We start from the raw sequence: 71,522 nt of genomic DNA, 5'->3' as shown, positions 1-71,522 counted from the left end.
CAGTCAGGAGCTAGCATCAGGAAGACAAGTGTGACAAGCAGTCAGGTTCATAATGTGACATAAATACCATCCAAACAGAACCCAGTGAAGCTGCACTGATGTGTTTCTTGGTTTTGTTGTTTTTGTGTTTTGTTTTTCAAGACAGGGTTTCTCTGTGTAGCTCTGGTTGTCCTGGCACTCACTTGGTAGTCCAGGCTGCCTCAAATTCAGAGATCTGCCTGCCTCTGCCTCCCGAGTGCTGGGAGTAAAGGCATGCCAAACTCAGTCCATTTTTTTCTGTTGTTTTATTTTGAGACAGACTCTCAGATAACTGAGGCCTCAGAGTCGCTAGGTAGCAGAGGATGACTTTGCATTTCTTCAGCTTCTACTTCCTAAGTGTTGGGACTACAGGCAAGTGCTAGTAAAACAAACAAACAAACAAACAAAGACAGCTGTTCTCTCCTGGACATTTCACTGCAGGATCGTGGTACACAGATTCCATAAACAGCAGAACAAAGGCCTATCTGGGAGCAAACAACATTGTTAAACATTCTCTGCCCTCCTTCCTCCCTCAAGGAGAAAGGTGCACACAGGGCTCATTGCTGCAACAGTCATCAGTGCAGCATTTCCCCACTGCCTCAAACACCAAGCAGCTGCTGATGCTGATGCTGATGCTGATGGTGACAGTGGGTAGCGCTGAGGTATCATCATGACTAAAGATTTGTATGTGGCAGGCTCTGTGCCAACAACCTTCAACTCTCCTGGTCATGCCCGTTCACAGGTGGGAAAATTGCGAGAAGGAAAGTGACAGGTTTAGATCCGAATCTTAGTGTCAGCTGACTCTAAGCCAAAGCATGACGATTTCTGTTCCCAAACAATTCTCATGTCTCCCAAAAGCCAGGCCCCAGGAGCTATGGGGCCAGTTCGACAGATGAAATGCTTACTTATGCAAGTGTGAGGACCTAGGTTTGAGCCCTATCATCCACGTAAAAAGCGAGGTGCGTGCAGTGCTGATGCAGGAAAAGCAGAGACAGGCAGGTCCCCAGAGCTTGTTGGGAAGCCAGCCTAGCCAAACCAGTGGACCGCAGGACCCAGTGAGTGTTGCAAAAAACAAGATGGAGTGCTTTTGAAGGATAGCTGAGATTGACCTCTGACCTCCATGCACACACATGTACCCGTATGCATACACACATACACATGCACCTAAATATATACACACACATGTCCCCCAAACCTACTCTAATAGAAATCAGGTCTATGTTTGAGAAAGGTTGGCAGAGGGGAAGACACTGAGTCCAGGAGGTCACACAGGATGCTGAGCCTGCCTGTATGAAACAGAGTACTATCATAAACACAGAGTTTCTATCATAAACACTGCTCAGAGGTCCCCCTCATCTCCAGGGACTCATGCCACAAGCTTCAGTGGATGCCCCAAGCTGCAAATCGTATCAAATCCTATAGAAGTAATAGTTTTCTGTGCATATGATAAAATTTGCCAGCTAGAGAAAGAGAAAGAGATTCATGACTACCAAGAGTAAGATAGGACGATTACAGCAATGTATTGTAACAACGTGTGTTAGCAATGCTGCGCTCTCTCGGGGTATTAGACTGCACTGCCTTCTTATTCTTGTGATGCTATATGACATGATGCACGACCTACATTAGGCAGGCAAGGAGAAGGACATGGGCATTGTGACACAGAGTGAGGTTACGAATGACCTTCAGATGCTTCCTCAGGAGGGCCATCCTGTGCTTCAGGCGACCCTAGGTCATCCGTGGATGAAAACGCCAGGTGGGTAGCACATACCATGTAGATGCCGTGGAGGAAGACGTGATTCATATCCCAGAATCAGGGGGATGGTGTGAGATTTCATCACGCCACTCAGAGCAGTGTGCAATGGAAAACTTATGAGCTGTTTATTTCTAATTTATTTTTTATTCATAATGTTCAGACTGTCATTAGTCACGGCAACTTTAATCATGGTAAGCAAAACCATGGGGCAGGGAGAATTACTGTGTGTCAGGCCCTTGAAGAAGGTAGGGATGTGGCTGGTGCAGGCAACGTTGCGAAGTGTAAGGTAAAGATGAAAGCAATTATCCACAAACCACGTGCTCTAGTCAGCTAAGCTGCTTCTCACAGGGCTTCGGATGAACAGCTCTGAAAGTGCTTTACATGCGTATTAGAACTGAGAAAAAGACATAAACGCAGGGTAATGAGAGGCAGGTGTACTGCTGTCTGAGAACTAAGCTATGAACCAGCAAAGCTAGAAGCCCGAATTTACCCCAGTTCGAAGCCAGAGCCGTCACTGGGAGGGCATGTCCATGCTGTGAGATAGTCCCAGAGATCTGCCGAGGGTCCATCCCGGTAGTAAGTGGAGCCCTAGTGAGTGGAAACTACTCGGGGTAGGGAAAAGAACCACTGCAAAGGACTTCAGGAAAGGGTAGCCGGAGCACACTCAGGGAAGCAAAGGGCACTGTGTCCAGGAGTGGACTCCATAGCACACTCTCCACAATGTGCTACACATCAGGCATCTGGAAGGTCCTGTCTCAGCAGCAGGAACAATCAGTCTCATGTTAGGTCATGCATCACACGGGCATATACAAGTGTTCCTGTACCATTGTAATGTCGCTAAAACAGTCCTCTGACTTATGACATCATCCCTATGATCACAGCACAGTACCTTACACATGCTTGTGGGGATGCTGATGAGAGCATGCCTACTGTGGCATACACAACCCATGGCATCAAATGGCCACACGGAACCCCTCTCCTATGCCTCTACATCTGTATGCACTCCCATGTTGCCGTGACAATGAATTCACTCTATTGGAAACCGAACTACATTTCTTGTTTTGTTTTTTATAGGTTATTTTTCCTTGCTTGTTTTGAGACAGGCTCTTTCTAGGCTGGCCTTAAATTCCCTCAGTAGCTAAGGATGACCTTGAAGTAGATAAGGAGACCCTGAAGATGCTATGGATGACCTTGAACTCCCTATCTCTTTGTCTCTACCTCCCAAGAGCTGGAAGTACTGTCATGAGCCCTGATGCTCAGTGCTGGGGGTTTAATGCAGTGATGGAGATTGTCACGTGTGCTTGGCAAGTACTCCTCAAAGTGAGCTACGGACTCAGGATGGCTCAGCCATAAAGACATGGGCTGCCAAATCTGACAACATGAGCTCAATTGTTGTCCTGGGACTCACATGATAGAAGGAAAGAATTAACCCCCAGCAAGTTGTCCTCTGGCCTCCACATATGTGCCATGGAACATGAACCCCCTCACACACACACACACACACACACACACACACACACAGAGAGAGAGAGAGAGAGAGAGAGAGAGAGAAAGAGACAGAGAGAGAGAACCCACAGAGACATATACACAGGCATGTACACACATAATACATACACATATGCTAAAATGTAATTTAAACAAAGAACAACTGAGTGTCACCCTCAGCCCCTAAAGTTCCATCTTGAGCTGTGACAGCAAAGCTCCTGCATATTTATAGAAACTTTAAAACTCCAACACTCAATAGAAATTACCACCAGGAAAATCGGGGCCAGGATGAGAAAAATCAATTAATCAAAACCCCACAATGGCTGCAGATGTTGGAATTAGCACAGGAAGATGTAAAACAACTACTGCAACCGAGTGCATGTGTTCCAGAAGGGGAGCCACCAAGGACATGACAAAGACCCAAATTAGAATCCTGGAAGTGAAAATGGCCGAGTCTGAGATGAAGAACATGACGGAGGGATTGATGGCAGATTGACTGCAGAAGCAGAGACCAGTGAGCCAGGAGACAATAGAAAGCATCCACATTGAACAAAGAACATTCTGGAAGAGGAGAAAGAGAAAAGAGCAAGGGGACCTTGGGGCTTCAGGAGGCCAACTATGCGTTGTGGGAGCCCCGGAAGGAGAAGAGAGAGAAAGAAATAAGAAGTACTTGAAGAGGCAATGTTCAAGAATGTTTTCTAACTTGATGAAAACTACAAACCCAGGCTGGAGAGATGGCTCAGAGGTTAAAAGCACTGAGTGCTCTTCCAGACGTTTCCAGTTCAATTCCCAGCAACCACATGGTGGCTCACAACCATCTGTCATGGGGTCCAATGCCCTCTTCTGGTGTGTCTGAAGACAGCTACAGTGTACTCATATAAATAAAATAAATCTTAAAACCCCTACAAACCCATTTATCCAAGAATCACAATAGAAAGTAGACAATAAGCAATAAGAACAGTTAGCTGAAGGATGGCAAGATGGCCCAGAAAGTAAAAGTGCTTTCTGAACAAGCCTGACAACTGGAGTTTGATCCCTGGAACCCATGGTGGGATAAAGAACCAACTCTCAAAAAGTTTTCCTCTGACCTCTGTAAGTTTGACATGACAGGCACACCTGCAGATCTCCCTCCCTCCCTCCCTCCCTCCCTCCCTTCCTCTCTCCCTCCAGTTAGGTGTGGTGATTCATATCTGTAATCCCAGAATGTGAGAGGCTGAGGCAGGAGGAGTAGCAGTGAGCCACATCCTGTCTCAAAACAAAAATAAAAATTAAAAAAATCACAATAAGCTATGTTATAACTATACTGCTTAAAATCAATGATAAAGAGAAAAATCTTAAGAAGTAGCCAGAGGTGAAAGAAAATTAGACGTGTGGATATTGGAATTTTCACATGATGTTAACAGGAATGCGAAGCGTAACATCTCTGAACAACTTGATTGTTTCTTACCGTGAGCCAGGTGTGGTAGGCTACATCCAGAGTGCCAGCCCTTGGGAGGCCAGGTGAGGAGCATCACCAGAAGTTCAAGTCCATTCCAGGGCACATAGAAAGTTCTAGGCTAACATGGTTTAATGAGTGAGGTCTTGGCTGGACATGATTGTTCATGCCTCCAATCCCAGCACTCGGGCAGGAAGATCACTGTGAGCTGGAAACCAGCCTGGGCTACACGTGAGTTGAGGCTAGCCTGGGCGATGGTGTAAGATCCTATCTCAAAAACCAAAACAAGGGCCAGCAAGTCTAGCTTATTAAGTATTGGTGTTTATTCAGTTCCCAGGATCTACAAGGTGGAAAAAGAGACATGGACATGTATCCACATACATGATACACATACTAAATAAATAAGTGGGGAATATGTATATGTATATATATATATATATATATATATATATATATAAAATGAAAACAAATCAAAAGTAACAGAAATCCTGTGATTCTTGATGGGCTGGCAGAAGGATGGGAAGAAGTAACGTCAAGCAAGCATGAAGAAATTTGGAGGGTTACAGCTACAGGCAAGAACTTGATTGTTGGAAAGGTTCCCAAAGCACAAATGTATCTAAATGTATCAAATTCTCCCAAATGTGTGTGCAAATGTGTCTAAATGTATCAACTTGTACAATTTAACTAAATAACTGTCCTTGTAGGTCAATCACAAATTAAGAAAAGCAAAAATGAAAAAATTCCACATTCCTATTGCCCTAGGCTTGGGTGGTTTTGGAGGCAGAGGGCAGGTGTCCTGGGGTCAGTGAGCATCTCACTGAACTTCAGATCGCACTCCAGGTAAAACCTCCCTGCAAAGGCAAACACAAACTAGAGAGCAGCTAGGCTGGCCCAGGCATTTGGCAGAGGCTGCCAGACTATTCTGGAAGGAATGTGGGTTTAATCAGTGACTCCCATCAGCTCGCTGAGTGACTCTCTTCCAAACCACATCAGCCGGCAGATTTCCTGAGGACTGCTCGTTCCCAAATGCATGCTAATGTATTGAAAGGGGTGGTCTACAAACAAAATCCAGCTCTTTGGGAAGCCTCCATTCACGTTCCTATTCATTCACTTTGAAGGGCACCCACCACTTCCCATCGGCCTCACTGTGAGGGTCCTTCACATGGAGCTGAGGCCCTCCTGCTGGATAGATGGTTTTTACCACAGCATTTGGCTGCTCGAAGAGACCCCTCAAGCTGCCGGGAGACAGAGAGGCTAATGACAATCAGGGTCCCCATAGTCTGTGCCACTTGTCAGGCTCTGCCTAAATATCTAACCATCATTTCTCTGCTTCCAGCTCACACCAGCATCCTGTATCCAAGGAGGTGGGTTGCAGGTGGCTGAGGACAGCTATAACTGTTGCCGAACACAAAACTATGAAGTTTACTCAAAAGGTTTTAATTTTGGAGAGATGGCTCAGTGGGCAAAGTGCTTGCCATGCAAAGATAAAGATCTGGCTTTGATCCCTAAAACTCAAAAAAAAAAAAAAAAAAAAAAGAAAAGAAAAAAAACCAAACCCAGGTATGAAGGTGTAAGATAGCAATTTGGCAATGGGAGGGCAGCAGGAGGGGGGGTACGGGGGGGGCAGATGACAGGGTGTTTCTAGGGCTTGAGAGCCAGCTGGTCTAACCTCACTGGTAACCTCTAGGCTCAGGGGAAACCTTATCTTAAACTTAGGATTCCCAAGATATAAGATACAATTTGCTAAATGCATGAAACTCAAGAAGAACAAAGACCAAAGTGTGGACACTTTACCCCTTCTTAGAATTGGGAACAAAACACCCATGGAAGGAGTTACAGAGACAAAGTTTGGAGCTGTGATGAAAGGATGGACCATCTAGAGACTGCCATATCCGGGGATCCATCCCATAATCAGCTTCCAAACGCTGACACCATTGTATACACTAACAAGATTTTGCTGAAAGGACCCAGATATAGCCGTCTCTTGTGAGACTATGCCTGGGCCTAGCAAACACAGAAGTGGATGCTCACAGTCAGCTATTGGATGGATCACAGGGCCCCCAATGGAGGAGCTAGAGAAAGTACCCAAGGAGCTAAAGGGATCTGCAACCCTATAGGTGGAACAACATTATGAACTAACCAGTACCCCGGAGCTCTTGACTCTAGCTGCATATGTATCAAAAGATGGCCTAGTTGGCCATCAGTGGAAAGAGAGGCCCATTGGACTTGCAAACTTTATATGCCCCAGTACAGGGGAACACCAGGGCCAAAAAGTGGGAGTGGGTGGGTAGGGGAGTGGGGGGAGGGTATGGGGGACTTTTGGGATAGCATTGGAAATGTAAATGAGGAAAATACCTAATTAAAAAAAATATATATAAAGAAGGTGACAAGCTCGTGAGAGGCTCAATAGGGAAAGGTGATAACCCAAGTTCAATGCCTAGCTGGAGCTAGCCCAAAATATAATTTTAATTAAAAAACAAAACAAAACAAACAATCAAAAAAACTGGTAGATTGTTACAGAGGAAGAGAGCTGATGTCAGTCTTGCTTCACACACCTGTATGCATATGCACACATACAAAACATTGTGGGTTCCTTGTAAATCGATTACATGGATCTGGAGTATAACCTCTGAAGACAACACATCATGTCACCATGCTTTGGGAGGAAGATGCTGTGAAGTTTCCTTTCCCAGGTCAAGCCTGAACATGATGATGTCATAGGCTAAACAGCCTTCCCACCAAGTTTCTACGGCAACGTCCTGATCTCTAGTAGCTCAGAACATGCCTGTGTTTGAGGGTGGGGTCTTAGAGAGTTAGTTAAGGTAAGATAAAAATGAGACCCTGACCCAAGGGTCCTAAAGGAGGGGACTGAGACACAGATGCACACAGAAGAAAGCTGACAGGCGGATACAGCATGTGCAAGCCAAGAGTGGCCTCAGAAGGAACCAACCCTGTCAACACGGTGATGCCAGACTTCTAGTCGCCAGAGTTGAGAGAAAATCCATTCCCTGCTCTTCAAGCCACCCAGCCCGTGATGCTTTGTCATGGTAGCTTAGCACACTAATGCCGACCAGGACTCACAGACCTCCCTCCCCCATCCTGACTCTGTTCGCTCTCCAGAACCTATGAGGACCCAAAAGAAGGAAAAGTTAGGAGGCTGGGAGGACCAGCAAGCAGGGCCGAGTGTGTTTCTACTTCCTCTGGCTCTAGGGAACAGCTAGTGAGGTCACCAAGAGGATTCTGCACTAGACACCAACAGTCCTGTAACCATGACTCCAGGTTAGCAAGGCAAAGGGTTTTAAGGGGCCTAGGGCTTTGCTGCACCCTGCTGGGTGTACCTAAAGAGAACTCACTGCATCCCCACAGAAACCCAGTGAGGCAGATTTTGTAGTTCCTTTTCCAGGCCTAGAAAAGCCACCTCTAATGCCTACAAAGGAAGTACAGAGGGCCCAGTGTAAGGGGGATCTTGGGGAACCTGGGTGGAAAGAGCACAGGTTAGACCTGTAGGCGCATGCCAGTCACTCTGCTGGATTTCTTTGCAGCTCCCCAACATTGTGTGCGTACATGCAGACCAACTCTCAAGCACTCCCATACATGCACAAACTCTCACAGCCATACATGTATGCATTCATGCACACATCCATGTGCATACATGAGGCATATAGCAACATTTACATGCAAGCATTCGCACACACATACACAGTCACACACTTGCATATGGTCACATGTAGACATGCACACTCACATTCAGGTACCCTCACACATATGCACGTGCACACTCATGAGCACATCTGTACGTATGATTGCTCATTCACATCATGTCACACTCTCACATACGACTTTCCCAGTGCCACCATGGGCTTACCCTTTATTGACCACACCACAACTTAGGTCTGAAGACAAAGACATCAAGGATGGTAACAGACCTTCATCACACAAAAGGTAGCCATTCAGATGAACAGACCATGGCTTCTTTGTGGAGTGTTTTTCCCAGGAGGACCAAACTTGAGTCAGTTTCATTTAAATTGCTTTTTTTCTTTTTTTAAAGAAAAAAAAACCAGACTACATTTTAATTGCTTTATGATTTGTTTCACAACTAAAAGTTGGAAATAAATTCCATTTTGGACGTTCACACTGCCCATCTGAAAGCACCCCAGCCCTGGCCCTCTCAGCCCAGATTTCCTGGCTGCATCAGGAAAATAAATTCTCTCATTTACAAACGTGAATTGAAGCAGATGTGTGAAGCCTCTGGTTCCCCAGGTTTATCACGAGCACGTAGGCATTTGTGCTCCATTTCGAGATCCCAGAGCCAGACGAGCTTATCAGTGAAAGCAAGCACTGTGCTCATCACAGTGACAAATGCATAGCTATTTCCACGAGCACCTTGGCTTTTATGTTTTGGTCATAAATATGATTTGTTTTGTTTTGTTTTTCGAGACAGCGTTTCTCTGTGTAGCCCTGGCTGTCCTGGAACTCACTTTGTAGACCAGGCTGGCCCCGAACTCAGAAATCTGCCTGCCTCTACCTCCCGAGTGCTGGGATCAAAGGCATGCGCCACCACACCCAGCTATAAATATGATTTTTTAACTTCATGGGAAGTCTCTTTTTCTGCACAAATGAAAAAAAAAAAGCCAGAAAAATAGTTTAGTTCTGTGTTTGCTTTTGCTATGTTACTAAGCAACACTTCTCAGTCCTGCGGATTCACAATCTAAAGGTGATATATATGATACATCTCACATATACCAAAAGAATCACAGTGTTAAGGGAGTTTGTGTTGTATGTTGTTTTGTTTGGGGCATTTTGAGATAAAGTCTCCCTGTGAATTCATATACCTGACTCCATCTGCCCTTGAACTTGTCACTACGCTGCTTCGGCTTTCTAGGTGCCGGAATTACAGGCGTGTACCACCATGCCCAGCTAAAGGATCATAAGGTCAGCTATGTAGCCTTGAGACTCCTCTCCAGTTAGCCAACAGGCCTATGCAGCCACTCTAGGCTCAATAAAGAAAGCGTTCTGGAAGGAGGAGCGCTCACTTTTTCAGTGCTCACAATGCACAGAGCACTTCCCACTTTACTCCCACGGAAACCATGCCAGGCAGGCACTACAGTCCCTGTTTAACAGATGAGCACACTGAAGTTTAGAAGAAGTCAATTATTCAAAGTCACCCAGCTGGGAAATGGCCGGGCTGGGATGGGAACCTGGGTCTGCTTAAGGCTAACGTCTTCCATACCGCCCCACACATCCATCACTTACAGATGTCCGAAAGGCTGTGCACACTGGCAGAGCAGGCTGCTGCCCCTGCTACTCCGCACTTAATGGTGGCTCCCCCCAAGGTCGGTCACAGGGCTGGGAAAAGGGCACAGAACAAGAAGTCTGGGGAATGGGTTCAGATGCATGACCTCAGAGGTTCTGATGTCACTGCTCCTCTGTGGGAGAGTGACTCTTTTCCTCATAGAACGGAAGGATCAAAGGCTACTGGAGGTGCTATTGAGAAGCTGGGGGCCACACATGCAAAACTATTCACACAGGTGGACATATAAAGGGGCTATAGTGTAGCTTGGTGGTGGAGTGACTGTCCTTGACGAGAGAAGTATCATCCCTAGCAGTGCATGGAAATTGTGGGTTTTAATGGGGGCAGGGACTCCGCTGTCTTCCTCTAAGCCACACACTGCCGTGACAGTCTTTAAACTCCATCTGCAAACCTACTTCTTTCCTCAGTGGTTTGTGCTAGGTCCCAAAATATGTTTCTGGACATCAGGAGGAGATGTTTTCTGAATACTTGTGTCAACAATTATAGATTAAAGCTGGGCTGGCAGGATGGTTCAGTGGTTAAAGACACATGTAGGCAAGCCTGGCTATATGAGTTGGAACCCAGATACTATGTAGCCAAAACCACGACCCACTTCCTGGAGGGGATCCCCCATCCCAGCTTCCTTAGGTTGTCCTGTGACCTCCATGTAATATCCCCCAAACAAAATAAATAAGCATAAAAATAAAGATTAATTCTGACCCTATACATAGGACAAGCAAGAACTGGAGATTGTGTGCGGCCACTGGAGAACTTCCTCAGAGGAGTTGACTTTTTTCTGCATAACTGGAAGTCAAGCATAGTCCAGTGGTGGTGGTACACACCTTTGATCTTACCACTAAAGAGGCAGAGGAGGGCAGATCTCTGTGAGTTCAAGGCCACCCTGGTCTACAGAGTAAGTTCGAGAACAGTATGAACTACATAGAGAAACCCTGTTGTGAAAATAAAAAGAAAGAAAGAAAAAAGAAGAAAGGAAAGAAAGGAAGGGAACAAGGAAGGAAGGAAGGAAGGAAGGAAGGAAGGAAGGAAGGAAGGAAGGAAGGAAGGAAGGAAGGGAAGTTGAGTATGGAACAGGCCCTGATGCCTGGCACATACCATTTTACAAGGTCTCTGTCAGCCTGATTCTGGGAAGAAGTCTGTGGCTCTTTCCATCTTTCATTAAAGGCCTCCTTCTGCTTTCAGTGGGGACAAATGCAGAATAAGGACAGGAAACCAACTTTGCCCACCATGAGACTGGAGGCAAGACTTCACAACGGAGCACTAGCCTCAGAGGATCATGGGAGGACACAGGTCGAGACAACTATGCTAAAACAAGGACTGGGGGAAAAGCCCCATGCTTAGTCTGTTTAGCTCTCTGTTGTGGCATTAAAGCACTGACCAATAGAACCTGGGGCAGGAACGGGGTGATTTGGCTTACAAACTGTCTAGCATCGAAGGAAGTCAAGGCAGGAGCCTGGAGGTGCAGACAGAAGCAGAGGCCATGCAGGGACGGCACTCACTGACTCGCTCCCCATGGCCTTCCCATGTTGGTCATCAATCAAGAAAATGACCTAGAGACTTGCCTATAGGCCAGTCTGACGAAGGCAATTCCTCAACCAAGGCTCTCTTTTCTCTGGTGACTCCACTTTGTGACAAGTGACAAAAGCTGACCAGCACAGTGATAAAGTGTTTGCCTGCTATCCACAAGGTCCCATTACTGAAATAAATAATAAATAAGTAAGGAAATAAGATTAATTAAAATAAAAACCTTTCAAAGCCTCATGAACAGTCTTCCTCCTCATCAAGTCACCCTACATCCCAAAGAATAACAGACGCGGATATACAGAATTTCCTCACAGTCCAGACCGACAATAACATGGAGGAGGCCTCACCCCACACACCACATACCACATGTGTAGTTATATGCAGATTTTCTGGGACACTATGTAGTCATTAAACATGGCCATAAAGTGGCTGGAGAGATGGCTCAGCAGTTAAGAGTACTGGTTGCTCTTCCAGAGGTCCTGAGTTCAATTCCCAGCCACAACAATGGTAGCTTGGAATCACTTGTCACTCCAGTGCGAAAGCATCCGGTGCCCTCTTCTGGCCTCTGCAGACTCCCCATGCACATGGTATACAGACGTACATGCAGGCAGAATGCCCATACACGTAAAATAAAAAATATAAAGGTTGAAAAAAATTAATAATCTCAAAGATCACATGTCATCTAGTAAAACGATTTCGCTGTAGAGTTCAAAAGCATACAAGCAAGATATAAATGGTATATGCTCCATTCTTTAAATGAGTTGAACTTCAGTCTTTCCATGGAGGAGAACTGTGAGGGAGAGAGTATGCAAAACACCACCAGCCCCTATCAGGGCGATGAGTGATCATTACCAGAAAAGTGGCCTGTTTTGAATCAAGACATGTTTCGGAGCCAGGTGCAATGACTTCATTTATAATGCCAGCGTTTGGGAGGTAGGGGTGGGCAGAGCAGGTGCCCAAAGCCAACCCAGGCCTCATAGTGAGAGTCTGTCTCAAAAAATGAAAAAAAACAAAACAACTCACGGGTAAGGGCTGGGGTAGCTCAGTGCTAGAATGAGAGCCTAGGGTTTGAGACTGAAAAAAAAGAAAGGAAAAGAAAAAGAAAAGAAAAAAGAAAAAAGAGGCACCTTTGGGGGAAAGATAGCCACTTTGTACAATTATTTCCCAATATGCTCAGCCCTCGTATCTGAAGTTCTGTATTCGCTGGTTCAAGGAACCATGGAGGAAAATGCTGGTCAAGGGGAGCAGTGAACTGGCTCAGCAGGCAAAGGGTGATTGCTGCACACACCAGGGCTCGGTCTCACCCGCAGAACCCAGACTGCTTTCTATTGCTGTGATAAAATATCCCCAACAAAAGGTAGCTTAGGGAAAAAAGGGTTGTTTTCCTGTCAGTCCATTCCTTTGGGGAAGTCGAGGCATCAGGAACTTCAAACAGCTCGTCACATCCCATCCACAGCCAAGGCTGGAGAGAAATGAACCACACATGCCTTGTGCTCCACTGGCCGCCAATCAAGGGATGGTGCCATCCGCTTTCATGCTGGATCTTTCCAAGTCCATTAAGGTAATCAAGAGAATCCTCTACAGACACGCCCAGAGGCCAACCTGATCTAGACAGTCACTGAGCCTCTCTTCCCAGAGTGTCTTCCGTCTTAGCATCAAGTTGGCAGTTAAACTATCACACCATGTAAAGGTAAGGGAGAGAACCGACCCTACAATGTAGTTCTCTGACTTCCACATAGAGATGTGTCCACACACACGCATCATGAACACACAGTAATAAGTAACATGAGGGGAAAGCTACATCTGTACCAAATGTGTACAGGTTTCTTTTTCTCTTGCCTTTAATCCTTAAACAATACATGGTATCAACTCCTTACAGCATATTAGGAGTCGTGAGGGATTTCAAGATGATCTGAAGGATGTGTGAAGGCTGTATTACAAATACCATGCCGCCGCCGTATACGAAGGACTCCAGTGACAGGGCTTTTGTTATCCAGGAATTCTGAACCCCACAGGGACAGCCATTGACTGAACCTATTGAGGTAGTATTAAGAGATGGAGTAGTGGCAGGAACTGAGGGATTACATACATGTCTGCATGAAAAGAGCAGGTCAGATCTTAGGGGCCTCAGCTCTCCCCCATACCTGGCAGGACTTCGTGGAACAGGTAAAGGGTATTTAGAGAAAAGAGCGAGAAGCTTGTGGAAACCTGGGATGAGAGACAGGATTTCTCTGAAAGTGGAGGATTGTCCCAGCTCTGACGGGTCCTGAATGCATAGAACAGTGGGAGTCAGCCTGGAATGTAGGTCGGTGGCAGGGCACTTGCTGAACATGCACGAGCCTTGGGCTCAATCTTCAGTGCCATAAAACAAATTTAAACAGGCCAGTAGGAGCCAGGGCTTGGAACCGACAAAGTAGCCCTGCTTGGCTGAACTCGAGGCAGGCTCCTAATGTGCCGGCTAGACCCATATGTCCATGTCCTGGTAAAATCCAACCTCTAGCAAAGAACTGTGTTGTTGATGCAGTAAGGAGCTACCGATCGGAAGTGGGGCCAGTTCCCTAGCCCCGGTGTGAGGCAGCTTTCTGGATACAGATAATGAATGTATATAGATATCTGTATATAGATAACATGTACAAAATAATGGGGGACTGGAGAAATGATTCTACAGTTAAGAGCATGTTCTACTCTTCTAGGAGACCCAGGTTCAGTTTCCAGCTCCCACATCAGGTGGCTCACGACAACCTGTAACTCCATTTCAACACCTCTGGCCTCTGCAGGCAGCTGCACCCATATGTGCATACCCACACAGAGACACACTTACATACACACAATTAAACATAAAATAAACTCTTAAAAAGGCAGGTAAAGGGGGGCAGAGATACGGCTCATATGTAAAGACTGCTTGCTGCTCTTGCAGAAGTCCTGGTTCAGTTCCCATCACCCACATTAGGAAGTTCACAACATTTTGTAACTCCAGAGGATCCAACACTCTCTTCTGGACTTTGTGAGCGCTCACATACACATGTGCATACTAGCACACAAACTTACAAATAAAAATAAATAAATCTTAAAAGGATGCATTTAGGAGAAGACAAGGAAGAGGAAGAAGAGGATGAAGATGAAATAATAATAATAATAATAATAATAATAATAATAATAATAATAATAATAATAATAGAAAAAAGAGGGTGTTCATGATTTTGGATGTTTCAGTCCATAGCCACATTGGCCTTATTTTGGGCCTGTGAAGGCTCAGTATGTCATGGAGAGGACAGTATAATGGATAAGGCTCAGTCATAACATGAAGGTGTAGAAGAAAAAGAAAAAGACAGGAAGGGACAAATTCTAATGTCCTTCTCAAAGTGACCTAACTTTCCCTCCCACAAGGCTCTAACTCCTTAAAGGTCTCAGCAGCTCCCAGTAGTACCACAGGGCAGTGGCCAAGGCTTCGACAGATGGGACTTAAGGGGACATTCAAGATCGGACCTATGACACCCACTCTTGGGCAAGTGATGTCTGGTCACCCTGGCCTGTACTCAGTAAGAATCCTGCCGGTCAGCTTGGCAAGAGCTGCTTTGTTGTGACGTTCCCTTCAGTTATTTTCCACTCATTGCCTGCCTTCCAGCTCCTCAACTCTACCCTGCTACTTCCTAGTACTGGACTCAAGAGGCCTGTCTGCAAAAATCCAGTGTGGTGGCCTCTAACTGTCCATGGTGGCCTTGGTTAGAGGTGGCCTTGTGCTTTCCAACAAGGGCCTTTGAGTTGTTCGTTATGTCAAGCAAGGGTCATAGGATGGCTTCTCTGTGACAGAGTACCTGGTCTCCAGGCCAGGCTTCCCTCCCCTAACCCCACGGCTGTGGCCCAGCAAGGGTCCAAGTATTACCTCATATCCACAGGACTGGGGGGCTGGCAGCTACCTTGGCCACACAGCAGTGAGCAGGGCTAGCCTCTGACTATTCACCATGGACATTTTCCTCTTCCAAACCTAGGCCTCCTGACATTCCCATGGCAGAGAGTGCCAGGTAAGACACCTCACCCATACTGGTCCCTGGTCTTCAGGCTACTACCCAAAGACTCCTCAAGTAGACCAGAGAGAAGCTGGGTCTCCCTCCTGAGAACACTTCCTGCAGAGATGACTTGGGCACAGGCACCTGCCCTAGGTTGAAACTCACACACAAGGAGCTGACAAGATGGCTCAATGAGTAAAGGCGATTACCACCAAGTTGATGACCTGAGTTGGCTTCTCAGGGCTCACAAGAGGCAGAAAAGAATTGACTCCTGAAAGTTATCTTCTGACTTTTACATATGCACTGTGGTGTGTGCATGAATGCATACACAAAGCACACATACTGTCTGATTGAATGAATGAATGAATGAATGAATGAATGAATGAATGAAATTTGGGGGGGGGGTCGAGACAGGGTTTCTCTGTGTAGCCCTGGCTGTCCTGGAACTCACTCTGTAGACCAGGCTGGCCTCGAACTCAGAAATCCACCTGCCTCTGCCTCCCAAGTGCTGGGATTAAAGGCGTGCACCACCACCACCCGGCTAATGGATGAAAAATTAAAAAAAAAACAAAACTTCTTTTTCCAATTTTCAAGCCAACAAGGTTGACTGCATACCAAAGCTCCAATCTCTCTCTCCAGATTATTCTTTGAGTCATCCTCCCCCTCTCCATTCTCTACTGAAGATGGCCCTATACTCATGGGTACCCACTCCCACCACCCAGAGCCTGGCCGGCCAGAGGGGGGCCCAGCTGGGCTCAGTGTCCTGCACAATAACCCCATTGGTGAATACTGTTAATTTATAGTGGATCCCCAGAGCCAATTAGGGAATCTCTGTCAATACTGTTGCAGGAAAGAAACTCTGATGCTGTGAGTGTAGGTCTGAAACTTCTTGAAGCTTCCCCGGCATCTCCTGAGGACAACGAGGATGTCCCTGTGAAATATGGAACTGACTTAAGCCCCAGATCAAGACACCTGCTGCTGTGCCTGAGCAGATATGTACCCCAACTTCTTGGATATCCAAACCATGAAGCCATTTGAAATCTGAGCTACCCCTCCTCAGTGGAGAGGGGCTCTGTTATATTGGTTGAAGGTACAGGACCCAAAGGATATAGAAAGGTTGACTTAAAGAAAACCATGCTGGCTTGGTATGGTGGCACACTTGGGATGTGGAGCAGAAGGAGCAAGGGTCCAAGGCCAGCCTTGGCTACCTAGTGGGTGTGCTGGTTAATATTGCCAACTTGCCAGGATTGTTCAATCACAGAAGGAATACGTGCCTCTAGATAAGTATGTGAGGAATTTTCTAGATTAGGTTAACCCAAAATGAAGATAGCACCGGTCCTGGACTGAGAGAGAGAGAGAGGGAGGGAGGGAGAGAGAGAGAAAGAGAGAGAGAGAGAGAGAGAGAGCGAGAGAGAGCGCTGTGTACCAGCATTCATCTCTCTGCATTATGACTGTAGATGCAATATAATCAAATAATAAATAAATAAATGGCCATACTTGGTAAGGGTAGAAGAGACAGACACTGCCATGGAGACCATGACCTGCTCTATTACAGGATTCAAAGCACACATTGCAATGTTTGCAGAGGTCTATGGCCTGGGGAGCAGGGCTGGGAGAGGGGCAGAGCATCCTGGGCACACTGAGCAGAGACAGGCACAGCTCACTTGGCGAATTTCAGTGCTCAGATTGGCTGGACCTTGACCTGCAGCCACTTCCACTTCAGCTGTGATGTGAAGTGACGCCATTCTCTGCCAACGCTGGGAACAGAGAGTTAGAAGCCCCCAGTATGACAGTCCAGTCAAGGGTTAAAGACCTCCAAGATCTTATGTGTCCTAAGCTTGGTGCCCTGTGTGGTCATGTTAAGAAATAAGACTTTCATTCCAGCATTGGGGGGGGGGGGGCGCAGAAGAAGGCAGATCTCTGAGTTTGAGCTCAGCCTGGTCTACAGAGTGAGTTCCAGGACAGCCAGGGCTACACAGAGATCTTGTCTTGGGGGGAGGGAGTGAAAAAAGAGGCAGGGACTAGTGAGAGTCCTTAAGTCACTGGAGATGGCTCATTTGGATGGGATTAGAGTATTTCAGTGGACCTGAGTTAGTCTCATGAGAGAGTTGTTACAAGAACCCCTCTGTGCTCTGGCTTCTTCTCCCCACGCCCCTTTTGCTTTGGCTCTCCTATACCAGGTCTGACATGGTGCAAGTGCTATTCTATCTGGACTCTCTACCTCCAAAACTGTGACCTTTTCTCTTTATAAATGACCAAGCCTCTGACACTTTGTTGTGCTAACAGAAAGCAGACGAATGCAACTACAAAGCACCATGGGAATGCCCTGGGAAGAAGTCAAACACCAATGTTCTCTTTGATCCTGGTAGGGCAAGAATCACATGTGGGCAGCAAGGTCCCAAGAAGCAACACATTTGTCAATGGGGACAGGACTCAAGAATTAGGGAACATAGGGTTCCGAGGACTGTAAGATGACACACCACTGCTCCCGGGCTCCAGAGTGGCAGCAGCTACAGTTAGCACCTGGTTCTCACCACTGGTCACTCCAGCTCCCCACTCACCCCAGTCCTCTTCCTTCCTCTTTCTTCCTAACAAAGCCTCATTTCTATTCCAGTGGCAACCAGCCCAGCCCCAAGGGATGAATCCAGATTGGCTGAAGCCCCCAAGTTGGCAGCTCATTACCCTCATCAGTGAAAGGGTGACCATGGTCATGTGACCTAATTTTGCCTGACAGTCACAGGGGAATTCTGCTGAAGGAAGCTTCCAGCGTTTCCCCTAGATTTAAACCCTAGGAGGAAGCTCTCAGGAGGGTAACTCCTTCTTCTCCAACCCCTACTTTAGCTGTTTGGTGTCAAGGGAACTGCAGATCAGGGCCCTGGGAAACAGGGAACTGCCAGCAGAATCTGGCGCCCAAGTATGGACCATGAACTGCCCAAATCTGCTGTATTCCAGGCTTCCATGTCAGACAATCCAATGCTGCCGGTTAACAATTCTCATGGTTAAGTGACCACATCAGACATTCCATTACCTGTCATTGAAAGCATATCTACTGCCAGGCATGATGGTGCATGCTCACAATCCCAGCACTGAGGGCGTTGACTCAGGAGGACTACAAACCTGAGGTCAGCCTAGGGTACACAGTGAGTTCAAAGCCAGTCTGAGCTCAGACTGAGACCTTGTCTGACTACTGTTTTTCATTATTATAATCAAATACTAGAGACAGGCTATTTTATAAAGAACAAAGGTTTTGCACAGTTTTGTAGACTGAAAGTGCAAGATCAGGCAGCCTCTTTCTTTTTGCCTCTGGTCACAGTTTACTGGCAGATGGTAGGATGGCAGGGAGGGAGAGAGAAGAAGAGAGAGAGGCAGAGGATGAGAGGGGAGACTGGATCACAGTGCAATCAGGAAGCCAGAACAGGATGGCGACCTATAATGCCAAGGTTGGCATGACTAAGATTGACCTAAGGACTTCAATTAGGCCCCAGCACTTCTTAAAAGCTCATGCCATCTTCCCACACTGGCATCCTGTCATCGAGGCTCTCAATGCATGAGCCTTGAGGGATACCTTGATTCACATCAGCCAGAAGTGCTCTGGGTATTGGCTTGCTCACTCTCATTACTGTGCTGTCAGATGACTGCATTAGAAAAGGGAGGCTTTAGGGAAGGAGTTTGCAAAAGTCAGATGAGAGCTTATAAAGATCAGGGCCAGGTCTCAAACTCCCTTCTTGGGGTGAGCACTGCGTGCAGCATCACTTTGCTTGGCCCCCTGGTAGCATCTAGTCAGCTTCCAGAGCACTCCAGCGCCCTTTTAGGAGCTGGCCTTGCCCGCCATCTTCAAAGTCAGCCTGGAAAGGACCAATTCAACAATTATAAAGTGTCTTTGGAGAGAACACCCCACACAGTTGGCTTCTTCTAAACAAGTTGCTATTATTATGACGCTCTCCCAAATGGCAGCATTTAAAAAAATGTTTTAAGGCCAGCACAAAAAGCAGAAAGAGAAAGTAAGTGTGCCAGGAAGTAATTGGAAGGAAACTTCTTTGGGGGTGGGGGTTAGGAGCCAGGAAATGTCAAGGAAACAAATCAGAGCTGATTTATACTTCAATTCCAGGCATCTGTATTAACAGAGACCCCCACAGAGAAGCCCCGACAAGCTGGCTACCAGAGAGGCTGAGAAAGTCACACTGGATTCTGCATTTGACAGTAATGCAACCAGTATACATAGGAAAGAGAGAACTTGAGTTTTATCCAACTCTCTGGGCTTTCCTTGTTTTCAAACTGATTGGTCCAGACAATAGAAGGCCAAGAGCCAACAATAAATCCATTCTAAGCTGGAAAGGGCCTCCTCTGAACACAACCAAATATTGCTTTAATCCTTTGCATTAAGTTTCTCACTGCAGTATGAAAGCTATGCATTCTGAATTCTCAGCTTCTGCAACACTGTAGCTGGAGGTGTAATTGCAGAGCGGATGATTAATTGGGCAGTTACTTAAGGCACCTTTCAAAGCAGAATAGGAGATGTTTGGTTTCACATGAATATTTTTAGATCCTACTAAAGATACTGCCTTTAATGGCTCTTGCTTAGAAATCTTGTTTTGATATTCTGAAAGTCACTTCTTTCCCATATGTACTGCTAGAAGGGGTCCTTCGATAATCAGGAGAGAACATGAATATTTCTTCTGTATCTATGTTATCAGGCACATCAGCCAGCCCCCAGAAAAACTGATGTCATGGTTCTGTTCCCAAGGGAACAAGGACAGAGGGTCCCCTATAAACAGTGGCTTTTGTTGACTCTTTTTTTTTTCCCCTGACGTTGAACTTGTGTGTGGTTGGCAAGAACTTCTTTTTTAAAAATTTGGACATGGTTTCTGCCTCGGATCCTCTGCATGCGACTTTATTGGATAAAGAGCAAGCGGTGGACACTGGTATATGCACAGCTATTCCAGTGGTGACTTTAAAAGGGGCTTCCCAGGGAACAAAGCAAGCTGGGAAACACGCCGAGTGAAGGGATCCTTTTCTAAAGAGATGTTCAGTTTGGTAAGGATTTATCCCCCCCTTACTAAGGGTTAGAGAACTATACACACCTCGGTCAAGCCGGCTGGGGGCTCCTCATAAAGTGCCTCTCACACATCTCTTGTCTTGATCAGTGTGTGCACTTCTCATCCAGAAACACTGAACAAGCAGCAGGAACCAAATGGCATCCAGGGAGAGTGTGGCCCTGTCACTAGGGATATAGACACCCCCCCTCTCAGCAGGCAGGCAAACAACCTTGAAGTGTTGGTACTGGGTCATCTCTGACTCAGGAAGGGAGAGGAGTCAGTCTATACTCCCATCCCACAGTCTACACTCCCATCACACAGTCTATACTTCCAGCCCACAGTCTATACTCTCAGCCCACAGTCTACCCATGCAGTTCACAGTCTACACTCCCATCCCACAGTCTACACCCCCATCACACAGTCTACACTCCCACTCCACAGTCTATACTCCCATCCCACAGTCTACACTCCCATCCCACAGTCTATACTCCCAGCCCACAGTCTACACATGCAGTCCACAGTCTACACCCCCATCCCACAGTCTACACTCCCACTCCACAGTCTACACTCCCAGCCCACAGTCTACACATGCAGTCCACAGTCTACACTCCCAGCCCACAGTCTACACTCCTCTGATCCTACAATCTATTCTCCAAGCACAAAGTGTCTCTGACATGGATGCACAGCCCCAACACAATGTGATGAAGGGCAGAGCAGATTCTCAATGCATAGATGCAGTAGGTGTCAGGATCTGACTTTTCTTTTCTCCTTTTGCCTTTAAAGTCAAGAGTAGGAAGACAGCAGCGAGTTCAAGGCTAGCTAGGCTACGTAACAAGAAAGACTGCCTCAGTGAAGGGGGAAAAAGGATGATGTCGGGCACGGTGATGCATACTTATACTCTCAGCACTCTGGAGACAGAGACATGGGGAGTTCTGCAAATTTGAGGCCAGCCTGGGCTACATAGTGAGTCCCAGACAAGTCAGCCGACACTATGTAGAGCAAGACTGTACCTCAAAAATAATTATTTCAAGAAAAAGAAGGGTGAAAGCAAGCAAGAAAGGGATAAACAGGAGAAGGGGGAGAAGAAAAAGAATGAAGAGGAAGAAGAGGAAGAGGAAGGAGGAAGATGTGGAAAGAGGAGAGAGGAAGTGAAGGAGGAAGAGGGGGAAGAACAGGAGGAAGGGGAAGAGACCATTAGACTATAGAAAACCAAGACCTGCGCTAGAGGTCTAGTTCAGTAGCAGGGTGCAAGGCCCCAGGCCTATCTATCTATCTATCTATCTATCTATCTATCTATCTATCTATCTATCTATCTATCTACCTATCTATCAATCAAGCTATTAGCAATCCTGGGGGTTGGGGAGGGGTATGGCTGCTTCCTCAGAGATCTATCTCTATTAGTAAGCACATAGCCTGTGAGCTCCTCAAAGGTCTTTCAGGGATTTTTGGTTTTCTGGTCATGGCTTGTGGTTTATTCTTCCCAATAGAAGTGGCAGTGGGTTGGGGTATTCACAGTTCAGCTGCTGACCTTTAGGGAGCTGACAAAGGATAGTGGGTGGCAATTTATAAAGTCATAAGTTGCTGGCAGGGCTTGGGGCAGAGTTCTCCCTTCTGCGGGCACTTTAAAGAAGGGAGAGGAAATCATTCAGAAAGCAGCGATTTTGCCCGGAACCAAGGAGGAGAGGTAATGTTGGCTTTATCTTAAAGTGACTTAGGAGCTGTGGGAAACAGGAAAGTTAGGTCTAGACTTCTTCCATTCCCTTTGAAATCCCAAATCCACTCCACCTTGGGTACACAGCTCAATATCTGATGTCAGGAGTCTAACCCAAGGACTTGCATAATCTAAGTCAGCCTTCTCCCTGAGCTGTGCCCCTAGCATTGCACAGCTCAGTAAAGTAGCAAAGACCATAGCAGGGCACAGCTTAGGGAACAGGTGGTAGATAGTACACCTGCCCCCTGCTTCCTCTCCCACAAGCAAGGTTCATTTTCTACTGTCCTTAGGATTGACTCCCCACCCCCACCCCCGCCTTTAGATCTGGGGCAACCACCTCCTCTAGGAGGAGGTGAACCATTCCTATAAGGGAGGCAGAGCTGAGAGAAACTGTAGTGTGCGGGTGTATGCCACAGTTCTACAGGCAAGAGGCTTGCTGTACCGAGGGTAGAGGTTCTGGCCAGGTATTGTCAGATGGAGTATCAGTAGACAGAAGATCAGAAGTCCAGGCATACAATGGCCATCTTCTTTTGTTTTTGTTGTTTGTTTTGATTTCTTGAGACAGGGTCTTCCTCTGGCTGTCCTGGACAGGATGACCTCAAACTCAGAGATCCTCATGCCTCTGCCTCCAAAGTGCTGGGATTAAAGGCGCTCATCAATATGCCCAATGGTTGGCATTTATTTATTTATTTATTTATTTATTTATTTATTTATTTATTTTCGTTCTGAAGCCCAGGCTGGACCTGCATCTCAACTATATAGTTTAAGCCAGCCCCCAACTTGTAGAGAGATTCACACAATTCAGCCTCCTAAATTCTGGAATTACAGATGCCACCAGGGCAGGCTCAAAACAGGAGTCTTAACCCTCGGAAAACAAACCTAAGACGCTTTGGGGGTGGCCTGTAGAGATCACCACCCAGCCAAACGCGCACAGAGGCAGCTAGCTCAGCTGTGTCCTAGTCTTCGATGCACAGTTTTAGTGGGCCAGCTAAGGAACACAGCACATCTAGGCCAGAGCCGCTCCCAACCTAACCTTCCCGGACACAGAGGAAGGGCTGGCCTGAGCCTTGAGGTGGTCCGGACTGTTTCAGGCAGACTAGCCGTGGGAACGCAAGAGCCTCATTAGTATCTCCAGCGCTGGAGAGCAGGCAGAGGCTGTGGGTCTGAGCACACACTTCAGTAGAGACTCCGCACTCAGGACTGTTGTTACCCCAAGGTCTTTCTTTACCATAGCCCCTTAGTGTTACCTAAACAGCCCTTTAAGTTGTTTTTCCTGCAGAAGCAAGTCCCGGCACAGAAGCTGGACAGCAGGACCCTTCCCCACCAGCGACCCCAGTGCAATCCACTAGGTGAGTCCTGCTCCTGAAGGTGACGATCAACGCCGCCCCCGCAGCCCTACACCCCCTCGTGAAGCGGGACATCCCCCGGCCGGCGATCGCGCGCCCTCACCTCCCGTAACAGGCGCTCCAGGTGCGTTTCGGCCCAGGCGGCCAGGGCTCCGGACGGCCCCGCATGCCGCAACAGCTCGCGCTCCTGCTCCAGCGCCGCCACTCGGCCATGCAGGGCGGCCGCCTGGGCTCCCAACAGGAGACAGGCGGCCGCAGAGCCCACCGACAGCAGCAGGCACAGCGCGCTCAGCGCCCGCGACCCGCAGCCCGCTCCGGGGTCCTGCGCGCCTCCTCCGCCCGCCGCGCGCTCGCCCGCGCCCATGGCGACCCGCCGGCTCTGCGTCGGCGCTGCGGCCCGGGGCGGCTCCAGGTCGGCGGCTGCGGGGCTCCGCGTCCGGGTGGCCGCGGATCGCGCACGCCCCCCTAGCCGCCCGCTCAGACTCAGCGGCCACTGCGGGCAGTTCCTTCTATGCAAATAGACCCCGCCAGAAAAGGCGCGGGGACCCACCCAGGGGAGGAGCGGCCGGACGGGGAGGGCGGGGGTGGTGGTGGGGGCCTGGCGCTCATCAGCTCCTCGCAGTCCGGGCCCTCGCCTAGCGGGTCCCGGAGCGCGAGCCTCTGTACCCCGCCGGTGCCACCCGAGGCACCCTATGCGGCCGGGCTCGGCTCTGTCGCAGGCCGCCTGAGGTTGAGGCACTCACTGTTCGAGCCTTGGGAGTGTTCCCCAAGCTTGTAGATTGACCTTTCTGACACTTGCAAAGCAAAACTTGGAACTCTGTGGGAAAGTTAGAGGTTCTTTCTAGACGGTAGCTGAGCGCCGCTTGGTGGCCAAAAGCGACCCCTGCGGGTGTGCGCAGGAAGACTTGGTAACCGAGAATCAAAGAGAAAGAGAAACAAAGGAAGGAAAGAGGAAAACTAGTGAGAGGAATGTGGAAGGAAAGAGAGAAATAAGGAGAATAAGAGACAAGGAAGGAGGCAAACTAGGCACCTCTTATAGTCAATGTTCACCATAGCAACTCAGGCATGGACACTAGACAAAAAAGCTCATACTTCTTTCCTGAACCAGAGGGAGCAGTTAGTTCAGGAAGCAGACAAAAAACAAATGGGAAAAGTGTCTAAAACTTGGTATACCTTGAATTCTGCAGGGACAGACTTAGCCCAAACCCAAATCTGGAATGCATCATACTGACTTGTCTTAACCACAGTTACATTAGGACACCAATCGGGCCCAAAGAGAAAGCCATCCACTTACAGGGATGGCCAGAGAGGCTGAAGTTGGAATCCAGGTTTTAGCTGCCAGGGCCCCCACAAGGCATATTTATACCTCAAAACTGGTCTCAAGTAACTGTCACATTAACTCCTGGGACACCCTTTCGAGAAGAGTCAGTCCTGAGTTTGGAGCCTGGTAAGGGGCACACGTGATGGAGTGGGTTTTAGATAATTTTCCACCTTCCCTTCTGACTCTCCTGTGGCTGTCTTCTTAATTTCTGTGGCTGCATTATCCATTCTGTATTCTTAAAGCCTGTTGAGACCCAGCAACACTCCTACTCCCCTAATTAAAAGGGAAATCACCCAGCTGGCAAGACCCTCTGAACTAAAACTTCCTGGGGTTGGAGGCTGTGGCCTCAGGTAAAGTGGAGTTTCTGGTAGTGGTTATAAAGTCTTGGCCCTGTGTGAAAACTGTGCCTGTGCCCAACAAATATTCTGAAAACCTCTTGCCAAGCAAACCTGACAGTCTACTGAAGTCTCTGAAAAGACGCCAACACCGTATTACAAGTTAGCACCCATTCTCACTACCCATTACCTACCAGTGTTAGTGTTAATGGGTACTGTTTCATTCTAGAAGCGTCTGTGTATTGAACAGGGCGATTGCTCCCTGGGTCTTTATTCTTGTCAGATACCTATGTGGATTAGCCTTCCTCCCAGACTGTGAAGAGCAAGCGCCTAATCCTGAAGTCAAGGTTTCCAGAGCCTGTCCCAGACTGCCCAATCTGAGGTGGCCTCGTTCTCAGTCCCCTTCATGATTAATCAGGAGATGGGGACATCTGTCCTAGTTACCTTTTAACTGTATCCTCTTGTTTCAGGCACCGCTGTCTTCTTACAGAACACTATCTGGCCTATAGCCGACGTTCAATAAACACTGGGTAAGTGAATCGAGATGAGAAATATGTTTACCATCTGCAGTTCTCAGTTGGAAAGGCAGGAAAGAAAACACTCAGTTACTTGTCAATTGGGGTCCTAGAAGGAAAGGCGGCATCCTCAGAACAGGTGATTGAAGCCAGCTTGATGGTAGACAGACTTCATGGTGGCAAGGAGGGAAACCAGCAGGAGGTAGGGGGTTGGGGGTGGCGAGCACCCTCTGGCTCACAGTAGTAGGAAGCCCTTATCCCTAGCTGAACTAGTGAGAGAAGCCTGCTGGGCAGCCTGTGGAAAGTCAGGTACTATAAGAAGTCTGCTCACCAGGAGCTGTGACCTTTGGTTGCTGAGATCCAGCCTCAGCAAACCACGGCTTGGTGGGGGAAGGGGTTGGGAGAAGAAATTCTCTCTCTTGCTGATGACCTCCACTGGCTGAACCTACAGGTCAGGAGCTCAGGAATCAAACTGTAGAAGGCAGCCCCACAAAAAGCAGACAGAGGGCAGATATGCACCCCACCTACCATGCATTCAGCTGAGCACCAACCTATCAGATATATATTCTTACCCCTCTATGCACTCCTCAGAGAACCAACAGGCCATCAGGATGACTTTGCACTCTCTCAGTACAGGAAAAGCCAGAGGTCTGTCCCTCACAGCAAAACTATTCCGGGTATGAGCTGTTTTTCCTATTTACAGGGCCTCAGGCACCTGTACAATGTTCACATAACAGGCAACCCACGGGTATAAAATCCCATACAACACACCCAACCAAGCAATGCACGTATTAGCCAAGGAAGTGAGGTGAGCTCATGATGGTGAACTCACTGGTTAGTCCTGTATCCTGTAGTAGTCTGAAGGAGCCAGCCTTGGAATACCAGAGCTGCCTTTGAAGACACTGGAGAAATGGTAACTCAGAAGGGTGCAGTGCCCTCTTTTGGGATATGGTACATGATTAAATCAGGGCACTTCTCTATGATGCCATGTCATAAAACATGTCAAAAAGCCTAGGAATAGAAGCCAGAATGACCCCATCAATAATCGCTTGCTCTTCTCCCATCTCTGCGTTATGCATGTTCAGAGCAAGGAACCCACAAAGTTTGAGCTGTCTTGCTGCCTCCCACTCTGACTTCTATACAGGGTGCTGATGGAGTAACTGGGAGTGCTGTTTCCACACTGGGGAGAAGGGAAATATATGGGTCACCTGGCCATACCCCTTTGCTGCATTGCATCGGGAACAGAAATGTGCAGTGTGTTCCAGCCACTGACACTCATAGGTAACACAGGTAACTGAAGGGTCTGAATGTGCTCACAATGCTGCTCAAGAATGCAGGGCTCCATGGAATTACTTCCAGCCACCTCTCCCAAAATTTAAATCAAGCTCTAAGGTTTTAAGGAACAGAGCTTCAAGTACATGGTGAGATCGTCACTGAAGTCACCAGGTCTTCTGCCAGCTGGCAGTAAAACTGAAACAAGCCACTTACCCTTTAGACCCTTTGCCTTCAGCTTTTTAAAAAGCAGGGACTAAAGGGGACCACTTAGCTCTACTCTGTTTAAAACTAGTAAAACTATATGGCAGACTGCAAGGCATGGGGAATCAGGCAATAGAAAGGAGGTTTTCGGGGCATGGGAAAAAGACTCAAAGACTGTCCTTGTCCTCTAGTGACTTCCTGGGCTACAGAGAAGACCTCAGCCAGGGCTGGGACATAGGAGGAAGAGCTGAGTGGCTGCAAGGTAGTCTGAATGGGCAAGGCGGTTTGGAATCACAGGGGAGAGGGCTGGATATCTAGGCTCCCGTGGAGTAGGAGTCGAACAGATCAGGAAGACTGGGGTTCTAAATGCAGAAAACCTTATAGTTCAAAGTCACTGAGCACTCAGATGTTTTTGGATGCAGTGGGGGAAAACGAATCCTAAACTAAGTACTGGCCTAGGTCTTGCTTAAAACCAAAACCTGGAAAGATCAGTTTGAAGTAACCATGTAATAGCTGACACATGCAGCTCGCACATACAGACTAGTAAGGTACAACAGGAAACTCCTTGACCAAACAGCAGAGGAAAAGATGCATAAGAGAATGTGCTTGCAAGCAACTCGAGAATTGGTATACAAAGATAATAAAGTGAGGACTGTATTCCTTATGCTCAGGCAACTAAAGGTAAGGACCCATGATAGGTTCTTTTTAAAAAAGACCCAAAACAAACTCTAGAAGATGACAATTTGAGATTTTAAAATTAAAACAAACAAATAAAACAATCACAGCACTGGGCTGGAGGAGATGGCACAGCAGTTAAGGATACTTACTGCTCTTTCAGAGGATCCGGGTTTCATTCCCAGAATCCACATGGTGGCTTACAACCATCTGTTAACTCTAGTTCTGGGGGACCTAACACCCTCTTTCTAGCCTCAGTGGGCACTGTAAGCAAAGTTAAACCTGTGCCTTTAATCCCAGCACTTGGGAGGCAGAGGCAGGTGGATCTGAGCTCAAGGGCAGCTTTGTCTACAGTGAGCTCCAGACCAGCCAGAGAAACCTTGTCTCGATAAAACAAGCAAGCAAGCAAGCAAGCAAGCAAGCAAGCAAGCAAGCAAGCAAGCAAGCAAACAAATAATAAACTTTTAAAAAGAAGAAAAAGAGCACTTGCTGTTATTGCAGAGAACCTGGATTCAATTCCTAGCATCCACATGACTATAACTCAAGTTCCAGAGGATCTGATGCCCTCTTCTGGACTTCATGGGCACAGGGACACACATGGTACACACACACAAGCAAAACACTCAAACACATAAACACATACACTGGATGGAGGGGGGTGGTGGTGGAAAGAGTGCTTGTTCTTTGCAAGCACGAGGACCTGAGTTAGAATTCCTATCATCCACATAAAGCGCCAGGTATAATATCAGCACCATGGGAGCAGAGACAAGGTCAGCCTTGGTCCAGACTCTGACTCAAGAAAAGAGGACAGAGCACACTAGAGCAGGGATCCCCAAGCCCTCTGTCTCAGGAGCATCTGTGGGCTATGCAATGATTTTGAGGGTTTGCCCAAAGCTTAACTGCTGTTCCTGAGAGGAGCTGGCAGAAAAAATTTGAACAAATAATGGCTGATTTTTCCCCCCTCTAAATTTGCTAAAAACTACAATGGATTCAAAGAACTTCAAAAACTAGGACATAGGAATCATGAAGACAACCACACAAGGCACATCAAGAGTTGCTTGAGATGAGTGGGAAAGAGAAACCAACTTAAAAGTCATTAGAATAAATGAACATATACAAAGTAACAAAATAGGTTTCCTGGCCACAGTACAATAATCCACAGGGCAGAGAACCTTCATTTTCCATCCACCAGAGCTCCAGAGCAGCCAGGATTGGGCTGACAACAATGTTGATGACACATACTGAAGGGACTCTGGCCAGCTTGAGCATGGCACAAATGGCTCTGGCAGGCCTTGCTTGCCCTTCTCTTCTGTCCCCTCTGACTTGCTAAAAACCATTAAATTCCTAAAGCTGGCCACCCTTACGTCCTCCTCCTTGGGCTGACTATCAAGATTCAGCTAACAAAGTAGTGAAGTCCTGCAATCAAAAGTCCCCTTTGGATAAGTATCATGCACAATTAGAATTAAACACCTCATCCTTACATTGAACCTTTGTAAACTGCCATTTTCTTATGTGCCACATCTGTCTCCTCTCTGTCCAGAGGTAGTCCTTTGTCCCTGGGGGACAAGTAGCCCTCCTACTTCTCCTTTGTTCCCTCCCTGTTCTCCCTCATCCTCTATTTCCTGTCTTTGTCTCTTATCCCTGCCCTCTGTCCCTCTGGGGAAAATAAACCTTTGTGCTAAGAACTTGGCCTTTCTTAACCCATACCTGTTTATCCAAGTACTCAGGGTGCTGTGGCAGGAAGAACATGAGGCGAAGGCTTCAAGGTCAGTCTGGGTTAATCAAACTATCTTATGAGGGGAGGGGATGTGGAAAACTCTCAGAAACACAAAAGCTAAAAGAATTCATTGTCATTACAGCCACAGTAAAGAGAAATGTTAATGCAAGGATAACTTGGGGCAGAAATGAAGCCACACTAGAAAAATATGAACTCTAAGTCTCTGTATGAATGTAAGACTTCTTGCTGGGTTGGTGGTAATGCTGGCCTGTGACACCACACTTGGGAGGTGGGTCAGGAAGGATCAGGAGTTCAAAGCTAAGTATGGTTATACAGCAAGTTCGAGGCCAACCTGGGCTATATGTTATCCTGTCTCCAAAACAAAAACTTAAATATTTCTTACTAAAATCTAGACATTTGCTTTGGCCCCATGATCAGTGATCGAGGAAGGAGAATCACCCTGAGGATGTTGAGGTAGCCTGAACTATAAAGTTAAGACCTCGTCTCAAAACTCTCACAAAAACATGGTTCGATGGCTTAAAAATAGTGACATGCAGCAGGACTTTATATGGCTATGGAGGATGCTCATTCTGAACTGTCATGAACAGTCACTTAGTTACCATAGTTACAGCAACACATCACCCGGGGTGGGTATCAAAGCAGTCATGAAAACAGCCAAGAATAAGTTAAAAGACATATAATGGCTCCTTACCTAGAAAACAAAACAGGGAGGGTAAAGGCCAGTGAGATGTCAACCTGTCATCCTGGCTGGGTTTTATATATATAGATCTATATACATCAATCCCAGTATAAGTTTTGAGATAAGCTTAGACTATGTACCAAAACAACCTCCCAGCCCCCCCCTTTTTTTTTTGCAAACTTTTAATTATATTTACTTTTGTGGAAGTATGGGTATATCAAGACATGAATGAAAACTCACTTGTCCAACTTGGCAGCAAATGCTTTTAACCACTGGGCCATCTTGCCAGCCCACAACAATGTGTTTGATAGGATAGTGGTATTATACAAATATATTTAAATTTATTTAAAAAAGAATTATGGATGAAATTATAGGTAGCTAGCATGTGTATTTAAACAGTAGTCTGATTTAAAAATCTTCCAAGTATTTTGAAGCTGGGCTATATATATTTAGGGAAACTCATTCTATTCTTGCATTAAAAACATTTTTCTTTAGGTTAAAAAAAAATCTCTAATATAAACAAGCCTCTCAATAACATTTAATAATATTTTTGTCAGAAAACTTTCAGCATCACATTTCTCCTTAAAAAATGTGTATATAATTTTATATATATGTATATATATACATACACACACATACACACATATGTATGTGTGTGTGTGTAAAAATATAGGGAAGGGAATGTAGAGAAAATGGAAGAAAAAGAAGGGAGTGGAGAGAAATATATGAAATATTCAAATTAAGTAGTTTTTAAAATTACCTTCATTACAAATGAACCATATTCCCATATTTTCCAATCTAAGCCCCTTTCCTTTTAGTGCTGAAGCTGAAAACATTGTAAAAAGCAGTGAACTTTCCAGAAAATGAGTGCACCAATGCCAGAAGAAAGGCAGTTAAGGGCAGGCAGCTGAGAGCTCAAAGGGGGGGGGGTGTGTTTAGTAAAGGATATTTCCTGAATGTCCCCACAAGTACCACCTGGACTACTCATCCCTAAAGTGTGAATTAGAACACAAGCTAGACATCTTAAAAGAATGTTAATTTTTACAAGAGAAAATTATTATGTGTATGTGTTGGTATGCGCACATTAGTGTAGCTGCCCAATGTCAGAAGAGAGCATTGGAGGTGTTTGTACCTTGTCCAACACAGTGCCAGGAAGAACACCTGTGGTCCTAAGAACAGAACATGCTCTTAACTGCTGAGCCATCTCTCGAGCCCTGGAAAGCACCCATCAACTTTTTAGAAACATGATTTTTCTTTCCTTTTACATCAAGATCAGCCTATGACAAGTTTCTGATGATGGACTCAGAAGCTCATGCCGGGGGCAGACAGGTTTTGGGAAGCACAGGAGCTGGACTGAAGACTGAGGTGCAAAATCAAAAACATACACATTGTGTGGAAATGTCAGTTTCAGGACTAACCTTAAACAGCGCCTTCAGAAATGTTCTCACACCCCAATTGTCCTGAAGGTGGCATATGCTGACATGTGAACTGCATGAGACATCTAGATATTCTTTATGTAGAACTCTTAGGACATGCAGCTATATATATATAGTCTTCAGGAAGTTCCTAGCCTTGCTATACTGGGAAAACTGCCTCTAAGACAGCAAGAGGAAAGCCTGGCTTTACTACTTGTTACGCAGAAGAAAGCTCCACATAATTTGTGGTTTGAAATATAGACAGATACAGCTCAAATCTGTGTGTAATATAAAATTAAGATTTTTGCCTGATTAAACTCTGTCATGGACTAATGGGATGTCTTTTCACGAGGGCCCATGGATATCACCCAAAAGAACAGAAAACTTAAAATTTAATGAAACTTTACCAAGCTAATTTTTTTGAGTTTTGGGTTTTAAAATCTGCCCACCCAGAATGCTGGCTGTTCAATTATCAATTACAAAAAAAATCCAAAAACAAAAAACCCAAACCCACCTTTGTCATGAAAAGTTCTACATCTAAGGTGTATAAAGAATACTCAATCACAAAGTGGTCAAGATTTCCTTTTACTTGAGGAAAAAAAAAAATCACTTCAGAGTCAACCTTCATGTACAAAAGATGGGACCAATCACGTTTATCACTGGACACAAAGGGCATTCTAAAAGCCTTTAAAGTGGCAATTAACATCAAAAGGAAAATTCATTGTAACTCTTGTATTGCATTCATTATCAACACCATACTTAACAAGGTAGTTATGCTATTGATACAAAACATACAGTATTTACACTTAACTGTACAAAATAATTTAATGTTTACAAAAATATTAGAAGGTTTAGTTGACTGACACAGTCTGGAAGTAACTGCTCCTAGAGAAGTACACAGAAGACCCCTGACTCCCACTCATTTCCTTTTTAATAAGTCAAAGAAAGGGTGCTGCAATGCTTCATCCAAGGTGATCCTTCTCGCTGGGTCATACTCCAACATTCTTCGAACCAGGTCAAACAGCTTCTCATGCTCTTCGTCATGACACAGCATAAATTCCTAGAGGTGAGGGATGGCCTTGTTAAATGAAGACATGGCTGAAGATGTTACTTAATCATTTATCTTTTTTTCTTTACCTTTAACGGCTTGCAGCGTCTCCTAACATATCTCCCAGCTGAACTATGCTCGTCCCAATCTAGCTGGTTATGGTGGAAATACTTGCGTTTCCTACAAGAGAAAAAAAAAGTTGAAATTAATAAAAATAACTAAAGTTCTACATCATTACTTTGTCCCCAAACCCTGGTGGAGACAAGACAGAAACAAATCTTTCACAAAATGCAGACATTTAGTATGAAATTTAAAAAATATCAGCAGCAAAATACATGACGCTTTACATAGTATCTTCTTTTTTTCTTCTACTCTGGTGAACTTTAGTTATTTCAACTATGTTATTCGCAAATAAGAAATGCTCACTTTAAAAGGGATGACTCCTGGCTGTGAATTCTATCTCACTAAATCTGGAATGGGGAAGGAATCTTTAACAGCTTCCCAGATGAGTTAGGAAACACTACAGTACTCCGTTCAAGGGCACAGAGCTGGCTTACAACAGGAAATTTAAACAAGACTGACAGACTCTAGTAAGAATGGGCTCTCATATGTATTGGTTTTTACCAACTTAGAGAAACATTTGCATAAAAGTTAACCTGAGTATTAAAATAAAGCCCCCTTCTCCACAAGAGCACAAATTAAAATACTGAATTATTTTTTGAAAGTGACCTTTAATAGCTACAAGTTATCACTTGTACAGAATTTCTTTTTTCTTCAAACTCTGTAGTCCTTAGAATAAGCACTATGCTATTACAGTCTAAGCAAAGGCCCTGCATGCATCTGAGGCCCACCTTGTCTTCTGGATCATATGTGCTGGGATGGGTCCTAAGATCCGCTCCATCATTGCCAGGTGCTCTTTACTATCGTGGGTCTAAAAAACATTCAGGAAAAAGGAATTTAGCATTCTTTACCTTCCTTACATGCACATAAAAAATAAAATAAAATATGGGCTGATATAAAAAGACTAGACTAAGGATAGAGATGGCTCAATGGGTAAAAGGCCCTTGCTGCAAAGATCAGCAATCTAATCTGGGACTCCATGGTGAAAGAACCAATTTCTACAAGTTGTCTTCCACATGTGTGCACCCACCCCCAATAAATAAACACCATTAATAACAACAAAAAGACCAGACTAGCCAGCTACACAATTTACATAATAAATTCCTCAAAGATGAACGACATTGAAAGAGCTGTTTTGTCTGGTGCAAACACTATACAGTCTAAGATAAACTAGGGAGGTCTATATGGTAATCAACATGAGAAGTATCTAACATAAAATAAAACAATTTCTATTTCATGAACTATTTATTTAACTAGATCTCTAACTTACTAACATTAATCCCAGGTGTACTGGCTAGTTTTGTGTCAACTTGACACAGCTGGAGTTATCACAGAGAAAGGAGCTTCAGTTGAGGAAATGCCTCCATGAGATCCAACTGTAAGGCATTTTCTCCATTAGTGATCAAGGGGGAAAGGCCCCTTGTGGGTGGGACCATCTCTGGGCTGGTAGTCTTGGGTTTTATAAGAGAGCAGGCTGAGCAAGCCAGGGGAGGCAAGCCAGTAAAGAACATCCCTCCATGGCCTCTGCATCAGCTCCTGCTTCCTGACCTGCTTGAGTTCCAGTCCTGACTTCCTTTGGTGATGAACAGCAGTATGGAAGTGTAAGCCAAATAAATCCTTTCCTCCCCATCTTGCTTCTTGGTCATGCTTTTGTGCAGGAATAGAAACCCTGACTAAGACACCAGGTAATATAGCCAGCCCAACAATTCCCACCACAGTTCTGAGCTTTGTTTAGAAATATGACTTTAAGGAGATTAAGACACATAGCTCACAAATAAGTAAAGCTGACAACACACCCAAGTCAAGGACCTTACTCTTTTTTTTCTTTTTAAATTTGTTTCTCTTTTTAGGTCTATTTATTTATTATATATAAGTACACTGTAGCTGTCTTCAGGCACACAAGAAGAGGGCATCAGATCTCATTACAGACGGCTGTGAGCCACCAGTGGTTGATGGGATTTGAACTCATGAGTTTTGGAAGAGCAGTCAGTACTCTTAACTGCTGAGCCATCTCTCCAGCCCCCACCTTACTCTTAAAACTAGTGCAACCATTGCATACACTAGCAAGATTTTACTGAAAGGACCCAGATATAGCTGTCTCTTGTGAGACTATGCCGGGGCCTAGCAAACACAGAAGTGGATGATCACAGTCAGCTATTGGATGGATCACAGGGCCCCCAATGGAGGAGCTAGAGAAAGTACCCAAGGAGCTAAAGGGATCTGCAACCCTATAGGAGGAACAACAATATGAACTAACCAGTACCCCGGAGCTCTTGACTCTAGCTGAATATGTATCAAAAGATGGCCTAGTCGGCCATCACTGCAAAGAGAGGCCCATTGGACTTGCAAACTTTATATGCCCCAGTACAGGGGAATGCCAGGGCCAAAAAGGGGGAGTGGGTGGGTACGGGATTGGGGGGGTGGGTATGGGGGACTTTTGGGATAGCATTGAAAATGTAAACGAGGAAAATACCTAATTAAAAAAAAAAATAAAACTAGTGCAGCACAGAGCTGGGGCATGCTAAGCTGGAAAAGCAGCGGCTGTACACACAGGTGAGATGGTGGCTCTAGAGTGAAGCTGGCCAACTTTTCTCTGAAGGAAGGGCCAGGCCAAAAACCTTTTAGCGTGAACCGCTGGCAAAAGACCCTTTCTCTTTAATAGTCAACAGGGAGGACTTCCACAAGAGCACACCATTTGCCAATCTCTGTTCTAGAGAGCAGAGTTTGCTTTGTGAGAAAGACTCCCTTTGTAGCCAAGACCAGCCTTAATTTCACTATATAGTTGAGGCTCACAATCTCGATCCACCTGTTTCAGCCTGAGTGATAGAATTATCAGCATGTGTCACCATGCCTAGACTGTCCCACATTTTTATGCTTTATTAGTATATGTTTTTAGAAACAAGGTTAACATACCCAGAGCAGAACTGTAACTAGCCATACTAAACAATATAAATTTATGAAGTTTAATTAAAAAAAACAAAAACAAAAAATAAACTAGGACACATAATATGAACTCTACATGAGCTCTACGTTAAAAGATATCATACACATTTGAAACAAGTTACAACCTCACTAGTAGTAGAAATTCAATCAACTGTGGTTTTAGAAGTATGATATTTATGTGTTAATTTCAATGATTATTCTATGGCAAATATTCAATATGAATGCTAACTACAGCATGTTTAACATAAAATTCATTAAAGATCATCAAATAAAATGTATTAGATACATACCTGAAAGACTGTGAACCCAAGGTAGTACTCAATAAGAATGCAGCCTATGCTCCAAACATCACAAGGCTGAGACCAACCTAGAGCTATTCAAAACAAACACAGGCAAGTTATAGCCAACAGCTTTATTTTTTTTTTTTTTTTTTTTAAAGATTTATTTATTTATTATATGTAAGTACACTGTAGCTGTCTTCAGACACACCAGAAGAGGGCATCAGATCTCATTACGGGTGGTTGTGAGCCACCATGTGGTTGCTGGGATTTGAACTTCAGACCTTCGGAAGAGCAGTCGGGTGCTCTTACCCACTGAGCCATCTCACCAGCCCCAGCCAACAGCTTTAAACTGCTCACCCTTCCCTACATGCAGGTACTCTTCATAGTGTATCTCAGAGACCACATCAGCAACCTCAGGATTTATAACTTTAGTGCGTGTAGCTCAGGCTGGTCAAGAACATGGCATTTCTTCAGTCTTTTAAGTGGCAGAATTATAGGCTGGTGCTGGCCCTGATTTAGTCACTTTTGTTCATTCTACAATGCTCATCATTGGAAAACTTATATAGCAAATACATTTCCATCTGCAGCAGTGGAGCTTGGGCTTAGATAAACGTTTTCTTCTTCAATCACTACACCTCAATATACTTTTCCTCAGGGGGTTAACTGCAGCCCTTCATTCCTCAGCAAACTACTACTCTTCTCTTTCCTTTTCCTTCCTTTCCTTTCTTTCTTTTTCTTTCTCTCTCTCTCTCTTTCTCTTGTATGTATGTATGTATGTATGTATGTATGTATGTATATATGTATATATGTATGTATGTATGTATGTATGTGAGTACTCAGTACACTGTCACTATCTTCAGAAACACCAGAAGAGGGTGTTGGATCCCGTCACAGATGGTTGTGAGCCACCATGTAGTTGTTGGGAATTGAACTCATGTCCTCTGGAAGAGCAGTCAGTGCTCTTAACCGCTGAGCCATCTCTCCAGAGTGAACTACTTCTGATACTCTGGAACCTCATCTCACTTTTCTCACCCTTTCCCAACATTACCTGACCACCAATGTCTAAAGCAACTGTGGCATTCAACTACATCAACTACATCTTCCTTTCTAATCTGCCTTCATCCTAGGGAACTTCACCCACACAAATAGTATTCTATTCCCCCAGTCTCCAGATTCCTTTTCCAGTGACTCCAACTTCAGATTTGTATCAATAATAGCACCCGATCTGTCTTGTTTCCAAGCCACCAATCCTACCAGTGACTTCTAAGTTTTGAGGTATAACACATGTTCCCTGAGTTCAAAAATTCTACCTTTCACTTCCAGCTTTCTCCCACCATGGCTAACACAGAGACTCTCTTGCTTACAAGTTCCTTCCTTTCGTCCTGCTCCATGTCTATTTCATGTCTAGGTTAGCCAACCAAGCCCTTGGCCATGTGTACCAGAGCCTTACCTTGGCAGTGGAGCGAAAACAGATGGCAACATAACTTCCCCATCACGAGACTATGATACTCTCACCAAGCACACCCACCATGTTATAATCAGCTAAAAATCACATATCATCAGCACTCAGAATATCTTTCACAAACATGGTCATACAGGAGAAACACGCATAACTCTTCTCTGTATCCTCCTAACATCATTTTAGTTAACCATGACCTTCAACAATTAAAAGGATAAGAAGTCTGGTGACTACTAACCCAAAATGACCTCTGGAGCCCTGTAGTGCCTTGTGGACACCAAAGTACTATGATGTTCGTCGTCATATGTTGCACTTCCAAAATCAACAACTTTGATATCTGTGTTTTTCAATGTGCGCTCATCTCGTTTCTAGAGACACAATTGAATAAAGATGAAACTCAATAAAGACATAAAACATTCAATAGCACTACTCAAAAGGCTTGCAAATGAACCCTCCCTTCTCCACCCTCCTTCCCCTCTATCCCCAACTGGGATACACACATCCTATTCATATTCCATTTGTGGATGAACATCAGAATATACACAAGCTCAGAAGCAAAATTCCTCATTCAAGGATCCCCAAGCTAAATTAAGACAAAATTAAAACAAGTCTTTAACTTACCATTTTAGAATTGTATTTGACTACATAGTCAGACTTCACAAATAAAATATTTTCAGGTTTTAGGTCCGTGTGTGTTAATTTATTATGATGTAAAACTACAACGGAAACAGAAAACCATCATTAGTCCCACTTATTAATTGGTGCAGGGGAGTAAAAAGGGATGAGAAGTGGAAATGACGGTTAAAGGGATGTCAGCTTTACCTGTAACCTGCAAGTGGGCATGGGCTGAAAATAAAGACAATAAAATAGGGACAATAAAATATACTGTGTGTTCATGAATACTTACAATTTATAGACTGGCAGATCTGATAAGCCATTTGCCTGATGTGATCAATTTGAAATGGCAGAAAACTATTTTCTTTAATAAAATCATAGGTACTAAGTCCCAGCAGCTCAAACACAATACAAACATGACCATGATGATCAAACCACTCTAGCATCTGGACGCATCGGCTAAAAGAGATGAAAATAATAATTGAGTGCACAGAAGTGAGCAGCTCACACAGTTTGACAGCTTGTGGTTCAATGTGTACTTACAAGACACTGTTGGGGTCAGTGCTGTTCAAGTGCTCCAATACTTGGATTTCAGAACGAGCTGCCTCCCGGTAACGGCCTACATTTTTTACAATTTTCACTGCTACATGTAAGCCATCCCTTGAAAACAAAAGATGATGATGATGCTAAAAATACAAGTGGTGGATGAAACTGCATACCCCATGAAAAGCATTCTTTTTTTGGTTTTGAGACAAGATTTCACTATATGTGGCTCAGGCTGTGCTTAAACTCATTATGTAGCCCAGACTGACACTGAACTTGTGAAAGTCCTACCTCAGCCTCCTAAAATACAATTGTAATTACAAGTTTCCCATATAATTGCTCTAAGTCTTTTAGAGCCCATAATATTAGGTTCCAGATCATCTTTCCAAAACAAAGCAACCATCCATGAAATACTTAGAAATTTTAACATTTGTTTCTAAAATTTTATCTAGATTTTATACAAAACATTTAAAAGTAGAACACATACACTCGAGTTTGAGTGCGTGCATGCTAAGAATCAGAGTATGCTGCTGTTCAAAGCATTTGTTCATTTACTAGGTTGGACCTATTCTGTGCTACAGACAAGGACAGGAGCTAGTACTAAACAACTGAACCTACTCCTCTATGCCTCAGTTCAATGACAAAGACAGATGAGGACATTAAGACAGTCTCACAAAGAGATGAAGCTCCAAATATTCACTCAATAAAGTAGCAATTTACATAACAATACAGAATGGGTCCTGAAAGATTGGTGTGAGCCTGTCAAGCTGTGAAAGGAATCAAACAGCTGGATAAAGACACCACCTACAAGTTATGAAGCTCTCCCTACCCAGCACTTTACAGGCTCACTTTATCCAAGTACAGGCTCGCTTTATCCAAGTATGGAGAAATAGCTACATCCAGGACAGCAGGTTTTGGGTTGGGGCATTTCCAGGGATACTCCTAAAAAGTATAAACTCAGTATTTTGAGAAAAATCATGGAAATGGTATAAAAGTAAATTTAGGGCTAAAATGTTTTTGTGGCTAAGGATTGAAACAGCACCTTGCACATGCTGTAGCACTAAGCTCAACAATAAAACATTTCCAAATATGGGGGTAAAACCATATTTCCAAGTGTGAATTCAAACATTTTGTGGATAACAGATCAAGGAGCTATGATATTAAGAGTCACCAAATATGTTTAAAGACAAACTTTATGTCCAAAACTCCTGATATACAGTAAGCTAACAAATGATATCCTTTCCAACTATTTCTGATGAAAACAATTAGATGTCATTTCAGAAATGTGTAGTTTCAATTCAGTTTTTAAGATCACTTACAAAAAGTGTAACACCACAGAGCAGAGGTTCTGATGAGACATGGTGCAGTGAGGTAGGTCAGTATATCTTAGCAGAGAACACAGACTGTATTCTGTAGGTCTTCAGCAAAGGCACTAGTGTGTAAGTTTAGATGTGTTTTATCGATGCTGCAACCCAAAAGCAGCTGAGTGCCACAGAACCTGCTTGAGCTTTACTTTAATTACAGAATGACCTCCACCTGAGAGAAACTGCCACCATTTCCAACAAAATTAATACTCATAGCACATACATTACATTGAGCTTCAGAAATTCTGTTGAATACCTCTCAAGAAAACTTGTAGCAAGCACTTAAAATACATTGTAAAATAGAGCAGAATGTTCAAAACGGAAAAAGCAAACTTACATGCCGTGATCAATGCACTCTACAACTTTGCCAAAGGCTCCTTCACCTAAAGTGTCCACGATTTCATCTAAAGTAAGGGAGAGAAAGAGAGGTCTAAGTACCTAAGCACAATTACCGAGTTGTTCAAACAATGAATGCTTAAGTGTGGCATATTTCCAAATGATCTTTAGCAAAGCATAACTAAGGTTTCATCGCTCAAGTTACTGTATTTCAGCTGCTACAAGCAGTTAGATAGAGCTGTCTGTCCTGCTCTAGTCTCAAACGCCACTGATTACTTTGGAATTTTAAGAATAGAAATATTTAAATTCTACAGAAAAGAAGAAATACAAAAGAACAAACAAACCCACAAAAAACAAAACAAAAAAGCAATGAGAGTCTTTAGCCCCCCGCTGACAAACTATTCTTTAAAAGATTATTCTGTCTGCAAAGTTTAAAAAGTGTTGAAAAATATTCTATACATCTTGCTCTTAGAACGTCTCCACTTTGACAGATCAGGTGACCCTCCTCATCATCCTCTATACTCCTGGATCTTTTCCTTCGGTGGCTCTTCTGGAACGGCAAGTGGGCAGCACCAAGATCGTCCAGCCAATCAATATATCAGAGTGAATTCAGGGCAGAATACGCAATTCATTCAGCGGGGAGATATTCAGGCATTCAGATAAGCACCAGGCCACGAACAGTTGGCAGGAGCAATTTCAAATTCAGTCCCCAGAAATTCACAGGGCACAGTTTATGTTACAGAAGAAAAACATGGCAAGGAACAGATTTTCAGATAAGATACTTAAAGTGGCAATAGAAAAAAACAACACAATTGTCTCTTTAAAATACTGATTTAATTGAAGTCTGAAGTTTAAAGAATGCATTGTCATGATTTACTAATTTTTGCTATAACCATATGCTGTGAATTGGGTTGTCTAGTTAGTCAGGAAAATGTCAAGATTAGTTGAAATTGTTCTCTTTTAGCAACATTTAAAAGTGGACATCATCATAGTAAGAAGGGGAAGTAAAGACTAATTTCAATCTTCCATCTAGTAACTGCTAGTTCTATAGAAAAAAAACTTGGGGGAGGGACATGGTAACTCAAAATTTACAAATAAAAGATGTCTAGCTTTCTCAGTACATTTTCCCCTCAGCACCCAGGTTCACAACTTCAGGAAATTAACGCAGACAATGATGTGCTGTCCGAGGAGCTAGACCACACAGGAGTCAGCAATGGCTCAACACCTCAGCAAGGCGACCTGCCTGAGTTATTTCCAACTACCAGTAAAGCAGTTTCTTTCAAAATAAAAAAATCTTTACATTCAAAGGAGAAAAAAATGGGTGCCTCATTTTTAATATATTATACAACCACAAAATAAGATGTTCTTACTATTAAAACCAACAAACTCATGCATGATCTGTTTTGCAGAATGAGTGTGTGGGCAAAATGAAGACTAACTAACACACAGGTGGTCAATTATGAGAATGTATACACTTCCTTTAAGGACTCCAGTAACATGAATTTAATTACAGCATATCCAAATTGCATTAAGAAACTTAGAAACTTATCACCCTTTCAGAGCTTTACAATCAATCCATTCCAAATAAAAACAAACCACTCATACCGAATGCGACTGATGACTTGCACAGGGTCTATTACGCTTTCTCTTAGGGCTGCTTCTCCTGCTCCTGACTGAGGATTTACTGCAATGGATCCGGTAAGTGCTTTCAACGTCTCTATGGTAATGTCTTGGAACATATCCTTCGCAGTAGTCATTTCTGTATTCATCAATGTATCTCCGGTCCCGATAATCTCTCTCATTCAAGCATCTTGCTTCTAAATAGTGACTGCGAACACATTAAAGGATTTCAAATTATTCTCTTCATTCTGGAATAATGTGGTTCAAACAAAACTTTCAAGAATTCTTGGTTTAAATAGCTATCTCAATAAAAGGAAAAAATTCAAATCAATGAGATGAAATTTATTTGTATCTAGGAAAGCTTAAGAAATAATTTTTAACCAAATAGGTCCATATTAAATTGCTACAGCCAGGCATGCCTTTAATCCCAGCACTTGGAAGGTAAGGGCAGGAGGATCAAGAATTCAAGGCCATCCTGAAGTACACTACAAGTTTGGAGCCAGCCTGGGTCACATGAAACCATCTCAAAACAAAAAAACAAAAAAACACCTACACATTAGAAAATTGCTGTCAACCATTTCATACCAAGGAACAAAGCTTCAATTACAATATGCTTATGACTGAATGTTCCTTTACCATCTAAAAAGTCAAGACCAAACTTGCAAACCTATTCTGAAATGCACTGATCGATCATACAACATAGGCATCTGAAACTAGCTTCCTTTTCCTCTCTCAGAGCCACACATTTAGAGAAGGGCAAAAGAAGATTCCTTTCCCTTAAATTAAGAGCATTTTAAATATCCCTGACCACGACTTCTTATAGAATGTGTATCACAGATATGAGAAGCTTTAAATGTCCTTCAGCCCTTTCATTTACTAAAATTCAATTAAGATCCCTAAATGATACAGCATCGTTGCAGAGCTTATTAGTGGCAAAAACTAAGATATTTTCAAACTGCTACTACTGCCCTATGTCACCTATTCTATCTCCTCTTTTCTATGTCTAAGCTTTGTGTTATTCTTGTTTAAGAAACAGAGACCAGAACTTCTGAGGCTTGCCTAGTGTGCCAAACACATGTGAACAGACCTTCCACACAAGAAAGGATCCAGGACTGTGGACATCCCTCCCATTCTACCTGCCTAATTTCCTGTGACTCTTGCTTAAAAAATACCCAAGAAACAGCAAACAGCATTTTCTAGTGCCCCAGTGCATCTACAGACTCCTTTGAGAACCTGATGGAAGTTGTAGAGCCCTTTTTCCCCAAGAAACATACAAATACATAAACAAAACTTGGCAAGAACTTCATGACGGTCATGGACCTCAGGAAGTCAATGGATCCCAGGTGAGTGTCCTGATCTGATGGAAAGAAAAGGACGGATTCAATCGGCCCAGTTTCCCATCCCCCCTCTACCTGGGATGAGTGTCCTCTTCAACAGAGTGCGAAGCTTCAAGAGGGATGCACATGGAGCACTGGGGGAGAGAGGGGACACCTGCCCAGTCAGACAAATCAGCTAAATAATCCTGACAAGCAATGGAGTGACAGATGTTGCTGCAGCTGCCCCCGCCAACCCCTTTACACTCCCCAGAATATGCTGTCATTTTCTTTCCCAGGTTCTTGTTTAAGCAGAAATAGAAACATCCCTAGGACTACAACCCAACAAGACTGGCATCTATTTTAGGCTGGGCCTTCTTATTGCCTAGCATCATTCTCAAGTTCTCCTTAACTTCTGGAGAAACAAGTGAGGCTATTAGGATTAAACTCTAGGCCTGAGACAGTTGGTCTGAAGCAGAGATCTAGATGAAAAACAAGAAGCTAGTCATAATTCTACAGGCATCCTATTTAATTTTATAAGGTATCCCACACCCACCAAATCCAAAGTCTATCATAAAAATAAACTAGACTAATAATAATCTTTAACTGGAATATGACATGAAACTGGCCCTGCTGACAATCCAAAACAATCTACCAACAATAAAAAAGTGGGGTGGTGATACTATTGTGAGCAGAGCTAGCATGAGAAGGACCTTTCCAATCATGACAACCAAAGACTAAAGTTTAGAGATTAAAGACTACAGAATTATACAAGCTGTGGACATGGTAGACAGAATAAACAGATTTGACTTTTTAAAAATATCCACTAAATGCCCAGTAACTGTTAAGTGAATTGGCTTTTTTTATTTCCGTCCTGTGGAAGACAAAATAAAATCATGTAAGACAATTTAAGATTACACACACACACACACACACACACACACACACACACACACAAGAAAAGAAAAAAAAAAGAAAAAAAAAAGAAAATCAAAAGAGACAAATGCGAAAAATGTTGAAAAGGTGCAAATGAACTCCGGGAAGGCAAAGAATTCAATTTGCTTAAGATTACTAAGGAAGAAGTCATGACAAAGATGGAAGCAGATAAGCATCTTAAAGGAAAGCCAGGATTTGGACAAAGTGGAAAGCAGAAGAAATTCCAGAGCAGCATAGTGCCATGTTACACTTATACAGACAGCACCGCCAGCCAGAGGCTTCAAATGCATGTATCTACTCTGCAGACAGGAAGTAGATGCATCAAATGTCACTAGAAGCCCTGTGCAACCAAACTAAAGGTGTTTTTAAAGGACAGACTATTTGCACTAATACTGACTATAGAGTTTACAAATGAAGACCCAGGTCATACTGAATTCTAAATCTAAGTCTGCATACCTCCTAGGTGGTTTCTAATCATATAAAGTTTACCAAAGGTTTAAAACTTGGTACTGTGTTACAGGGAGATATTTAAGGATTTGGCATATATATATATATTACATCTACATTGGTCTTCCTGGTATTTGAGGCAGAATAGATTAAACCTGCTGAAAGGGAGACCAAATCAAAGGCTACTGCCAAAAGACAAATCAGGAGAAAATGTTTTATAATACATATGACAAAGGGTTAAAATAATACATAATAAAAACATCTTGTAAATCAGAAAGAAATATACTTTAGTAGAAAACAATTGACATAAAAATTCTTCAGAAAATCTGAACAAATTCACTAGAAATTCAGGTTAGGAAAACCATTTAAAACAGACAAAACTAGAGACAGCACCAAGGAGCATGTTATAAGCTTTCTAGAACAAGAAATGAGAATATGCAGCAAGAACCTTGTAAAACTTCATACCCTTTAACTTGAAAATGCCTCTTCTTAGAATCTACTCTCAGGAAATAGCCACAGGCAAAGATTTGTACACAAAGACCCCTTAGGAACAGACAGAAATAATTCAGTCAAGCCACGCAACGCTTTCCACACTGCTGTTCCTTTACACTGCTGCTGCCTCAACTGCCCAGCCATTTATTAAAATATTCATAAAACTTTTAGCTTTCAAAAAGATATTTACAATTAACAAATAGTCTGGATTATGATGAATAATAATCACCAAATTTGTTTGATGTCAATGTTAAAGATGGTAGTACTGGCTTAGTGATTAATTGGACTGACTGGTTTTTATAATTATTATGAATACAAAATCACTCAAGTCAACTTTTTCACATATATAATATATACTCTAGCACTATGTATAAGAAGGTAAGCCTTAAAGAGTATCCTATACTCATTAATAATGGGGTACAATTTGTACAGTGTTCATTAATAAAGTCTGGTTACTGAATCTTGCCATAACCTTATCCAGCACCCCTTACATAACTTTGATAAAACATGATTAGTTTACAAGAACTACAAACAAGCTCTTTGGCAGACAACTCTGTTTAGCATGGAGAAGGAAAAAAAATTACATACTGTTTTTTAAAGTAACCCCAGCTGGCTAATTTAGAAAGCAATCTGGTAAACAGCCCCAATGGAACATCTGTACAAACAAGGAGAAAACATAGAACCAACAAAACAAATGAGAAAGGGAAATTAATGGAAGGCAGAGTGAAAGAAACTACTCACCTAGCCTTTCTTTATATTTAGAACTTTAAGATTCTTTCAATTCTATATAAACATATTACCTCCAAATTTTATATCATAATTATAGTAAGACATACTATCACAAATTTTTACTGAGGCTCTATCCTAAATTACCAGAGAATGCCTGTAGAAACAATTCTCAAAATATAAAGCAAGTTTCTAAAACTCTCAGACATATCCATTGGTGTTCTATTAATATAATCTGTAAGATGTAACATGAATGGCTATTCCTCAAAGCACTTTAATGGTCTCAGATAGCATTTCAGGTAGCTTTTCTTATCGGGATTAACCACTTTCTATGACATCTCAATTGGGAAACACTTCTTGCACACCCAAATATATATGCCATCTTCCTATGAGTATCATTATTATTCAACTTTGTATATGTTCTTGAATATAATCTTTTGACTTCCTTCCCCCTTTTTGATGGAAGGGTTTCTAAGGATTTTTGGGACCTCACATATATTGGGTAACAAGTGTTCTAACACTGAGCTAAATCCTCAGAGCCCTTAGTTTAGTCACTTGCTGAGCTACTGTCTCCTATCAATCCCAGACAGACATAGAACAAACTATAAAATTCATAGCTTTAGTCTAGGCAGTATAGAAACTAGCCTATGATATTGTTAACTTTTTTATTTTTTGCAGGAGTAAATATGTCTGATTCCAAATTTGATAAAAGCTATATAAGCAAATGACAACTTGCTGAAACTTAAAATGCAAGTCATTTACCAATCCGAGTCTTTAAACTGATGATGTGGTTTACAGTGCCTGTTCTCCTGAGTACTGCTGTGAGACCTTCTCTTGCGTTTGTGACTTCCACTGTAGCTTTCATGGCCCCAGCTTTCTCTACTATCCCAATCAGGACAGTGAGTTCGTTTGGAATGCCGCATCTGTTAACGAGAAGAGGGGGGAGTGAGGGTAAGTGGGAAGCTAAAGATGGTCGTATAACTATATATTACCATTGCTTAAATAGGAATACCTCACACACAGGGTCACGTAGGCTCTTAGCACTTCCCAAAGCTTAGAACACAATACCACTCCTATGTGAGATGATGCTGAATGGAACTGACTCTAGTACTAGATGACTGACAGCATGGAGACTTTAATAGGTTTTCTTTCGCTACATAGTACAAGGACAAATTCTCAACTTAGTGCTTGCCTTCAGAAACACTCATTTTTTGTTTTTTGAGAAAAGGATTTTCAGTTAGACCTGACTGTCTTGGAACCAACTCTGTAAACAAGGCTGGCCTCAAACTCAGAAATCTGCCTGCCTCTACCACCCAAGTGCTGGTATTAATGGGCATTTGTCAATGTACCTGGCTATTTTTTACATTTTTTTAAAAAGGGCCAATTAAAATTGCTCAAGGGCTGGACAGATTACTCAGTAATGTGCTTGCTATGCAAGCAATGAGGACCTGAGTTCAGATCACTCACACCCACATAAAAAGGCAGGCATCATAGCACAGACCTGTAACTCCAGACCTAGGGCTGGGGCGGGGCATATGGATCCCTAAAATTCACTGGCCAGCCCAGTCTAGCTTAATTGGCAAGCTCCAGGTTCAATGAAAGTCCTTGTCTGAAAAATGTGGAGACCCATGGAGATATCCCATTTTGACCTCTGGCCTGCACATGGGACAGAATGTATATGTACACTCCTAACACAAAATATTTTTTGTTTCCTTCTATTTATGCTGATTTTAAAAATTAGGTCACTTATAATGTTAATAATTCTACCAACTGAGCTACATTCCTGGTCTCTCAATTTGGTTAAAAATCAAGACTGACATGAATGCACACAGATTTTTTTTTTCCTTTGAGACAGGAAGTTTCTTGGTATAGGTCTGGCACTAGCTCTGTAAACTAGGCTGGCCTCAAACTCAAAGATCCACCTTCCTCTGCCTCTAGAGTGATGGAAATCAAAGGTGTGCACCACCATCTCCTGGCCAGATCTGAATATAAGAATAACATCTACAACTATAGTTAGCGATAGCCTATCCCAACAGTGTCATAAACATCCTTCAGTCTGGCAAAGTTTAATACAAATAATCATAAGTGAGAGAAGCAAGCAAGTAATTGATTTAAAGGTAAAGAGCCTTTCATTAATGAGATTTCCCCCCCCCTCAAACTCTGTAGAGTTCCTTTCTCTAAATGCCAGAATTAGTCCGATCCTTAAACTGAGACATGGCCAGTGACATCAGATAATGGTAACAATTCCCAAACTTCATCTCCAAGCTCCTGTGGATCTCTCCCAGGCTCAGTATCTAACATTTATCCTTTTACAGATCTGTGACTGTTGGACACCAGTGTTAATTCTCTCCTTTCATCATGTGGGTCTCAGAGATCAAAGGTGTGCAGCATTACCCATTTAACCACTTTGTTCCCCTACGTCAATTTTTAAAAAAAGATTAAATTTATTTTTAATGGGAATGGGGTAGGGTGGGGCAGGGTGGGGAAGATCTACACGAGTGCAGTTGCCCCTGGATACCACAAGAGGGCATAGGATGCCCTAAAGCCTAAAGGTCCATTACAAGAGCAGTGTCTCCAGTTCCATAGCTAAATCTTTAATTTTGAACTCTGCTAAGCAGAGTTTAATGGTTTGGGAGGGAAAAAAGAAAAAAGAAGCTGAATAAGGCCCAAATGGAACAAAACCAATTTAGTTGATCACCTTGAGCTTGCCTAAATGGCTGAAAAATAAGCCAACAAATCTATTAAACACCGGGCTTGCAAAGAAAGCAGTTTCAGTTCTCTTCCAAAGTGTTCCTCAGAAAGGGTGTGCATCACAACATCAGGGTGTGATACTATTATTATTTCCTGATTACTGAGGACGTAATGAGGGGAGAGGAGGTTTCTAATTGCTAGGCGAGACTCTACCACCGACCTACATACCCCCTGTCCAAATATTCAGTAAACCATATTCGTTCTTCTAATTCTGTGCCTGCCAGGCATCTTCCTGATAATGTGGCTTCTCTTGCTCAGTCAAAAATGAGAAAGCATGGATTAAACCACACACACACACACACACACACACACACACACAAATCCTAAATTCTTGATAGGTACCTTGGTTAAAAAAAAAGTTAGTAAGCCAAGCATTCCTTTCGATATAGTCATTTTAATATGGTGAAGTAAAACAGACAACACTGCAAACTTGCTGGAGACAAAAGCCCAAACTCAAGCTTTAGAGAAACACTCATCTTCCTATTTCCACTGGAGTTCTGCTGACATATTCCTCCTATTATCAAAATTGTATTTAAGGTTTTAGTTTGATTAAGGCTTTTTTTTTTTCTCTTTAGAGGGGGTGAGGGGAGGGAATTAAATTCTGAATCCCAAGCCACCGGGCTACAGGCTAAGCACTCTCAAAACACAGCAGCCCAGTGTACAGCTTCTGATGACTCATCCTTGTGACTGGCCATTAGGGTTTCACAAGTCTTGGTTGCTTGCTTCAAGTTACCCCCTCCCCCTCCACTTCACATCGCTACAGCCAGTTTACCTCTCACAGGACAAATCTCAACTTCTCAAGTGACTAATATGCAAACCCACCTATCAGTGGGTCCTTGTCCCAATAGGCCCCGACTAACATTCCCCATCCCTCCTCTGATCTCTGGCCGAGTTCGGAAATACTTTGTTTTTAGGCAGGTGTGGTGACACGTGCCACCCTAGAGGCAGAGGCAGGTGGAGTTCTGAGAGACTTCAAGGACAGCCTGGTCTGCACAGCGAGACCTTGTTTCAAACAACCAACAAAGAAATATTTACTTAGGAGGCAAAGTAAAAGATTTCTGAGCTCATGAGAGCTTTCATACACAGGAAAGAAAAGCTACCTCAAAATATTACACTATCTCTAACACTTAAAAATCATGCTACAATCCTCTGTATCCTTTCAATAAAAGATACAATGGAACCCATATGTATACGCTCATACTAGAAATATTATTCTCCACCACGTTTTAGAAGTTTCAGTCTCCCATTTAAGTGGGGGTACAAGAGGCCCTCGGGTGCGTGTTCAAAATTAGGCCAAATATCTGCAGCTTTAACATTAGACCAGGTGACAATCGGTCCACTGGTTTAGAGGGTTGGCTACTTGAGCAACAGAGCTGTCACAATGTAAATGCAATGTTCGCTCTCTAATTCCATCACTCAGCTCTCTAATCCCATCACTCAGGAGGCAGAGGCAGGAGAATCTCCTGAGTTCGAGTCCTGCCTGGCCTACATAATGCCTGGGCAATCGGGGCGACCCAGATCTAGGGGGGGCTTGGGGTGGGGTGACCGCCTGGCATGAAGGACGAACCTTCCTTCCCAAGTGTGATCCTCGAAGCTGGAGGTGAACTCCAGCCGCTGCCTGGCTCGCCGCAGCGCCTGCCCTACCTCTTCCGGGCAGCTGGCCAGGGCCCTTAGAGCTGAACAACAGAGCGAATAGCGGACTTTGGAAAAGGCTCCGGTTATGCAAACGGCCGAGGCCACAGACAGGGGTGAGTAGGGGGTCGGGGTGACTTCGACTCTGGACGGCACTAGTACCGGGGATGCGTCCCGCCAAGGGTCTCCCCGCTGGTTCCTGCGATGGACGGCCGAGGCCTTGACAAGAGGTGAGCGAGGCCCAAGCTGCCGGACCGCACCGTCGGGCGAACCCGGGGCCTGCGGGCCTTGACTCGAGCGGCGAAACCGCGGCAGCTCGGGTGTTGTCGCCGCCGGCCGAGAGGCACCCCGCCAGCCCCGCGGACGCATCCTCCCGGTGCTGACGCCCAAAGCCCACTCTCTCCTCAGACACCTGGCTCCGCGCGACACTGCCCACCTCACCTCCGCAAAAGCAAGCGGCCTTTTGGCCGAGAAATGTCGCCAAACCGCCGTCGTTCCTCTCCAGCCGCTGCGACAGACACCGACAAAATGGCGTCCGCGCCGTCACCCTACAACCTCCTCAGGTGGCTCCAGCGCCACCTACGCCGAGCCAGCGCGCATGCGTCACGAAGCCTCGTGCCCGCCCACAGATCGTGCAAGGGGACGAGGGGTCTGTGACGTCAGGGACGGCGGGGCTTGATCAGCCACACTGCGGCTGCGCAGCGCTGGAGGCGCGGGTAGGACGAGGTTCTGTCCGCTTGTCAGGCTGAGGTTCTTTCTGTTCTTAGGTGAACCTGGAAGCCCGCCTTAAGTCTGCGGCGCGCGTCGGGCTCTCGAAGAGTTTTGCTGGGCGTGGCCACGCTGGGTAGGGCCAACCTCTGACCTTTTCCCATCAGCTTAAAGTGGGAAGCTCATCGCACTCCATCTACCAGTCGCCCCTCAACCTCAGCTCCAGGTAGAGCCACCAGAGCGCAGAGTCCCCGAATGCTCCCAGCTAGGGCAGCTCAGTGACCAGGATATGGCTGTCACCTGGCGCTTCCGCTCTAAACTGGATTTGGAGAAGTTTACCTGAATATGCCTCTAAAAACAAGCGTAGCAGGTGCTTACCCTTCTCTTTCTCTTTGCCTTCCTCTCTCTCTTCCTCCTCGCCTTCTCAGCCAGCAAATCGAAAGGAATGGGGAGGTTTGTCCTAAGACTTCTGACAGTATTCTTCCGGTTACAACCATGGCAGCCTCATGATTTTCTACTACAGTTACTCAACAAACGGGCATTTGTGGTCAGACTTTTTGGTTTTTTTTTCGAGACAGGGTTTCTCTGTGTAATCCTGGCTGTCCTGGAACTCACTCGGTAGACCAGGCTGGCCTTGAACTCAGAAACTCACCTGCCTCTTGCCTCCCAAGTGCTGGGATTAAAGGCGTGCACTATCACTGCCTGGCGACATAACAAATTCTTAATATATATCCTTTTTTAATTTCAGAGAACTGGGCTTTTGTGGTGCAGGCCTGTAATCCCAGCATTTAGGATTTAGAAACAGGAGGATCAGGAATTCTAGGTCATCCTGGGCCATATAGCAAGTTCAAGGCCAGTCTGAGCTACATGAGATCAAAACTCAAAAAACAAAACTGCTGAGAATCCAACACCATAATTACTGTCTAACCCAGTAGGGTTGAACTTCTTCTGGTCGTCCTATCTCTTATCTCCTTCCTCCAAGAGCTTGAAGCATAAATATGAGCTGTCATAACCAGATTAATTAAATACTCTATGCCAATCACTTTATAGACAGTCTTAGTAATCTAGACAACTCTAAGAGGTGATTCTTAGCTCCTTGCTTTAATGACAAATTTAACTCCTGAAAATACCATTCAAACTTTGCTAGCTTACGGTTTCATTGTCATACTTACTGCCTCCATTCATGCAACAAAGTAAAAAACAACTTACTTTTTTCTTAATCAGTTAGAGAAAAGTATTCTGAGTCCATCTTTTGGCAAGACCAAAAGGGTCTGTCTTGAAAAGGCTCGTTTCATGGTGATTTGTCTCTGAAGCTCCCATTATGAAACAATGAATCCCTTCACATTTAGCAAAGTTGATTAAAGGCCACACCATGAATGAGTCACAATGGATCTCTCAGGCATCCCATACTGCCCAAGATGGACAATATCCCAGTTTCCTCCAGGGTTCCTAACACTTCTGAAGAGAAAGTCAAACAGCACAGGAGTAACAAAGATTCAGTCAAACAATGTTGAAAGCATCCCAATTCCCAGTGCACTCTGCAGAGCATATGGAGTGGGCAGGAAGCATCTGAATTCATACCATTCAGGGAATACAGGAAGTGCCCTGCACTGCTCCTTTAATTACTTATATGGGTCTCTCTTCTCTCCTTCCCCACTATTCTTTCTTCTTTTTTCCCCTCTTCCTTTGTGATCGTCTTTGTATACACAGGGACAATCTGGAACTTATTATTTAGTCTAAGCTTGCCTGGAACTTGTAGAAATCCTCCTGTTACAGCTTCCGAATTGCTGGCATCACTGGTGTGAGCTATTAGGTCTGACCTATCAATGAACGGGTCTCAGATCCAGGGCCAGATCACAGATGCATGTACCCTCTGGAAATACTAGCCACAGGCACTTGGTCAGCCTTCAGGATTCGTCAGGATATTGGTTCTGGTAACTGCAAGAGAGAAACCATTTACCAAAACTTTGACTAGGTCATGCCCAAAAGTTTATAGAGAAGATAGAATTCCTTCTAATAGTGGATCCTTAGATAACCCCCACCCACCCACCCATTAGAATGGAACTGCCATCACACATTACTAGTCACTGTTTCTACGTTAATTTAACTAAAATCTAAATTTAAAAATGTAATTGAATCTATCTAGAGACTGTGGAGTGGATAGTCAGTGAATCCATGCTATGGCACACATTTGGAGGTCAGAGGAAGACATACAGAAGTCAGTTCTCTCCATCTACAATGTGGGTCCTGAGGATCAAACTAAGATTGATAGTGTTGGTAGAAAAGGTTCTTACTCACTGAGCCATCTTCTGGGTCCCTCAATAAAAGGTCCCTTGAATAAAATTGGTGGCATTGACTAAGTTTCACTAAATAAATAAATCCCAGACACCAAGATCAGTAGCATAGAGCTGTGATGCCAGCATGTTGAGAGGTGGAAGGCAGAGGATCATGAGAAGGTCATTCTAGGCTACACAGTAAGTTCTAAGGCAGCCAGGACTACAAGAGACCCCATCTCACAAAACAACACATTGGCTTCCCAACTCTACTTACTGCATTTTCTCAATATTTAAAATGTATTGTCTTTCTCTCAGTTGGTAAAAGGCTTGCCTAGCATGCATGACCCCTCAGGTGTTGTTTTAAAAAACAAAAATTCTAGCCCTTTAACTCACCAAATGAAGACTCAGGAGCCAGATGCCCTTGTGAAAGCCTGCTAAGCTCGGAGAGGCAGAGAAACCATTCATTTGACCTTCCTATTCCACTGATGTCCCAGAAGGAAAAAACTCTACCAATGTCTCAGGAGAAGGCCCTTTCTCCTTCTCTACACAGTGCAAAATGCCCTTCAACTCAAAGACCCTTCTTTCTGTTTACTTCTGTTCACTCCATTCAGCTGGTTACTTGCTTTGCCTCTTGACCCATGGTTGACTTTATTTAGCTCTTGGATTAATGGTGTGTGCTAGGGCTGAGCCACACCACAACTACTTGTTTATTGTAAATAGAATGCTCTAGGATCAAAGGCTGAGTCACACCACCATTAGAAACAGTTCACAATCTTGGGGTTCATAATATGATCAAATGCGGCAGTATGGACCATGATATTGGTACTGAACAAATAAGAAATGGGGAGACAAGGGGAGTCTGCAGAGTGGGAAAATCCTTCCAGCCTTGCATAGAAGGAACCAGTAGAAGGCTCTATCACTTTCTAGGGGCCAGCATACCCCTCGACAGAGAGGATTTGAAAGGTGAATATAGGAGAGAAAAACCAGGGAGTCCACCATCTTTCCATCTGTACTAAAGATCCTGGGCAGTGCCTCTGCATAAGAGCAAGACAAAGGTTTACTCCTTAGTCTTTTTCATTGGCTTCAAGAAGTCTAGTTCAGATCCTACAGGCTTAACAGCAGGTGGAAACAACTTCTTTAACTCTTCCTCAGGCCCGGCTGATAGAGCCGCTGGGAAACAGCTCTGGTCTTCCTGGGCCTCTCCCTACCTGGGAGGTCAACTTCCTGTTTAACTACATCCCACTCTGCAGGAAAACCCTAATTTCTCAGCCACCCCATGACTAATGGAAAGACCTGGAAAGAACAGAGGAATGAATTGAGAACATTTTTACATCACACACATCTGAGCACTTCTCATGGACCCTCCCTGCACCTGACCAGGCAGACCTGGTCTTATTCACCTTGGAAGGATTACTAAAACTCTCTAGGAAGCCCTGGGATTCTGACTAGCCAGACAATTGCTTAGTATGATAAAAGGAGAGTATGTGTCTCTGAAGGAAGAAGAGCAGAGAAAAGAAAAGACAGGATTTTGTGGTTGTCTAAGAGAAGAGTCCTAAAGTGGGGATGACATCCAGCCTCCCTCCCTCTGAGTCTTTCACAGCCTCTGAACCTATACATATGAGACTAGACAGAGATGCCAGACTACTGAGTACAGTTCTGACATCACCACAGCTGTTTACATCTCAATCTCCAACTTAACCTGCTGTTGTTTAGTAAAATAAATAAACAAACAAATAAATAAAGCATTAAAACTATTTTCACTCAGTAGGAATCTATTAGTCACATACCAGTGCATGAATTAGGGAATTAACTCTTGGCTTCATCTGTAAAACAAGAGATACTTCATTTCTGATCTACAGATGCTTCCTATTCAGATTGACTAAAGATCTCAGTTGTTCAGCTTAAACCAAGGAATAGCTCAGATCAATGTTCCCTGTGCTAATGATTAAAAAGATGCCAAATGACTATGTAGCTCAACTGGTAGAGGGATTGCCAACATAGCTGAGAACCTGGGTCATGAAAGAAAGAAGGGGAAAAGGGTGGGCAGGGGCTGCTGGACAAAGTAATATTTTTTTAATTAAAAATAGATTCTCTTATACAATAAATCCTGAACATAGTTTACTCCCTCCCTCCACTCTACTCAGTTCCCTCCCACTCCCACATGCCCTCTACCCTCAATAGAGTCTCCTTGGTTCTTCAGAAAAGGACAGACTTCAGTGAGCCTTGTTACTAACCATGTAAAACAGGCAGAGAAACAAAACTAAAGATAAGGTTGGACAAGGTAACCCAAGAGGAGTCCCAAGAGCAGGCAAATGAGTAAAAGATACATCAGCTCCCAGAGTTAGAAGTAATGCAAAAGGTAGAATTGTAGTTTGGGAAGAGGAAACTGTCCTAGGGATGTATGTATGATAGGGATGGGTGCAAGGCAATGTGGCTTTACACAATGCTACTGAGCCACACATTTTAAAATGGCTAAATTCCAGCCAGTTGTTGCCCCAAATGCCTGGAAGGCTGGCACAAGATCACTTGAGCCCAGGAGTTTGAGGGCAGCCTCAAAGCAAGAGTTTGTATTGGGACATCGTTGGAACAGCACTCCACACATCTGGACCTCAGTTTCATTTTCTTGTTGGACTTACAGTTTTTCCAGGGTATATTCAGACCCCTGGGATGTTCAAGGACAACTTCATGAGGAACTGGCACCTTAGACTCTTTGGGTCTCCCAAGAAAGATTGCACCTGGGTGCAATGGCTCATCGGTTAAGAGCAACAACTGCTCTCCCAGAGGTCCTAAGTTCAATTCCCAGCAACCACATGGTGACTCACAACCATCTGTAATGGGATCTGATGCCCTCTTCTGGTGTGTCTGAATACAGCAACAGTGTAGTCATATACATAAAATAAATAAATATTTTAAAAAAGAAAAAAAAAAGAAGTAATGCAAAAACATCAAGCTAAGAGCCACAAATATATACAGAGGACCTGATGCAGAACCATGTAGGCTCTCACTTTCTGCTTTAGAAACATGGGCTCATATGTGCCCTGCTTAGTTGGTTCAGTGTCCTGTTCTCAAAGTGAAAAGACAGGGTAGTTTAAAGGAACATAAAAAGACACAAAGAAGAAAAAGATGGATAAATAGCTGGGCCAGGAGAATTATTTTGAAACTTTAGGACTCAGGGACCTCACCAGTACGACTTGTTCACAGTTAGACTACAACGCAGGCCACACAATTGCTTAGTATCATAAAGTGAGAGTGTGGGTCTCCAAAGGAATGCAAAGAACAGAGAAGAGAAAAGAGAAAAGAAAAGATGCCTCTATCCTTTGAGGAGTTAACACTCTGTCTTCCTAATTGACTTTCTCCTGTCTCAGGGCTTAAAATCCATATTAAAGTTGCTTAGAGAGCGCCAACCTTGCTGTTCCATATGACCAGTGGCTTTTTTCCTCCGCATGATCACATGATATGAGTGCGTGACTCCTGGCTGTAACCCCAGCAACTGGGAGATCAAGACAGGAAGGGCAGAAGTTGGTGGTCACCTCTGTCTACAGAGTGGGTTACAGGATAGCCTGGGTTATGTAAGATATTTCCCAACAAACTCAAACCAAGAAAACCTAACAAGGAACAGAATGAGGGATTGTTTTTTTCTACCCTTGAAAATTAAAGACATGGACCTCCGTTGAGCTCATGCTGTCCCTCAGTTTCCTTTGTGTTAAAGTGAACACAGTGACAAGATGTTCCCATCACACCTGCTAGAAGGGGCAACTGGGTGCTTTTGAAGAGCAGGGAAGGGTTCAGGACACAGGCATTCAGGCCGTCAATAGAACTGAGATGAGATGAAAGACAGCAGGGCTCAGTGCCAGGCCCAGAGTTAGCAGATCCAGGGTGGCCTCTCTCACAGGAGGACCCACTGCTCCACCACACCTGCCTTCCCCACAGGCTGTACTTTCCTGGGATTCCCAGACTCCACGTTTTGATCTTTATGCTTCTTAGTGAAGATGTTGCCAGACACCACTTCCCCAATTATTATGGCTTAGCTACAATCTTAGAGATGATTCTTAGTTACAAAATAATGGACTAAAGACATTTTGTATGTTTCAGGTTTTCAATCAAAGTTTAGATGAAGCTAAAATATTTAGCAAATGTGTCAAACTATCAAATTGACCAGGTTGATGGCAAATACTTTTAAGCCCAGAACTTGGGACAGGAAACCAGAAGCATGTAGATTAGTATGATGTCCTGGACACCTTGGTCTAAATAGTGAGTTTCAGGATGGCCAGGGCAATGTAACGAGACCCTAACACAAAAAGAAATTTTAATTACTTGACCTTGTTTTCATTCATGCATTTTATATTTTCAATTGATACTGAGCCTTGCTATGTATCTAAGAGTTCCAGAAATATGGGTCAGCCTCCTGAGATGTGATTAACGGGTCCTAGTTAACCTTTGCTGATCCACCCTACACATCCAGGTAGGCTGGGTCTGATTCAGTCACATCCTAGAGCTTTATAAACAACTGGGTCTGCACCTGGCTGTCAGACTTGAGGAAGTCCAGGGAAGTGAACACAGGTCTACCTACACACTCCAGACCCTGTATCACTCACCAGAACACATGGAGCCCCAGTTCTAAGACTCGGTGGAACATACTGAAAGCTGTGGGAAGAAAATGCAGGTTAATTGGAAAGGGAGATTCAATGCTTGTGTTTTCTGGGGGATTGCTGGAAAATTTGCCTTTCAATTCATCTCAGAAACTTTATAGCTCAAAAGTGTATGTCTGGCATGACATCGTTTGATGCTCATAGTAAGCCTCATGGAAAGTGTTGGGACTGTGTTCATTGTCCACCTTGGCAAAACATGGTTAACTACCTTGAACATGAATGAGCACATGTCCCCAATTTGAAAAGGTACTGAAGTTGCCCCTCTCCTTGTTTTTGGCCTCTATGGTTTTCCCTTTGTTAAGGCAGCATCTCAAAGATCCAAGGCTAGCCCCCATCCCACTCTATAGCCAAAATGACCCTGAATATCTTATCCTGCCTCCATCTCTTGGGAAAGAGCTGGCATAGCCACGTGCCAAGCGCCCTTGTTGTGGTTTTTCTGTTTATTTGTCATATGGTTCATCTGATAAGTAGCAAAGCTGGACTTTCTAGGGGATGCTAGTATGGATTCCTAGCACTAGGAAAACAAAGTAATTGAGAAGAGAGTGAAATGGAGGCAGTGGCTGAGGTCTTCTCAAAGGAGAGGGGCTTTGGTCTTTAGCTTGCAATCCAACAGGGTGCAACTCCAATATCCAAATATGTTTCCCCTAGTTACACTTCACCACCAAGGTTTCCCCTTAGGTGAGAATGAACCGGCATCTGTAGGTGAGGAAGGAAGAGTCCGTTGTCTTTGCAATGCTGCAAGAGGCTGTTCCCGGAATCTGTTCACAGCCGAGAGACAGATTCTTGTTGAATGAAAACGGTTTTAATATTTTCATTATTCATTCTGAACAGACAGAAGCAAACCAAGGTGAAAGCTTGAGAAACACTGAAGGATCCAATGTGGGATGGAGTGGGAAGCAGGGAGGACAAAGGCCCTCAGGTATTCAGAGGCAACTCTGAGAAAAACAAAATCTTCTATCATATGTGTTTTTTTCTGAGACGTATGGGCTTATAAGAGACCCCAGATGTAAACAGCTGTATGTATAGACTTGAACTCAGTTGTCTCAGGTTTCTGTACTTTTTATAGCAAACCCAAAGTCTCGGTAGCTGTGAGCACTCCCCTGGAGGGAGGAGGCTTGAGTCTACGCAGGGATAATGTCCCCAAGTAGCACTTGTCCTGTGACAACCCCTTTTATTCTGTAATATATTTTCTACAACTAAAGATGCCAAAACTTACATGCAAGTAAGGTTACTGCATGCTATTAAGAGCAAAGTAGATGATAATTCTACTCTTGCTAGCACGTGATTAATCCCCTGGTGACCGAATGAGGCCACTTTCAATTTGTCAGAGTGCGGGACAGGTCCCTACAAAAAGTTCAGATGTGCATGTACAAGGCATCAAAGGCACTCAGCACAGCCCTCCATCCTTTGCAGGTTCTACCGGAAGCTCATGGACTGACTCTGAGATCAGGGTCTTCCTGCTGGAGTGGGAAGTAGTTGAACAGGAAATGGGCCACCCGGGCAGGAAGATCCACAAGAAGACCAGGGCTCTTTGCAGGCGCCTTTACCAGCAGGGCCTGAAGAAGAGCTGGGAAAGCTGTTTCGACCTACTGCTGAGCCTGCGAGATCTGCACAGGACTCTCTGTAATGAAAGACCAGGGATTGAACCCTTGTTTTCTCCTTATGCTGAGGCCCTGTACAGGATCCTGGGCTCCAGTCCCCAGGGAAGCCATGTCCCAGGTTAGTCTATTTTGTACTCATTGCCCTTTCAAGTGCTATAGAGAGCAGTATCAGCTGACCTCTCCTTCATGAGGATGGAGCAGAGCACACAGTGTGGGAATCCCCATTCCCACAGGCCTACATTGCACATAGCAAAAGTAAATGTCTGTCCTCTGTGTTTGTCTGCATTCTTCTGTCACCCCAAGGGGATGGGAACTGGGCATGTTTAGGGTGAAGCCTGACACACAGAACAGACCATCACTTAGCATGATCCAGGGAGAGTAAGGTCGCCCTGCTTATGAAGATTATCTTTCTTCTTCCTCTCAGGTCCTCTCGATGATGGGGCTGGTAACCCTCCACTTTCTGTGTACCCTCAAACTCCCAGGAACCAGCCTTGGGATTATGGCGTCGCTGTTCCTTCTGCACAGCTTCAAGGGAACGCACTGCCAATGATGTCACAGGAGGATTCCCTGTTTCCAAGAGGGGAGCACTGGAACCCCAACCATTCAATGTCAGCTCCAAACTTACTTCCTGACTTTGCCCCAGGAGACCCTAGCTTCCAGCAACCGTGGCCCACCGCGGAATAACACCCTGATACTCAATGAAGACAGGTGGCCTTTCTTTGTTTATTTTCTGAAAAACCTGGGACTGTGAAACCTTGTGGGTGTGGGCATCTTTCTCTACCCCATAAGGAAAAAAATGTGGAGTTAAATAAAGGTCCTTATAGAGACTCTCTCCTGCCTCATTTTTGTGACTTCAGTGGGGTTCATAAGGAAAGAGGGGCAGCAGAATGTTATTCGTAGATGTTCCACTGGTCCCCTGGACTTGCCCTTTTCTGTCTGTCTTTATCTTGGCAAGTTCAGACATGAATGTTAAACTAGGCAAGTCCTCTGTCATAATTGAATACCCCTACAAATGGAAGCAGGAGAAGTGTACAACAAAGACATGTTCTTAAAGAAGTCCCCTATCCCTAAATCTCGATGGTAGAATAACTTGGCACAGATGCTTGTAGATCTCAGGCTTAAAAAGCTCTATAGGATCTTGACAGAATATTGTAGTCAGCTCCCACATCTTTTTTGTTGTTGTTGTTGTTTTGTTTTGTTTTTTGAGACAGGGTTTCTCTGTATAGCCCTGGCTGTCATGGAACTAACTCTGTAGACCAGGCTGGCCTCGAACTCAGAAATCCACCTGCCTCTGCCTCCTGAGTTGCTGGGATTAAAGGCGTGTGCCATCATGCCCGGCCTAGCTCCCATATCTTACTTGTGGCCCTGATAGATAAGTCTTGGGGTGTGGCATTCAATAAACCATCCCTATTTGAGACTGGTCTGAGTGGTTTGCACAGTGATTCCCAGACCCCAACATTGTAAAGGGCAAGGAAGCTACTTTTGCAGTTGAAGTTGACTGCAGAATCACAGTTAAGAAAGAGGAACATATAAAGATTCTGTGGCAACCCCTACACACCACCACAAAGAAAGTAACAGCCTAGAAAGAAAGCCATCAAAGAGAACCCTTAAATAGTGTGATAAGGATGCTGAAATGCAGGCTTCCATACTTGATGGCTTCTGATGGGGGTGTGGGTAGGACTTGGTTTTTCTTAAGGTACTGGCCACTGAGAGGTTGACCATACTCCTCTTGGGGTTCATGAATTGCCCCATAAGCCATACGAACACCGATCTCAGTCAGACAGGGATGGCTTATTGAATGCACACCCTAAAACTGATTGATCAGGGCCATAGCTCAGAATTCTGGGGCTGATTTAATAAATTAAACATTTCTGACTTATAAAGGAAAAAAAAACACATAAAAACTACAGTGAGATCATACGCAGGTGCAGGAAGGGCTACCCAGTGGTAGACTCTGACTCAAGCTATTTTATACATAACAGCTCATACTGACCTTTAATTTGATGGGTTCTAGATAAAGCTTTGTGGAATTTCTTAAGATTAACAAATGTCATAATATACAGAACATAACAGGGTACGTGATCAGCATGACCTTACTCTGGGTCAAGTTTTTTTTCAGTGTCAGGCATATTACAGCAACAATATGAAATAGCTGGCAGGCATGGAACAAAATGGGTGCAGCTATACTAGCAGGGCAGACCTCAACACTCCAGTGACTATATGAAGTTCACAAACTGGGCTTGTTTTGTTTTGTGGTCTTATTTGCTTTTTTTGTGTGTGATGAGAAGTCACAAGGGTGATTGGGGTCAGACCCTGGAGAACTGGGAAATGAGTATGATCTGGGTTCATGTTGTGAAATTCCCAAATAATATTTAAAAATACTATGAGAAAAAAACCAAAACAAAACAGATCTGAGAAGAAATGAAAGACAGCACGGTTCAGTGGCCAAACTCAGAGTTGAAAGATTCAGTATAGCTTCCATCACAGGAGGACCCACTGCTCCACCACTGTCGCCTTAACCACAGTCCATGCTTTCTTGCTGTCCCATGATCTCCTCCACCCCCATCCCACCCCTGCCACCATGGCCGCCTCTTGTTCCTAGTGCTTCTGTGTTTGTAGTGCCTCTTCGTGAAGATGTTGCCACAAACCAGTTCCCCAACTAGTATGTGCTAGCTGCAGTCTTGGCACTGATTCTTAGTTACAAAATAACAGACTAGAAAACAGTCTGTATGTCTCAAGTTTTCTATCAAGGTTTAGCTCGAGTAAGGCTATTCAGCAAGTATGTTCATTTATTACTTTGGCCAGCCATGGTCACCCATATCTTTAATCTCAGGACTCAGAATTGAGAGCCATCGTCCAGAGACTGCACAGTTGCACATACTGAGTTCCAGGATCACCAGGGCTATATGGAGACCCTGCCTCAAAAAATCAAATTTGAAGTAGTTAATGTAATCAATTTTACCACCCCAGGTGATATATTCAACTGAGACTGTGTTTTGTGATGTAGCCAAAACAATCCAGAAATCTGGGCCTCCCTCATGCCTCAGCCTCCTGAGATGGAATTAAAGGGTCCCTGGTTAACCTTTGCTGATTCACTGTACACATCCAGGTAGGCTGGATTTGACTCCATCACAACCCAGAGCTTTATAAACAACTGAATCTGCACCTGGCTGTCAGACTTGCAGACGTCCAGGGTAGTGGGTACAGATCTTCCTCCACACCCCAGACTCTCTTTCATCTATCAGGACACAGTGAACCCCAGTTCCAAGACTCTGTGGCACACACATAACTCAGGAGGGAACATGTAGAAGATTTGGAGGGTGTGTGCGGGTACCCACTCGTGTTTTGTAGAGGAAACCTGGAGTATTAAGTTTTCAATTCTGCTCAAAAGTTTATAGCTAAATGTGTCTCTGGCATGCCCTCTCCATATGAATAGGAACTCATTTGGCACTCAGAGCAAGCCTCACGGAAGGCTGAACCTGCCTGCACCTCTAAGGAAGGAGCTGGCATTGCAGTGACATGCCAAGCACGCGTCTCATCTTTTTCTTTGTTACTTGTACATAGACTTTGTCTGATACCTAAATATACTTGAAACAAAGCTGAGATTTATGAGGAGGTATTGATATGTGTTTATAGCACAAGAATAATAGAAAAAATTTAGGAAGAAAGAGAAATGGAGGGAGTGGCTGAGGTCTCTCAACGGAGAGGGGGTTGGGGCCTTCTCAAAGGAGAGGGGCTTAAGTTATTTTGCCTTTCACTCCAACAGGGTACTCCTCCAATATCCAAAGATGTTTCCCCTAGTTACACTTCACCATCAAGGTTTCCCCTTAGGTGAGAATGAATCGGCATCTGTAGATGAGGAAGGAAGAGTCCGTTGTCTTTGCAATGCTGCAAGAAGCTGGTTCCAGAATCTGCTTACAGCTGAGGCAGAGATTCTTGTTGCATGATAATGGTTTTAATACATTCTTTATTAATTTCTGACCAGAGAGAAGCAACTAAGGTGAAAAATTGAGAAACACCAAGAATCCAATGATTCAATGTAGATGGAGTGGGAAGAGGGCAGGACAAAGGCCCTTAGGTATTCAGAGGCAACTCTGAGTTTAAAAACCAAGTCTTCTATGCTCAATTTGCAAATCATTGTACAAACTATGGAGAATGAAAAGATACATAAGAAAGAAAGAAAGAAAGAAAGAAAGAAGGAGAGAGAGAGAGAGAGAAAGAAAGAAAGAAAGAAAGAAAGAAAGAAAGAAAGAAAGAAAGAAAGAAAACCCAAGTCTTCTATAGTATTTGTTTCTTCTGAGACATATAGGCTTATAAGAGACTTCAGATGTGGACAGCTGTGTCAAGAATAGATTTGTACTCTGTTTTCCCAGGTTTCTGTCCTTTCAAGAGACCCTGAATCTTGGAGACTATTACTGCCTCCCTGGGAGGGAGGAGGCATGAGTCTAGCTGGGGGCAATGTCCTTAGGTAGCACGTGTCCTGTGACAGCCCTCTCAATTCTGTAATATATTTTCTACAACTGAAGACTCCTACGCTTAATTGTGTGTGCTCCACACTGTAAAGAGCAAGACAGACAGTAATCCTGAGTTTGCAAGCAACTGCTCCTAATTAATCCCTTGGTAACTGAACAGGGCCACTTCTGGCTTGTCAGTGTGCAGAAAGGGTCCTTAAGACAAGTTCAGATGTGCATATACACAGTGTCAAAGGCACTCATCACAGCCCTTCGTCCCTTGCAGGTCATTCCCGTAGCTCATGGACCAACTCTGAAATCAGGATCTTCCAGGAGGAGTGGGAAGTAGTTGAACAGGAAGTGAGCCACACAAGCAACAAGATTCACAAGACCAAGTTTCTTTGTCAGTGCCTCTATCATCGGGACCTGAAGAAGAGCTGGAAAAGCTGTTTCCACCTACTGCGGAAGCTGCATGATCTGTACAAGACTCTCTGTAATGAGAGACCAGGGATTGAACCCTTGTTTTCTCCTTATGCCGAGGCCCTGTACAAGATCCTGGGCTCCAGCCCCCAGGGAAGCCATGTCCCAGGTTAGTCTATTCTGTGTTCCGTTTTCAGGTTCTCTAGAGAGCAGCATCAGTTGACCTGTCCTTCATGAGCACAGAGCAGAATACACAGTGTGAGAATCTCCATTCCCACGGGCCTCCATTGCACACAGCAAAATAAATGTGTGTCCTCTCTGATTGTCTGTGTTCCACTGTCACCCCAAGCGAATGGAATTTGGACATCTCCATCTCAGGTCCTTTCTGTAACAGGGCTGGTGAGTTAAGTCACAGGGCTTAGGCTGGAGCTCAGAGACTTCTTGAATGGACCCCCTTAGGGCTAAACTCAACCAAACCAACCATCCAAACCTCTAAGATGTATAGCAGAGGCAATTCTTTTTTAAGAAGCTTTGCTGAATAGAAAAACCAGCTCTTCAAGAAAAACAGCCCCACAAGCACTTCCCAAAGTCAGCAATTTCCCAGCCAGCAGAGGCTAACAAGGGAGGTCTTTACTGAGGGGACTTGTGCTGGCCCGACTGGAGCTGAAGGGCCCTTTGCTGGCCTGAAGAGCTAACACCTAGGTCTAAGAACAACTTCCTAAAATGGAGGAGGGGTCTGGATCTGGTGAAGCAGCTTCCATTTCAGATGGAAGGCTGAAATATCTCTTGTATGTGAGCTGAAAGACAGAGGTATGACCAAGGACAGGATAGCATCTAAGCAGACATAGACTGAGAGCAATTCAAAAGCAACAGAACTTCCAATCAGGTAGAAAATGTTTTAAAATCAGCTGGGCGGTGGTGGCGCATGCCTTTAATCCCAGCACTTAGGAGGCAGGGCAGAGGCAGGTGGATTTCTGAGTTTGAGGCCAGCCTGGTCTACAAAGTGAGTTCCATGACAGGCAGGGCTATACAGAGAAACCCTGTCTTGAAAAAAAAAACAACAAAAAACCCAACCAAACAAACAAAAAATAAAAACAAAAAAAGAAAATGTTTAAAAATCATGTTTTAATGTTAAAAAAGGAAGGAGAATGTATATGAAAATTCATAGATAGATATAAATTGATAAGTTTAAAGAAAAAAGGCATATGAAGATAAAAGACACAGTAACATAGGACCTCTGGACTTTATCTAATGCCTTTTGAAATGGTTCAAAGATAGGAACAAAAGAAAAAGAGACAACCCAGGATAAATGAACACATTACCAAGTATGGTTATTATCATATACCTTATATTGGTAATCATAATGGCTTTTTATACCTTCTCAAAAACAGAGCTTTTAAAAGATTGTAAATTTTATAATTAAAAATGAGGAAGAAAAATAAAGTTACAAAAAATGGAGACAGGCGTTAGAAGAAAGTTAAAAAAAACATTATAAATAAAAATAAGGAAAATATTAAGATAATAGAAATACAAGAAGAGAAATAGGAGAAATGGAGATAGTCTTAGAAGAGAAATTTAAAAACATTATAAACAAAGCTGAGAAAGATACTAAGATGCAGACAAGAGGAATAAAGTCAGAGCCCAATACACAACCACATAATGAAAATCAGAAAAGTCAACAAACAGTTGTTAGAAAATAAACCTTAGCTTATCTGGTTAGTATACAACAACTAGCAGAAGACAATAAAAATCAACAAGGATATAAATAATATGGTGGCGACCTGTAGACATTACTGGATTTCAGAAAATATAAAGTGTAACAAAATACAGAATGCATTTACTATTAGTATAACAGATATTAATTTCCTAGGCAAGTAAAAACAAAATAATCTCCCAACACTAGACAGGTATGACAAGAATATCAGAACCTGGACCTCAATTACAATGACGTTGATGGTGGAAAGAAGAGGCTGGGGAGACAGATCAGAGAAATAGAGTCAGAGGAAGTTTCTCAAGATCAGCTACCAGGCAAAGATCCATACGCTGAGGTACAGATGCAAGTTGTATATGACAGAGCAACCTTCCCATTGTGTCCTAGGACGAATTTAAATGCTTGAGACGAGGTTACTCAGGTTATTCAAGGCCCTAAAGAAACAGTCTCTATCATTTTTTTTTACAGAGATTGACTTCAGCTACAGATAAATATATCAGATCCACTAGCTAGAAAGGTACTAGCTGACTCCTTAGCTTTTGAAAATGCTAATGCTGGATGCAGAAATGTGATCAGGGCCTCAAAAGCAAAGTCAGCACCAGTAGATGAATGGGTCAGAAAAGCAGTTGATGTTGAACTTCATTCATATGACATGCTTTTAAGAGGAAAAGCAATTTCTATAGACTGCGAGACTATCCAAACTCTCAATTGTCTTAACTGTGGTGAAGGTTGAAGTGGAAACGTTTGGTTTCTTTGGAAGTTAATCATGTCAAATGATGTTTTGCTGAAGTAGACATAGATGAAAGGATATTTTGCTAAAGCAGACATGTGAAAGGACATGTGATGAAGGAATATAAATCTGACCCCACAGACAGTGGGAGCTCACGCAATGGCTTGCTTTACTCCAGCTCGCTATTCTTCACTAACAACATGAATGTATTGATCCACCTTACCTTGCATAGCTGAGCTCCGCTTGAGATGACACCATAGAAAGAAATGCACCAAAAACCTGCTGCTGGTATTCTGGTGGCTTCTTGATGCTTCTTTGGACTCGGGCTGATTGGCAGAGTGTGATGGTTTATATACGCACAATTTAGGGAGTGGCACCATTAGAAGGTGTGGCCCTGTTGTAGAAGGTGTGTCACTGTGGGTGTGGGCTCTAAAACCTTCATCCTAGCTGCCTGGAAGCCAGTATTCCACTAGCAGCCTTCAGATGAAGACGTAGAACTCTCAGATCCAGATCCTCCTGCACCATGCCTGCCTGGATGCTGCCAGGTTCCCTCTTTGATGATAACGGAATGAACCTCTGAACCTGGAAACCAGCTCCAATTAGATGTTGTCCTTATTAGAGTTGCCTTGGCCAGGCCTATCACAGCAATCTCCCAGTCCCTAGGACCAACTTGTGTCTTAGTTACAGTTTTACTGCTGTGAACAGACACTATGACCAAGTGGATTGGTAAGGTTTTCATTCCAGTTAGCAGGCAGGGCTCCTCTCAGAGAGGTTTGGCTACCCTCTACAGGCTTAGGGGATGGTTTTTCCACAGTCCCTATGACCGGCCTCCCAGTTGACACCCCAGTTTAGGACTTCGACCCTTGGGTGACTTCTCTCTCTTCAAAGCGGTTTTTGTGACCCCCCTCCCTCTCGGACTTCTGCAGTCGTAGAAAAAAGTCCTAGGCTTAAGTAGGCCACTTTTTTCCGAGTCCGGGACTCACTAGCCTCAGTAGTCTGTGCGACAACTCGGTACATCTAGACTGACTGCTTATTTATATTAGTTATTGAATTATTTTCTTGGGATGCTGGTACAAATTGTTCAACATAACATATCCCCACCACCCAATGGGCGCCTCGTGTTCAACCGTGCCTCTAGGTTCTGCTCTGGGATGTCTCCTGGAAAATCTCAAATCTCTAAAGCTAACACCTGACTTGAGGGCATCAAAGCTTGTACACTTCTGCAATAAGGTCTGGATTCAGTACACATTAGACAATGGCTCCAAACGGTCACTTAATGGCACATTAGATTGAACCATTTTAAGGGAACTTCACACAGACTGCCAGCAGTTTGGTAAATGGAAAGAGGTCACTTATGCCCACGCTTTTACCTATCTTTGTTCCAAACCCTCTCTCTGCTCTTCTTGTCCCCCAACTCAATTTCTTCTAGCTAGGAAACCTCTACCAGATGACACTAAAATCCACGATCCAGCTAACGAACCACCCCCTTTCCGCCGCAGACTCGGCTCCTCTTCTCACCAGACTTCCCCAGAGCCTCCTTGCTTGACCTCTCCAGACTCCTTCCCTCCTCCTGTGCCAGCTGAAGGCAGCTCCAATCGTCCTGCACTGGCACCTACTTTCAGCCCTCCCACCACGTGTTCTAAGTCTACAGCTAAACACCCTCTAAGTTCTCCCCGCAGCCAACCTAACCCAGCATCTAAAAGGTCCTTCCTTTAAGAGAAGTTGCTGGAGTAGATGGCTCCTTTCTCACTAAGTGAATTTTCTCAAATAGAAAGCAGACTGGGATCATATAGCTCTAACTCCTCTGCGTTTATTAAAGAATCTCAGTAGATTACTCAGTCTTATAGTTTGACTTTCCATGAAGTACATGTGATTCTCAGTAATAATTTACTCCCTGACAAAAGCAGGAGCATTTGGGAACAGGATGGGAATCTTAGAGCCCACAGTGACACACCTACTCCAACAGGGCCACACCTACTCCAACAGGGTTACACCTTCTAATAGTGCCACTCCCTGGGCCGAGCATATACAAAGCATCACACCACTCAAAATCATATAATTCCAAATACTGGAAAGATTTAATGACGGTGACATTGGAAGTTGGCTCTCATTATACACTTGTGTATCTTATGTGGAGGCTTCAGCTATGAAGCAACATAGAAAAAGAGGTATTAATATTGTCAATGAACAGTTGCTAGGTGAAGGTGAAGATGCTGAGAACGAATGCAAATTCTGTTTGATGATACCACCTTAGAGCAATGTTGTACAGTATATGTAAATGCTTGGGACAAAGTTGAGCAACAAAGAAGACAATCTGAACCATTTACCAAGATAATCCAGGGCTCAAATGAATCTTTTACCAATTTTTTTTTTACTTCAGTTGTAAATAGAGCAATATCATATCCAGATGCAAAAGAAGTATTACATGAGTTGTTACCTTTTGAAATGCTAATGCTAAATACAAAAAGGCTGTTAGACTTTTGGCTATTTAAATCTGGATAAAGGCCAGATCCACACCTATACTATGAATGGATTAAAACTACTGTAAAAATTGGATCTAATGCCTCCAATTCATTGTGATTGGACAGGCAATTGCTAAAAGTATAAGAGCTCAGAATGTCTGATGCTTTGGCTGTGGAAGACCGGGTCATTTCTAAAGGACTGTAGACAAATGGTTTCTAAGAATAATATTTTGTCTCGATGATAATCCAGGGAGAAAACTTCCTGGGATATGTGAAAGATATGGAAAGAACGGATAAACGGCTTATGAATATAGATCATTGAGATATACCAGTCAATTCCCTATAACTGAAAAACTGCCTAGAGGGCTTTGCTTACCCTCCCCCTCAAAAAAACCCTTAAAATACCATGAGCCACTTACTCCTTGTCAGCCAAGGAGAGATTGTTCTACAGAGCAAGTGCAAAAATTAATGCCTGATCAGACAGACAGTGCTGCTCTAAGCTTAACTACTCTGACAGATAAAACAAGAGATCTTAAGGATACCAGGAAACAAATATTTTGACAAACTGCTATAAATGATCAGAGACCAAAGATGAAACTACAATTAGATGGAATTGAGATTGAAGACCTAGTGGATTTCATGGCAGATATACCAATAATTTTACAAGATTCTTGGCATTAACTTGGCCATTTCAAAAGCTCCTAGGAATTGGAACATTGTCTTAAGTAAAATAAAGTTTAAATGGATTAAATTCATACTACCAGAAGGTCAGATAGGAAGATTAAGGCCATTTGTGGCAGATATAGCCATGGATTTATGGGAATTTATGGAATTATTGCAACAGTGGGAAACACAGATTAGCATCCATTCAACTTTTTTTCTTTTTTTTTGTGTGTGTGTGTTTTTTTTTAATTAGGTATTTTCCTCGTTTACATTTTCAATGCTATCCCAAAGGTCCCCATTCAACTTTAAGTACAAGCTGTGAAACAGGAAAAATTCCTGATAAAGATATTGAGAAATGTTATACACACACACACACACACACACACACACACACACACACATACACATACATAAAATCACAGACTGTCCAGGCAGGCAGTTCATAGGCAAGACACAGCAGAAGTTGGCTGTCCAAATTTATAAGGAGAGCCACTGCTGATATAATACTAATTGCCCTACCATTAAAATGGCTAATTAATAAGCCCGTTTGGGTAGAGCAATGTTCCTTAAACAAGGAAAGTCTACAGGCCCTAGAACAGCTGGTCCACGAGCAGTCTGAGGTTCAACATACAGGAGAGCACACAGGAGAGCCCTTGGAATTCTCCTATATTTATCATTAAAAGGAAATCTGGAAAATGGAGTTGCAAAATGATCTAAGAGCCATTAATAAGGTACTACAGGCTGTGGGTTCCTTACAACCTGGATTCTCTTTAACTCCTTTGTCACCGAAGACATAGCCTATTACAATGACTTATTTAAAAGATTGCTTTTTATCAGTACCCATGGAAGAACAAGATAGAAAAAAGTTTGCTTTCACTGTGCCCACATTTAACCACAGCAGCCCATTAAAAGGTATCAGTGGAAGGTTTTACCACAAGAAATTTAAACAGCCCCACCTTGTGTCAATATTTTGTACAACAGCCATTAGAAATAATTTGTAAACAGTTCTCTCAATCAACAATTTATCATTATATGGATGATAACTTGTTGCTTGATTACGATACAGATACTTTAGAAAATAAGTTTGTTAAAATAAAAAGAATTTTGCCATGTTGGGGAATACAAACTGCTCCTGAAAAAAATAGGGGGAGATTCTATCAATTCTCTAGGATATAAAATAGGTCTATAGAAAATTCAGCCACTGAAAGTACAGATCAGAAGAGATCAGTTATAAACTCCTAATGATTTTCAAAAATTTCTGGGAGATATTATCTGGCTTCATCCTATAATTGGATTAACTACTCAAGAATTAAGTTATTTATTTCAAACCTTACAAGGTGATTCAGACGTAAGTAGTCCAATAAAACTTATCAGCTGCAGCTGAGAGAGATTAGAAAGAGATTACAGGATGCACATATGGATTGCTTGCATTTCAAGCTTGATTGCAT

General features: G+C 43.8%; 3 protein-coding genes across 24 annotated transcripts in view; 1 reads left to right on the top strand and 2 right to left on the bottom strand.

Annotated features, from left to right (window-relative positions):
- Col23a1 (collagen, type XXIII, alpha 1) overlaps positions 1-24,435 on the bottom strand; it is a 294,247-nt gene extending 269,812 nt beyond the window's left edge. Inside the window, exon 1 of one of the 2 annotated variants that reach the window (XM_011248983.3) lies at positions 23,727-24,435. In XM_011248983.3, coding sequence (XP_011247285.1) covers positions 23,727-23,987 — 261 coding nt within the window. In that variant the 5' untranslated portion in view covers positions 23,988-24,435. The remainder of the gene's footprint in view (positions 1-23,726) is intronic. The other variant, NM_153393.2, reaches the window with a different exon arrangement.
- A 7,908-nt stretch (positions 24,436-32,343) lies between these two features.
- Positions 32,344-51,000, bottom strand: Clk4 (CDC like kinase 4). 16 transcript variants are annotated; one of them, NM_001362538.1, is made up of 16 exons: positions 50,845-51,000; positions 46,783-46,943; positions 45,883-45,949; positions 45,268-45,345; positions 43,519-43,577; positions 42,092-42,314; positions 40,946-41,036; positions 40,488-40,554; positions 38,787-38,903; positions 38,536-38,702; positions 38,250-38,344; positions 37,867-37,996; positions 36,179-36,261; positions 33,677-33,756; positions 32,915-33,005; positions 32,344-32,837 (listed from the first exon to the last, which is right to left on the bottom strand). In NM_001362538.1, exons 5-16 carry the CDS (start codon positions 43,569-43,571, stop codon positions 32,697-32,699), a joined length of 1,338 nt encoding a protein of 445 aa, NP_001349467.1. In that variant the 5' UTR covers positions 43,572-43,577; positions 45,268-45,345; positions 45,883-45,949; positions 46,783-46,943; positions 50,845-51,000; the 3' UTR covers positions 32,344-32,696. The 16 variants fall into 16 exon arrangements, with proteins under 16 accessions (NP_001349467.1, NP_001349465.1, XP_017169732.1 ...); NM_001362536.1 differs by lacking the exon at positions 45,268-45,345; XM_017314243.2 differs by lacking the exon at positions 43,519-43,577 and having other exon boundaries at positions 50,845-50,959.
- BC049762 (cDNA sequence BC049762) lies at positions 50,452-60,469 on the top strand. Of its 6 annotated transcripts, NM_001358279.1 has the most exons (4): positions 51,057-51,337; positions 58,868-58,955; positions 59,450-59,755; positions 60,062-60,469. In NM_001358279.1, exons 3-4 carry the CDS (start codon positions 59,524-59,526, stop codon positions 60,319-60,321), a joined length of 492 nt encoding a protein of 163 aa, NP_001345208.1. In that variant the 5' UTR covers positions 51,057-51,337; positions 58,868-58,955; positions 59,450-59,523; the 3' UTR covers positions 60,322-60,469. The 6 variants fall into 6 exon arrangements, with proteins under 6 accessions (NP_001345210.1, NP_001345208.1, NP_001345209.1 ...); NM_001358281.1 differs by lacking the exons at positions 51,057-51,337; positions 58,868-58,955 and adding an exon at positions 50,452-50,519; NM_001358280.1 differs by lacking the exon at positions 58,868-58,955 and having other exon boundaries at positions 51,057-51,119.
- The last annotated feature ends 11,053 nt before the right edge of the window (positions 60,470-71,522 follow it).

Source organism: Mus musculus, chromosome 11 (genome assembly GCF_000001635.26).
Source record: "Mus musculus strain C57BL/6J chromosome 11, GRCm38.p6 C57BL/6J".
In the NCBI taxonomy this organism is placed as follows: Eukaryota; Metazoa; Chordata; class Mammalia; order Rodentia; family Muridae; genus Mus; species Mus musculus.
The sequence above is the reverse complement of the archived record's forward strand: the minus strand, read 5'-3'. Positions and strand labels throughout refer to the sequence as shown.

Bases quoted from the DNA above. Each gene is read 5' to 3' on its own strand.
- Clk4 (XM_017314243.2), bottom strand. From the start codon at position 46,885: ATGAAAGCTACAGTGGAAGTCACAAACGCAAGAGAAGGTCTCACAGCA. The intron at 38,345-38,535 runs GTAAGTATTCAT...TTTCCGTTGTAG, and splicing joins GATCTGCCAGTCTATAAATT to TTTTACATCATAATAAATTA. The intron at 32,838-32,914 runs GTAAAGAAAAAA...CCTCACCTCTAG, and splicing joins GACGCTGCAAGCCGTTAAAG to GAATTTATGCTGTGTCATGA.
- BC049762 (NM_001358281.1), top strand. From the start codon at position 50,492: ATGCAAACGGCCGAGGCCACAGACAGGG. The intron at 50,520-59,449 runs GTGAGTAGGGGG...CATCCTTTGCAG, and splicing joins GGCCGAGGCCACAGACAGGG to GTTCTACCGGAAGCTCATGG. The intron at 59,756-60,061 runs GTTAGTCTATTT...TCTTCCTCTCAG, and splicing joins CCAGGGAAGCCATGTCCCAG to GTCCTCTCGATGATGGGGCT.